Source organism: Hibiscus syriacus, unplaced genomic scaffold (genome assembly GCF_006381635.1).
Source record: "Hibiscus syriacus cultivar Baekdansim isolate YM2019G1 unplaced genomic scaffold, ASM638163v2 tig00110221_pilon, whole genome shotgun sequence".
Lineage (NCBI taxonomy): Eukaryota > Viridiplantae > Streptophyta > Magnoliopsida > Malvales > Malvaceae > Hibiscus > Hibiscus syriacus.
This window is the reverse complement of record NW_024062635.1, coordinates 1219399-1291487: the sequence shown is the minus strand read 5'-3', so window position 1 is coordinate 1291487 and position 72089 is coordinate 1219399. Positions and strand designations below refer to the sequence as shown.

The window sequence follows — 72089 nt, the reverse complement described above, 5'->3', positions numbered from 1 at the left end:
CACACGTAATGATTGAAAATTTAATTCCAAAGAGGATAAAATGAAGTACTGAAATTGAGTTCAAAAGAAAAGTGTTGAATGAAAGAAAATTGAGTTCAAAAGAAATGAAGTAAGAAAAATGTTTGCTATAAAAGAAACTGCATCTTTTATTGAACTTAAAAAAAACATTTATTCACCCTTACAAAAGATCACCTATTACCCAGGGTGTGGACGAATAGGGATAGTTTAAGTATTACTCTGAAAGAAATTTGAAAACCACATGTAATTCTTCACCCGTCCAGTTGCTGAGCACAGATCCAGGTGGTAAAGGGTGGATTCCTGACCCGTCCGTATTTTTGGCATTTTCTATGGTTATAGAATTAATACTCTAATCTTTCAAAGCAGCCTCCAAATCTAGTGAAGTCATCCCAAACTCATAACCACCAGATTTAAATGTTTCATAAAGAGGTGGAAAAACCATGGGTTCCCATTGAAAATCTTTCCAGTTCAATCTGGCCAACCTTCTGTCTCGGTCTTTCTAGATTTCCTTTCTCTTCTGTTGTTGACTGGGTTGAAAACCCAACCCGAACTGGTCTAGCTTTGTTATAGGAAGGAAGAGATTGATCCTTCCTTGCAACAAACTCCCAAATCCTCTTCCCACCTTGGCATCTATTCCCAAGGTCTGTTTGATCTCCATTTTAGTGCATTCGGAGAGCCGAGGTTTGGAAATCTTTCCTCTTTTAGCCACAAATGAGGTATATACAAAATCTAAGGAGTGAAATAAACATTCTATTGCTTCATTATTTTCTTCTATGTATGGGGCATCAGTGGTCACACTCGCCACGATATCTTCTTTAGCATTAACAATTACCAGAGCCCTGTCGATGACAAACTTGACTTTCTGGTGCAACGTAGACGGTACTCTAGCTTGATGGATCCAAGGCCTTCCCAAAAGGTAATTGTAGGAAGGAATGATATCCATTACCGAAAATTCAACACTGTAAGTAGCAAGTTCTATGGTTAAAGGCATATCAATCTTGCCGATTACCTCTCTCTTGGTCCCGTCAAATGCTCGGATCACGTTCTGGCATGTTCTCATGTGGGAAGCGTCTACTGGCAGGATTTTCAATGTAACTAAAGGCATCATATTTAGGGTTGATCCATTATCAATTAACATACTCGATAAGGCGTGCCCCTTACAATGAGTGGTGATGTGTAATGCCTTAGCTCGACCTCGTCCTCCAAATAGAACCTTATCATCAGAAAATAAAATGAGATTATCAGCTTGAATATTGTTGACCAGTCGATCCATCTTGCTGACCGGTATGTCTTGTGGAACAAACATCTGATTTAGGACCTTCACAAGTTCTTCCCTGTGTACCTCTGAACTTAGCATCAGTGCCAACATTGAAACACATGTCGACAGGCTGTGTAATTGGTCTACGATAATATACTCACTGTGCTTTAAAATTTTCAGAAACTCTATAGCTTATTCCTCCTTTATTAAGTCGTTTATTGTCAGTACATTCCCTTTGAAGGGTTCAAGTTGTCTTTGGAGGGACTTAGCTTCTTGGAAGTAGCATTTCCCCACGGCATGCCCCACTTTGTTATCATCCTCTTTCAAGGTGCTTACTTGGCATTCATACTTTCAAGGCACTTTCTTGTTGTCTTTGTAGGAAAAAAGTTGGGGTACTATGATCACCACCTTTTTTGTTTTCTCTGTTGTCAATTTAGGGGTAATTACCAAAGGATGACCCATGTTGTATTCGCTTTCGGATGACTCTTCAGTTGCACAAACATCTGCTTATGGAGAGTCTTGGATTTCGTTATAGAATTTCAACTCCTTCATATCCATCATGAGTTAGATCAAATCTTTAAACTCCGGATTGAACTTCATGCCCTTCTTCATTGTGGTAACAACAGTGGTTACCATCTTCATTCCTTGATGTATCAAAATATTGTGCTAGAAACCCTGCATTTTCCTTTTATCTCCATACCCAAACGAAAGGGGACTTTATTTCAGAAATATCAGTCTTAACTTTTCTGTCGTTATCTGTAGTAACTGCATTAATCCCAGTCTCTTGATGGTTAGACAAAGGATTTTGTACAACATTTGGTGCTCATGAGTTGAAATGGATTCAATTCTTGTTACGCATTCTTTGCACTATCCTCTGAATGCAAGGTATTTCTCAATAGTATGCCCCTACACACCACCATGATATTCGCAATGAGCGTTCTCATCATACCATCTAAGGTTTGAGGGCTTCATAGGTTCCACCGGGTATGGTGACACTACATGAGTGTCAAAGAGTTGTTGATACAATTCTGTTGAAAATATTTTGATGTTTCGATATAACAAACTAAATATAAATGAATTTTAAGATTTTACAAAAGATTTTTATAAGTATATTTGATTCAATTAATCGAATATCAAATTATTACTCCAAGTCTTTCAAGATCAATTTCAAACTTTACTAAATGTGTAAAATTGTGTTTTATACTTAATATATTTTTGAAACAATTTTCACAAAATATTTTGAACCAAAATCAAGCCTAAAATCAACTTTTCAAAGGAATTCACCGATGCACCAATCCACGCATCGATGCACCAATGAATAAATTGAACATCGAATGCATTTTATGCATCGATGCACACACCATGCATCGATGCGCTCAGGCTATTTTGAAATATCGAATGCACTTCATGCATCAATGCACTCTTAGTGAACCGGTGCACTAAGGGTCCACCGGTAAAAATATTTAAATTTTACACTTGATGTACCGAAGCACCTTGTGTATGCATCGATGCACTGACGCTCCCAACTGATTTTATTAATTGTTTTCACACTTAAACAGATCTATTGACTCCACTAATCATCCCTAAAATTCAGAATCAATTGAAGGAGTATTTAAACAAGCTTAGAAGTCATTGATCAACAACAAGAAAACACAAGAAACAAGAAACAAGAGAGAATCAAAGAGAAATCATCAAACCTCAAGTTTGAGCATTTCAAGCCTATTTTTCATTCAATATTTATTTTGCTTTCAAGAACACTACTTGTACTCAATTGAATTCATTTTTGAGTGTTCTTTTCTTTGTTCTAGAATTGTGCAAACAATCTACCTTGTGAGGATTTCCTTGTAAGTTTGCAAATTTGTAATATTCTCTTTGAGAAAGAGTGTTCTCAAGAATTGGGATATATTCTTGAGGGAGTTGTAAGGTTATCTCTTTCGCCTCAAAAGAAAGAACAAATTAGTGAATTTGTTGGAAAATCCTTAGTGTGGATAGCTAAGGTAGTGGACGTAGACTTTGGTTGAGAAAGTCAAACCACTCTAAATCGTTGTGCAAATCTTTTCAATTTTCTGCAAAAGCTTTCACCAAAATTTTAATTGCTAATTCACCCCCCTCTTGGCCAATTCCATCGATCGATTAACTCAACAATTAATATCAGATCCTCACTCATTTGAAGGTTTAATCGCCTCTTGAGTCGATTCGGGAAGAGTTACATCGATAATCAAGTCATCAATGACCTCCACTTCAAACTTCGACTCCGATCTCGATTCGATGCCCGTCAACAAGCCTCCCTTCTTCAATAGAGATAACTATGCCTATTGGAAGAATAGGATGATATATTTCATTCAAGCAAGTGACATGGGAGCATGGAATGTTATAGAAGACGAATATATCAAACCTCTCACTCATCCAAGATTATGGAGTGAATGAGAGATGAGAATGTTCCAGCTCAACTCCAAAGCCATCCATATTATATTTTGTGCTCTTGGACCAGATGAATATGGAAGAGTTTCATCTTGTACAACCGCCAAAGAAATATGGGATAACTTACAAGTCACTCATGAAGGCACCGATGAGGTAAAAGAATCTAAAATTAGTCTTCTAACACATAGCTATAAAATTTCAGGATGAAACCAAATGAAGACATCAAAGCTATGACGGATAGATTTTCAACGATTGTCAATGGTCTCAAATCATATGGAGAGATCATTTCAAATGAAAAGATTGTGAGGAAGTTAGTTTACTCACTTCCAAAAACGTGGTAATCGAAGAAGACGGTAATCATCGAGGCTAAGAACCTAAAATCCTTAACTCTTGAAGAGCTAATCGGTTCCCTCCTCACTCATGAAATGATGCTTGAAGATGAGGTGGACCTCGATAAGATTGATGAGACACCAAAGGAGAAGGAGAAGAAGAAAAATATTGGAGTTGCTCTCAAATCCACAAAAGATGAGAGTGATTCAGATGAAGATGACGATGACAAGGAAATGGAATTATTTGCCAAACGATTCAGAAAAATGATGAGACCTTACCGAGGAAGAAAATTTAAACGAAATGAAGGCTTCAAAAGTGAACCAAAAGAGTAGGACCAAAATATTTGCTATGAATGCAATAAGCCGGGGCATGTCAAATATGATTACTCACAATTGAAGAGAAAGGGTCAATCAAAGAATAAGCACAAGGCTCATGTTGCTACATGGAGCGATGAAGAAGGTTCCGATGAAGAGGAACAAGAAGTAGCAAACTTGTTCTTGATGGCATTCGAGGAAGATTCTAAGGTAACCTCTAACTCATTTGATTTAGATGATTTATCTTATGATGGGTTATTAGAGGAATATAATGGGTTGGATTCGGATTATGAGAAGTTGTTTTTAAAATAAAAAAATGATATTTCAAAATTGAAAAATGAAAATAAACTCATATCCAAAACCAACAACGATCTTGAAAGTAAAATCAAAAATTTGCAAATCAAACTAGAAGAGTTTGAAAATAAAATTTTGGATTTGCGAAATTTACTTTCAAAGGTCAATGATGATCATCAAAAGAAAATTGATGATCTTAAAGCTTTTTTTTATAAAGTTGGAACAAAACATTTTGAAATTGGAGAAAATTCAAAATCCAACTTTGTTAAAAAAAGTTTTAAAAACTACAATCATAGAGGTCCCCAAAGAACCTCTAATGAAAAAATTATTAGAAGTATATGGGTTCCTAAAGGACTCATTACTACTAAAGATAAGAATATCTTACACAAATGGATACCGAAGGGGACTAGAATTTTGGAAACTAATGAATATGGACTCAAAAGAATTTGGGTACCAAAAATCAAAAATTAATCTATGTTTGTAGGAAACAGAGCATTGCTACAAGGCACGGGAAATAAATTCAAACTCATGGTACCTTGATAGTTGATGCTCAAGACACATGACCGGAGACAAAAGCTTGTTCATAGAGCTTAACGCCAAAAATGGAGGAGAAGTGATATTTGGTGATAACTCAAAATGTCACATTGAAAGTGTAGGCACTATAGGTAATACCTCTTCCATACAAATTAAGAATGTTTTATATGTGAATGGATTAAAGCATAATCTTTTGAGTATTAGTCAATTTTGAAATAAAGGATTCAATGTCATGTTTGAAACTAATGGTTGTAAAGTTATTGACATTGCATCTAATATGATTATGCTTGTTAGTCATAGAATAGGGAACATTTACATGATGCATTTAGATTCTATAGATATGACTAATTTATGCCTAGTTACTAAGGATGAGCATGATAGTTGGTTATGGCATAGGAGACTAGGACATGCTAGTATGAGTGTTTTGCAACGGCTAATTCAAGGAGATTTAGTAAGAGGGTTGCCTAAACTAAAATTTGATAATGACAAAATATGTGATGCTTGTGCTAAAGGAAAACAAAAGCGAGTTTCTTTTAAATCCATTAATGACGTATCCACTAGTAGAGTATTACAATTGATCCATTTAGATATTTTTGGGCCATCTAGAACTACTAGCTTGGGTGGAAAACAATATGCATTTGTTTTGGTAGATGATTATTCTAGATATACTTGGGTTCTATTTTTAAGTACTAAAGATGAAGCATTAGAAAAATTCATCATGTTTTCAAAAGTAATCCAAAATGAAAAAGGTTACTCTATAACTAGTGTAGGAGTGATCATGGAACTGAATTTGAAAATCTTGGATTTACTGAATTTTGTAATTCTAATGGTATTAGCCATAATTTTTCATCACCTAAAACCCCTCAACAAAATGGAATTGTTGAGAACCATGCTTTGTGAAAACAAATTGCCAAAATATTTTTGGGCAGAAGCCACAAATACCGCTTGTTATGTTATTAATCGAGTAATGATTAGGCCTATTTTGAAGAAAACTCCATTTGAACTTTTTAAAAATAAAAAGCCTAACATTAGCTATTTTCATCCTTTTGGATGTAAATGTTTTGTTTTAAACAACGGTAAGGATAATCTTGGAAAATTTGATGCTAAAAGTGATGAATGAATTTTTCTGGGTTATTCCTTAAATTCTAAAGCTTATAGAGTATTTAATAAAAGAACTTTAGTTGTAGAAGAGTCTATACATGTTGTTTTCGATGATAATCCCCTTCCGAGGAAGGATTCTTGTGTAAATGATGATGTAGCCATTATAAATATAAATGACGTTGGAGAACCATAATCAAAGGAAGAAACGAAAGATGAAAAAATTCAAGATCCTCTCGAGAATCAAACCATTGAAGAAAGGGAAGTATCTTACCCAAGAGAATACAACTATGTCAAGGATGGTGAGATTATAGGTGATCTATCTAAAGGGGTAACAACTCGATCTTCTCTTAGAAATATTTGTAATTATGTTGCATTTATCTCATGCATAGAGCCTAAGAATATTAAAGAAGCATTAAATGATGAACATTGGATTATGGCTATGCAAGAAGAGTTAAATCAATTTGAGAGAAGTAAAGTATGGACATTAGTTGAAAGACCCAGTAATAAATCTATTGTAGGTACTAGATGGGTATTTAGGAATAAGCTTGATGAAAGTGGTAATATAGTGAGAAAAAATGTTAGACTTGTTGCTCAAGGGTACACTCAAGAAGAAGGCATAGACTATGATGAAACATATGCTCCCGTAGCTAGGATGGAATTAGAATGTTATTAGCATTTGCATGTTTCAATAAATTTAAATTATATCAAATGGATGTCAAAAGTGCATTTTTAAATGGTTTTGTAAAAGAAGAAGTGTATGTGGAACAACCTCCTGGTTTTGAAGAATTAAAATTTCCAAATCATGTTTTTAAATTGACAAAAGCTCTTTATGGTTTAAAACAAGCTCCTAGAGCTTGGTATAAAAGATTGTCAAATTTTTTAATCGAAAAAGGTTTTTCAAAAGGGAAGGTTAACACTACATTGTTTTTAAAACATAAAGGTAAAGATTAATTAGTATTTCAAATTTATGTTGATGATATATTTCTAAGCTAATGCAAAGTGAATTCGAGATGAGCATGATGGAGAAGCTCTCATTTTTCTTGGGACTCTAAATCAAGCAAAGAAAAGATGGCATCTTCATCAATCAAGCTAAGTACGTTAAAGATATGCTCAAGAAGTTTGGACTGGGAAATGGGAAACCTCATGATACTCAATGAGAGTATCAACAAACCTTGACATAGATGAAGCAGGTAAATGTGTGGATGTTAAATTATTTAGGTAAATGTTCAGCTCTTTGCTTTATCTAACCGCAAGTAGACCGGACATTATGTTTAGCGTTTGCTTATGTGCTATATTTCAATCATGCCCTAAGGAATCAAATTTACTAGCTGTTAAGAGAATCTTTAGATACCTTAAAGACACTTCTAGTTTAGGACTTTGGTATCCAGAGACTCTAGCTTTAGCTTGCATGCCTTCTCTGATGCAGATTATGGAGGATGCAAATTAGATAGGAAAAGCACCTCCGGTACTTGCCAATTCCTTGGAAATATGTTGATTTCTTGGTTTTCAAATAAACAAAATTGTGTGGCATTATCTACCACTGAAGCGGGATACATTTTAGTCAGTAGTTGTTGTGCACAAGTTTTATAGATGAAACAACAACTTTTTGATTATGGAATTGAAGTAGGTACCATTCCTATCAAGTGTGACAATAATAGTGCTATTTATCTAACTAAAAATCCCATCCAACACTCTAAAACTAAGCACATTGAAATAAGACATCACTTCATTAGAGACCATGTCACTAAGGAAGATGTAGTTCTAGATTTTTTTTGATACTTTGCACCAATTAGCAGATATCATTACAAAACCTTTAGACAAAGAAAGATTTTGGACACTTAGAAGAGAATTAGGTTTAACTGACCTATCTTTACTTAGTGTTTAAATTATTTTTAGCACTTTTAAGAATAAATGAAAAATGCTTATAATAATAATTTTTGATTTCATTCTTTGCTATTAGGTAGGGGGAGTTTATGTTCTTTGGTGAAAATTAACTTTATCTTCAAATGTAGTTTAAGGATTAATTTGATTGATTGAACATGATTAATTTTCAATAAATGAGTTGCCAATACCACTGGAGCTAATTAATTTAGCATTTTGAGTGTTTAAAACGGATTTTTGACATTTTTGTGCTTAATTCATCGATACACTTAACAATGCATCGATGCATTCCTTTGAACGTGCATCGATACATCATGAAGATGCACCGATGCACTCTTTGAATGTGCATCGATGCATCCGTCGGGTTTTGGGTTTAAAAGGCTTATTTTCTTATTTGTTTCAAACCCTAAAACTAAACTCTCATCAACCGTACGCCTCTCTCCCTCTCTAAATTCTCCTTTTACTCAAAATCAACAAGAAATTGTCAGATTCTTCGAGCTTTTCATCTCCATATCCTGCTACTATCATTAAATCGAGCAAAACAACTTCTCGTTCTCATAAATCCGAAATTTTCAAGGTATTTTTCTAAAAAAAACCTATATTTTATCATATTTTGATTTTAGAACTAGTTTAGATTAGTTCTAGAATGAACATTATATCGGGCATTAATTGTTTGGTGATTAGAAACTATATTTTACAACAAATTTCGTCAAAAACACACAATATTTCAAAATTTTGTTTGAAAATGGAAATAAAAAAAATCGAAAATCTTTTGTTTTATTTAGATGTTTTTGACTCAATTATGTTGTTTTTCATGAAAACTATACATATTATTTTTTTAAAAAAGTTATTTTCAAATAGTTTTCAAAACCTTGCCCATTAGGATTTAGTTTAGAGAACCTTGGATTATTGTGGACTCAATTGAGTTTTGGGATTGATTAAATTGCATACATATGTTTTTCAAATTGCAGGTTACATTATTATTCTGATTTCTTAATCATGTCAAACCCAAAACGTCCTAGGACTTCATCGAGTCGTTCAAACTGACCTTTTAATCCTGTTCCTCCTCCACCTAATAGTCTTATAGGATCATGTTTTAATATGCCTGAACGTCGTAGAGACGAATTGTACCATAGGTACATAAATTCTTTCCAATCATATAGAATCCAGGAAGAGCGTATTCCTTCTATTCAAGCCATGATTGATATTGACTTCGAATACCTTCTGATTCTCACAACATGGAAGTTTGATAAAATGTTTCACCTAAAACCTATCGTCTATCATCAGTTAGTCCGTATTCTCTACTCTAATGCGGTATGTATTCAAAACCAGACTCAATGTGGAACTATAGCAATAAGATCCTACCTTTTAGGACAATATATTAATATTGACTCCGAGACTATAGCTTCATATTTTGGGCTAGATGACGATGGTCTTTATAATGATAATGAAACTATGGAATATCCCTATGTTCCAAATTCTAATGTTAGTACTCTACAATGTCATCACGATCTTTTTCTTCATTTGATGATCTCTTGATGGTTTAGACCATCCGGAGGTAGGTACTCCACTCTTCGTATTAGGGATTTATGGTGGATGCACTGTATCAAGAATAAGAACAAAATAAATTTACCACACATTATATTTAGTCAGCTAGTGGATATCATAAACATTGTTCCTTCAAAACATGTCGAAACATTAGTTTATGGATGTCTTCTTAGTAACCTTTTTATCAAACTCGGTCTAAACGTCTCTCTTGACAATCCCATTCCTCTCCAAAACCAAATCAATCTCACCTCGTTAAAGAAAGCTGTTTGGAAACAGGACGAGGAAACTGGTCAATGGGTCTTTCGACCTTCTAAGCAAACTCCGGGAGCTAGTTCTTCACGAGATGCTCCTAGCTCTTCTTGTGCTCCTCCTCTTCCTCTGGCATCGGCTGCAGATGATGATCTCGGGCTTCAAGGATTATTTCAATACATTGACGATACCGACAATGCGCCGGCACTATAAGAGGATCAAGTGCCTCCATATTTTCGTTTGATTTTGGAGACATTTGATTTACGGTTTGTTTCCATCGATTACCATTTGACTGCTAAAAACAAAGCGATGAATCATCGCTTAGACACTTTGGAAGCTCAAAAAATGGAGTTTCAACGGTAGATGCTTGCACGTATGGATGCTCTTTCTCTTGAGATGCAAGCACGATTTTCTCCTCCTCCCGATCCCTCTATGGATGAGTAGACATTGCTTTGCTTTTGTTTTTGGATCAACTTAGAACTTTTCTTGTTAAAACATTTTGAATGCTTTTGGGATTGTTTTCCTTTGATTGTTGGATGATTGAATGTTTTGGATTTATATTTTGGTTACTTTGGATGTTAAATCTTAATATATATATGTTTGGTTTGAATTTTCTTTTTGATATTCATACTTAATTTTTCATAATTTGATATATATGACCAATTATCCATTACATATTTATGAATATTGTTTATGAAAACTAATGGCTAATCTCTCTTCTGATTGTGATCTTAGCAGCTTAAACTTTAAAATTAATGAATCAATTGGCTAAGTTTTTCAAATTCTTAATAAAAGTCATTTTCGCATCTTTTTGATTTAACAAAAAGGGGAAGAAGATGTGTTATAGTAAGGGGGAGTAATTTTTCAAAATTGATTTCAAAAATAATTTTCAAATCTTAAAATTACTCAAATGTTTTGTTATATCAAAAAGGGGGAGATTGTTGAAAACATTTTGATGTTTCGATATAACAAACTAAGTATAAATGAATTTTAAGATTTTACAAAAGATTTTTATAAGTATATTCGATTCAATTAATCGAATATCAAATTATTACTCCAAGTCTTTCAAGATCAATTTCAAACTTTACTAAATGTGTAAAATTGTGTTTTATACTGAATATATTTTTGAAACAATTTTCACAAAATATTTTGAACCAAAATCAAGCCTAAAATTAATTTTTCAAAGGAATGCACCGATGCACCAATCCATGCATCGATGCACCAATGAATAAATTGAACATCGAATGCATTATATGCATTGATGCACACACCATGCATCGATGCACTGACGCTCCCAACTGATTTTATTAATTGTTTTCACACTTAAACGGCTCTATTGACTCCACTAATCATCCCCATCATTCAGAATCAATTGAAGGAGTATTTAAACAATCTTAGAAGCCATTGATCAACAACAAGAAAACACAAGAATCAAGAATCAAGATAGAATCAAAGAGAAAGCATCAAACCTCAAGTTTGAGCATTTCAAGCATATTTTTCATTCAATGTTCATTTTGCTTTCAATAACACTACTTGTACTCAATTGTATTCATTTTTTAGTGTTATTTTCTTTGTTCTATAATTGTGCAAACAATCTACCTTGTGAGGATTTCCTTGTAAGTTTGCAAATTTGTAATCTTCTCTTTGAGAAAGAGTGTTCTCAAGAATTGGGGTATATTCTTAAGGGAGTTATAAGGTTATCTCTTTGGCCTCAAAAGAAAGAACAAATTAGTAAATATGTTGGAAAATCCTTAGTGTGGATAGCTAAGGTAATGGACGTAGACTTTGGTTGAGAAAGTCGAACCACTCTAAATCGCTGTGCAAATCTTTTCAATTTTCTGCAAAAGCTTCCACCAAAATTGTCAATTCACCCCCCTCTTGGCCAATTACATAGATCGATTAACTCAAAAAATTCCTTGTACGTCATGGGAATAAGATCGAAATGCTCATTTTCTCTTTTTTTTCTAGGTTCCCTTGGACTTTGACTAGAAGTATATGATGGTACAACTATAGTTGTTTTTGAGTTGGATATTGTAACACCTTTATTGGCGTTATAGGTGTTAATGTTATTAATCTCTCTATCTTTCTTCTTTATAAGAGGTTTTTTGCTTGACTCCCCCTCAATCTTGCCTTGTTTTATGGTCATTTCAATCATCTCCCTAGCCATAACTAAGTTAGAGAAATTTTCTGATGTGATTGCAACCAGGTGCCTGAAGTAAGGAACTTTCAGGGTTTACACGATGAGCTTCATGGTTTCCTTCTCATCTAAGGGTGGATGAACTTGCAAAGATAAATCCCTCCATCTATGTGCATATTATCTGAAGCTCTCTTTACGCTTTTTCTCCATGCTTTGTAGTGTGACTCGATCTGGTCTCATATCGTTTATATGCTTGTATTGTTCCAAGAATGACTTGGCTAGATCTTTCTAGGTCTTGATATGAGATCGATTTAGCTTATTGTACCACCAGATGACTTAACCAGATAGACTTTCCTAGAATCAATGAATCAAGAGTTGATCATTTATATCATGTCATCTTCCGACAGAACATGGTAATGTGGGTTAAAGGGCAACTGTTCCCATCAAAATTTTCAAACTCAAGAACTTTGAATTTTGATGGGAGCACTAAATCCGAGACTAAACTCAGCTCTAGAGCATCAACTCCATAATAATCATGGTCCCCTTTAATCACCTTCATTTGGTCTTCCAACAATTTGATTTTTTTCTTCCATTTTCTTTGCATATGACAAGATAAGGGGCAGGGTTAAAGGTCAACTGTTCTCTTGTAGTTTTGGTAGGATTTCAGGTGAGATAACCACTTGTGGGGTATGTGGCATAGCTACCCCTTCATATGACCCAGCCCCGGGTGCGTTTGCCTGATTCAGGCCAGATAGCCTAGCAACAATTTGGTCAACCAAAGACTCTTGGCTTTTAGTGATTATTTCCAGAGTGCTTTGGTTATTCTAACTTATCTTTTCTTCTAACTCCCTCTGCAACCTCAACATGTTCTTCAAGTTGAGTAATTTTGGCTTACATTTGTCTTTTCTTTGTGTGGGTGTTGTAAGAATGATGTGTGTCCAAGGCTTGTGAAGGTATAACCAGTATTTGTTCACTCTTCTGATGAAACATTTTTTGTTAGTTAATGTGAATGTAAAAACATGGAAAATAAAAATGAAATGCAAGGTATAAAAATAATGCATGACGCATGAGAATTAGAGGCATTGATCTAGAAAACTATCTTTTATTATAAATAATCTTTATTGAGACAAAAGTTTCTTATATTTTTTAAGAGACAAATACCTTAAAGGTAAATTCTGACTAAATCTTTTAAACCCCGAACAGCTTCTAATAGGTTAACAAGTCTTATTCTTCATATATCACTGGTTGAATACCTTGTCGGACCACTCACACTTCTCTTGCTAAACCGTTCAAGTGACGAGCTGTTTTTTGTACATGTTCCAAGAAATCTTAGATAACTGCATCCCTAGCTTTCACCCTTTGTTGGGCCTGTTCCCAACAAAAACGCCACTGAAATCCTCCATTAAAGGGAACTATCTGAAGCTCACTTGCTTGTTTCTTGAATCCGTCCACAATGACTTCCAACTCAACTATGGTTTTGCCATCCTGCTCTTGCTTGTTCTGAATAGATTTCTCTAAATTAGTTACTTGGATCCTCAAATGCTTATTCTGGTGTTGGTTATCTAAAAAACATCTCTGAGAAGTCTTTAGCTTTTCTTTCAAGGTCTCTCTTTCATCTTGCCCTTCAAACTTCCTTTTTAGGCTGTTGGCTTCACTTTTCTCGTACTCATAAGACCTTTTCATATTGAAATTACTCTGGTCTTGTTCTTGATATCATTTTCTCAAATCCTCAAGCTCAAAACAAATTTTCTTGTGTTCCCTCTCTAACTTGTTTGCCCAATTCTTCTGGGTATCAACATCCAACTTCCACTGGAATCTTTCAGCCTCGAGTTCCCTTAGACTTTGTTTTAGCTCCTGCTTTTCGGCTTAAAATTCTTTCCTGCTATTTCTAACTCGGAGGGAACATGCTTAAGATGGTCTTCTATGGTTTGAGTGTCTTCATGGTCTGGCACTGGAATGGTGTCATTTTTCCTTAATCTCCGCCATTCCAAATAATCTGGAGTAAGCATGTCTTTAGTGGCCATGACATCCATACGTAACATTTTCTTCCATGAATCAGATATTTCTTCAACTTTTTTCTTGTAATTGTCCCCATGATATGCAAATTTCGATCCAGATATTCCATATTTTGTTGGGACAAACTGGCGTGCTCCATAATGTCAAAGTACCAAAATTAGAGAGTATCCGACTCCTCCCCCATAATCTGAGTAATGTCATAGTTTTTGAGTCTCTACATCGGAAAAGAATGTCACTATGGGTTAACTAGGGGGCTCTCCAGACAATATCTCTATCTTGAAGGTATGTGAATACCTTCATCCATTTTTTTCTTTTGGGACGCCTTCTTGCCATTTTAGGGTGAGGAATTCCCCTAAAGGAGAATAAGTGGTGCTGAATCGGCGGTAAGAAATCTCGCTAGTCTTCCAAAAGTGACTATGGATCCAAATTTGGAGAAGTTGTGCACACCCTATAAATCTTCTTCTGCCAGTCTTTCTGCAATGATTAAGGGAGTGAAAAGTTTCAGGTAAAATTGTCGGTGCTGAATTTACTCGTTTCAGGAGCTGTTTGAATAGTTCCACCACAACTGCCTTAATGTATCCCAAAGTATTTGGGAAGATAATCAAACCATAAATGCCCAGTGCAAAAAGGTTCACTACCTTCCATTCATCGGGGTGATTCTTCATTAGTTTCTTGATATGGGTCCAAGTAATTCCTTCCCCGCTACTTTTAAGATGAATCCGGTCTGTTACCCATTTCTCGTCTACCCCCGCCACTTTTGCCAACCCGTTCTTGAAAGGCTGACTCTTGATGTGTTTGATGTAAACCTAATTCATTCTGATTCCTTCGCAATGCATCAAAACAATATATTCTTTGATTGTAGGTATCATGTCTTCTTGGTTAAATATAAAGTAGTTGAACCTCGGATTCCAGAATTGTACTAGGGATTAAATTAGGCGCTCATCTGTCTTGACATAGAGTAGAAGTGTAATATCACCATACCTCTGGCAGAACCTCCTTTTCTGGTCACTTTTCCAACTGTCCCAAATACTCTGTAGTTCTTGAACATCATTCTGCTTTAGGCTGACAGAGGCATGCCAACCAGATCTGGCACATAGTTCTCTTGTAGACTGTCTCTCTTTTCTTTCCGAGTCTTTTCAGACCATAGTCATACCTCAACATTTTTCACCTCTTGTATTACAACCCCTTTGTCCATTAATGCGGATTATTTGTGTGTAACAAACACTTTTTTGGATCAATTACCTCTTTTCATGATACAAATGATAAACAAACAAACATGAAAGAAAAATCAGTTAGTAAGATAGAAATAATATAATAATAAAAGTAAGAAAAATGATAAACTGCATGATAAAAGTAAAAACATCCTAGGTTTTGAAATGGAGTTTTGGGTGGGATCTAATTCCCTATAGTCTCCTCGTTTAGGTTCTAAAAAAAGGTACCTGAGTTCTTCTTGCTGGTGCCCCCTTGGGCTTACTAGACCATCAATTCTGAGCCCATTATAAGCCTATGTGGACCAATTTAAACTCGAGAGGATACATTCCCTTATGTCTATACAGAGAATAAATTCACACGATGACATAAGGTATATGTAACACCAATCTCCTGTATACCTTTCCGTACACGAGATACGGATGTCACATCGTACTTTTAAAATATTTTGTCATTTGAAAAACCGTAAAATTTTGTTTCAATTTTTAACAACCTCAAAGTATGCTATTCATATAAGAAAAATACTATAACTATCAATTGATGATCACTGCCGCTACCGTTGCACTCCTTACACAACAAATCTTTACCTTTACCTACGCGTGAAATCAACACACGTTAAGTATTTACTTAGTGAGACATAATATTGAAAAAATATCAAACTTTATACATAATTATCTTATGAATCCTAAATGGCGATTTTAAATTTCAAAATCCATAAGGACCAGATAAGCCCTTCTCAGTTACACCATAATTCTTTCAACAAGTCATCTAAATTATTCTTAGTAGGCCCAACCTATATATCATTCTATATATTTTCCCAATTATTCTTTATTTACCCGGTGTACGTTAAATTTAGAACATAGTATACATGTATTGCATCGAAGTGCCAATTGATCAGGTATATTTTATAATCATTATGGAAAAGACCTTAACTATTGTTCATACACCATCTTGTATTTTTATTTGGGCATTCTTTCATATCCATTATGTACTGTTTACGTTTATCCCCTTTATGACTTCCATTATTACCAATTATGTATTGTTGTACATTTTATATATATATGACATCCGTTCACACCACTTATGCATCGTTTATATCCAAATGCATTATAATTCCTTTAGTCTTTTACCCAAAGGCATTTAACCTTTCATCTAACTTGCATGATTGATACATTTATGCCAAATACACAGTTAGGCCATTTATCTTTTACTCAATGGTCTATAAGTGTTCATATAACTGGCATAATTGACACCGTTCTTCCAAATGCACAACTAGGCCATTTATCTTTTACACAACGGTCTTTAACCGTTCATCTAACTGGCATAATTGACACTTTTTTGCCAAATGCACAGCTAGGTCATTTACCTTTTACTCAACGGTCTTTAACCGTTCATCTAACTGGCATAATTAACACCTTTCTGCCAAATGCACAGTTAGGCCTCAAAGGCACTTAGCCTTTCATCTAACTGGCATAATTGACACTTTTCTATCAAATGCACAATTAGGCCTCAAAGGCACTTAGCCTTTCATCTAATTGGCATAATTGACACCTTTTTGTCAAATGCACAGTTAGGCCATATAATCTTTTATTTTAGACCGGTTTCTACTATAATAATTATTCATAATATCAATTAACTCTTTCAATCATTATACATTCTATGGTTTATTCTTATAGTGCCCATGCAATAATCCCAAAATCTTACTATAATTTACGTGGATTACTCACACATTACCAATACATCAATTCACCTTCTTATTATGAACTTCTGATAATTTCAAATGTATTTCCCATATGGAAATTAATACACTTAGTATGGATTTCTTAATTTGCACACATAGTGCCCATACGGAATTTCATACACTTAGTATGAATTTCTTAGTTATGAACATATAGTGCCCATACGGAAATTCATAAACAAATTAAAATTTCTTATATTTTTGCACACAAAGTGCCCATACGGAAATTCATAAACACATTATGAATTTCTTATCTTTTTGCACACTTAGATCCATTATGTAATCACCATACATATATCAATTGATCATAAATCTATGACTACTATAACATATACGTACATACTAAATGTACTCACCTGGATTTTCTCGCTATTATATCAAAAATGTAAAGTTGATCACTCCTGTACTTTGCCTTTGTCTTTAGTTTTGCTTGACTCGGAGCTTGATTTCGATCTTAAGCTATGGAGGGACACTCTCACCCACGAGAGGAAGAAGAATAAGAGAAATAAGTTTTTCACTTTCCTCTTTTTTCTTAAATCCCTAATTTAAATGGGTTTTAAATTCATTTCACCTAAAAGACCAAAATGCCCTTTCAATAAACTATCTCTTACAAATTGGTCTTACTTAAGTCATTTCTTATACTTTACCAATTACTCAATTTAGTCCTCCAAATTTTTAATCCCTTTTAAATTAATCACTGACCTATTATTTGGGGTATTACAGTATATGAATCCCGAAGGTTACTTGCTAGGCCTATACGGAGAATAAATTCACACGAAGGCGTCGCTTTCACCTCCACTTAAGAAAAGGTTTGGAGCTCAGGTATAGAGCCTGAGATGAAAATGTTTAATGAACTGAAACCATTTAAAACGTCAATACAACTATTTATTTGAAAAAGAATCTAACGTAAGTAATAAGGATCGAAAAAATTAACTTACAATTTAAACTTACAATTTTCACTTAAGAAAACAACTGGAAATTAGCCTTAACATGACTCACTTACCTGTCCCCAATGGAGTCGCCAAGCTATCGCAACCGTCTTTCGGGTTGGGCCCGGAATTGGCATTCGAATTAAATAAATGGGTTAGAGCTGCCACAGATCATTTTAAAAAAAAATATTTGGGTTAATCGGGCGCCATCTTACCTGATCTGCGCTTTACCAGAAAATATCGGATTCGGGAGTCGGTTACAGTCAATGAAGGATTAGCACCCTTATACTACCCTTTCAGTACTAATTTAATTTCCAATTGTCTTAATTAAGAAAATTGCAAGTTAAATTAAAAAGTAAAAAATCGATCCAAATTACTCACCTTTAATCGATTTAAAATATCCCAAAGAAGGTCATAAAGTGGTTAAATAATAAAAATAAAATACAAAGTGATTCAAAAGGAATAATTAGCAAAAATTAAATTCTAGTACTTTAAATAAAGAGATGAGAAGATAAACATAAGTACTTACATACTGAAAAATAAATGGACATAAAATTAAAAGAATGAAATATCAAAAAATTAAATAGAACAATTTAAAGTCAAATAGAAGAAAGGATCGTATATATTAAAACACAAAATGATGAGGAAGGTAAAGAAAAAATTAATTAAATTACAATAATAATAAAATGTCAATTGCAAGATTAATTACAAACAAAATGAAAATTAATTAAATTAAAACAAATAAAGTAAAATGAAAAAATAATATTAAAAAAATAAAAAAAAATAAAAGAAATAAACAGAATGTTGGATAAAAAACTCATAAAATATAATAACCTAAAAAATAATTAAATGAAAACATGAATTAAATAAAAGAATGACCAAATTAAACAATTAATAAAATAAGTGGTAAATTTAAAAGGCAAAACCATAATTAAAATCAAATTTAAAACACAAAATTAACTTTTAAAACAATTTAGGGACCAATGCCGTAATTTGACTCTACCCGCTTGAAAACACGCGGATCCTTAGGGGATCCGGTCAGATTTTCGGGGCGGCTATAAAATCCCAAATTCACAAAAAAAAATTCATTTTCTCACTCCTCTCAAAATGAATCAAAACCAAAAATCCCAAATTCTCTCAACTGTTCTTCGTGTTCTTCATGACACGAAGAACACTCAACCTTAAACTCAGTTTCTGGTCGACCACCACCTCGCCGGTCGCCGTTCATCGGCGTGAACCCAAAATATTTTTACACCTTTCAAAAGCTTATCATCTCATCTTTTCAAAAATCTTATTTGTTTTCACAAAAGAGCCTCGGGGAAGGCTAGATCTGAAAAAGAGCCTCGGGGAAGGCTATATCTGAAAAAGATCTTTCGGAAAAATTTTTCCCTTTCGATCATTGGCTTCTTTTTTCAAATCCGAAATAAAATCAGAATAAACCCCAAACACAAACACATGTAAACCAGCCTAGAAGAGTAAAAACTACCTTGTTTATTTATGCTTTTTTTTCGAATGTTACAAGTGCTCCCTTGCTTTGATCTTACTTGTTTTTTTGTTTTGTTTTGTTTTACATTTACATGCATTTATAGGCTTAAGAACCCACTATTGGGTTGATTTAGAGTTCTATTTTGACTGAAATATTGATTTGCTTTTTTTTTCTTTTTGCCGAATGATTTGTGTTGTTGTTGTTACTAGAACGAGAACTCTCCAAGAATCCTCGGGTGGATAGATGTTTCCCTCTGAACGTGCGGCGCTAAAACCTTATCCTTTGGCACATGCAGGCCGTTGGATTAGTTCAGATCCAACGGATCTGGTGCTGCAGCACTGATGTCAAAAGATGAAAACCCTAGTTTGTTGGGTCAGGCAGACTCGGGTTGGGTCGGTTTGCTGGACTCTTGCCTGGGTTAGTTTGCTAGGTCCTCGGGTTGGTTTGCTGGGTCAATCCTACGGGCTCTTCTAGACTTGGACTTGAACCTTGAATTTTGGACCAAAAAAGGTAAAAAAATAAAATAAAAAGAAAATGAATAAAATATAATAAATAATATATAATACTATACTATATAATATATAAATATATATATTTTTAAAAAAACTATATAATATATATTTTTTTTAAATGTTTTCAAAGACTATATATTACATATATTTTCAAAAACTATTTATTATATATATATTCAAAATATTTTCAAAAGCTATATATTATATATATTTTTTCAAATTGTTTTCAAAAATTATATATTATATATATATTCAAATTTGTTCATTAAGATGAAGAGATTGAAGAAAGAACTGAAGATTCTAAATGATCAAAGCTACGTAACATTTTTAATAAAACTGAAGAAAAAAGAATTAAGTTGAATGAGTTTCAGTTTAAATCTTTAAATAAGTGCAATAAGAACGGTGACATCAAGGTATTGCTAGCTGAGTTGATGGAATTAGAGGAAATTGAAAGGGATTTTTATAAGCAAAAGAGCAAGACTCAAGTGGATTGGTGATGGAAATCAAAACTTTCAAATTTTCTCCAATATGGTAGTTGTTCGCAATAAAAAAATAGAAGGTTAAACTATGTAGATAGTCTCATTTATTTTCGATTTGATCAATTTTAGTCACTGACTTTTTAATTAAGTGCGTTTGATCTCTTACATTAACTATCTATCCGATTTAAGTCCCTCTGCCACCGCCATTAATGTCTTTTAACCCATTAACGGAAATATTACTTGACAACTAAAAGTTTTTTTTTAAAAAAAATCATGAGCATCCACGTGCCTTTTCTTCTTCTTCTTCTTCGAAAACATCAACCGAATTATCTCTTCCACTCACTTTCTCTGACGTTTTCTTGTTCAACTTCCTCATGTTGAGCATTTATTCTTTTATCGACTCAATGCCTTAACCCTCACTTGTTTCAACTCGAAAATATTTCGCCCTCTCCGGCAACCTTAAATGGCCTTCAAACGCCCATAAACCCATCATTTTTTCATGAGATTTTGGATCATTTTCATTATAGTCCTGCACATAAATGAAGAATTTTCTGACTCGACGCTTCTCAAACAGCCCCATCAACGGCGATTTCAGTGCTTAAACATCAACGGCCATCATGAACTGTGAAACCAATCAATGAAAGCATTTTCATTACATATATACATACATAAATACATACATGCATGCATGCATACATACGTACGTACGTACGTCACGTACATACCTTGGGCATCATATCAACGTTATAATCTCTACTTGATTCCAGTTTTTCTAGAGGCTTATCATCTCCCTTGAGATGTTTCCGTCCTTGTTTTCTTCATGTTAATGGTTTTTCGGTTTATCTTTTACTCGGTAACACAAATTTTTACTGAACTGAGGCGACAAATGTTGGTAAACCTTGCTGTTTTTGAGCCAGCGGTAGCTACACCTGCATCAACGTACCTGTCATTGGCAAAAAAAGAACAAGAACTGAATCGTAAAAGGAAAACCCATATTGCATATTTTCTTTCGAACCAAACAGAATATAGCAAGTGAAGATAGGAATGTACTTTGAGTCCAACGGAGAGAACGCCAATGAGAATGCATTCCTTGAAGTCTGTCCCTAGAACTATCACATCGTACTCTTCATCCATGGCTGAATAACTCGATCACGAGTTTTCTTCTTCTGTGTATGTAACTATGTATTCGGTTTTCTTCTCATTAATGTTTGAGTTTGGAAGAAGAAGAAGAAGAAGAAGTCAGACACGTGAGCTTTTTAAGATTTTTTATTTTTAACGTCACATGTGATCATTGCGACTGGGGAAGTATACAGAGGTAAACTGGAAGTAGATTGAGTACAAGTAGTATTCTTTCTTGTAATAAATATTTCTCAGTGTGCAGTTTTCCCTTGCAGTGGTTTAATGATGTTCATTCAACTGATATCTCTGATGTCTTCGAGGATGTTCTCAACCTTCTATCGAAAAGCCATGGATGTAAGGTAAGTTGGTCACCATTGGTGTTTGCTGTTTGTTCCCATTTTCTTGAACCTTATAATTTGACATACTCATGTTTTACAACATATGTTATATTTCAAGACAATAGAGATAGTAATACCAGAACTACATGAGATGCGTTGGATCTGAATCGTTACGCCCACTAAAGCCTGATATAGAGGACTGGTAAACTTCTCTGCTTTAGAATATTTAGCTTAACTAAAATGTGGACTTATATTGTAGTTCTCCATCTCCAATACCTTGTTTCCTTCTAAATTCTGTAGGAAAGGTTCGAAATTGACATATGATACTCGCATTAGTATGGCACTTTTTCGAACATTCACCGCATCAGACTACGTTGCTGCCCAGTGTCTTATGTAATCTATGGATGCAATACGATTTACAACTCTGTTGCTGATCTTGTAATCTATGGTAGCTGTTTGCAACTTGCGAGCATCTAAAAATTAAAAAAAAAAAAAAGATTTAACACAAAAATTCCTCAACATTTAATATCTTTAAAGTGGAAAGTACTTTATTTTTTCAGAAAATAATGTCTTTTAGATGTTAGAGATATTTGTAATCTGGTTCCCACTTTAAATCTGCTCTTTAAAGATCTACCATAACATGCTGGATAATAAAATGTCGAGTTCTTATCATGGAACTGTGAAATTCTATTGTATTAAGAAGGGGAAGTATAATAAAGAGAAGTGAGGGGAACAAAGAAAGGGCGACAGATCGTAAACCAAAAGAAGAATGATGGAACGAGGGAAAAAATGGACCTTATTAGCTGGTTGGACTGAGAGAACTCAATGTTTTTCTGGTTCAATACTATGCATATAAAAGGAAAAAAATAAAAGAGTATTCTTTTTTGTTCGAAACAGTGAACAAGGAAAAAATAATAGATGAAAGATAATTGAAGCGATCGATTTCTCCTTCCTTTTTTTCGAATAAGGGTATTCTTTTTTGTTCAAAATAGTGAACAACTTGTTGTTTTTTTTCTTCTTCGAGACAATGAATTTTTGATGCAGGGGGATCCGAGACAGATGAAGCTGAGCTGTCAGATTGCACCTTGATGGCGCTGAGATACCATGAATTGGCAGATCAGCGCAAAGGCGGGAATTGATTGTGACATGTTCCTCATTGGGGTCGTTTTGAGTATGTTTCAGTCTTTTGGCCATAACTTTGGCTACAGGTGTCAGAATCGCGCATAAGACCCCAATTCGGAAAGCTCTTTTCGACGCGCACGCTCTCCACATGAGCTACACTCCATGTGACCTTTTTTTCAACCTCAAATTCTGCCGTTTTCCCCTCCGAATCAATAGAATTAGATATTTTTACTATTTATGGTAATATTTCGATTGTCAATTAGGAAGTCAATTTAAATCTGATTTAGGCCGGATTTTTTGGAGATTGCTTATTTTATTTTGAATTTCAATTTAGAGTGATTTTCGGGATTTTTCTATTTTTGGCAAAATTTGAATAAAGACGATTTTTGGCTATAATAGTCCGGCTTGTGGACTGATTTTGGCATTGTTTGATTTGATAATATTTTATTAAACCCTAGAGACTTTTTTTTTCTCTAGATTTTTTTGTGAGAATTTTCTCTTGTGAATCATCTGTTGGAGCGCTTGCAGGATAATCACTATTCTGTCTGGCGTCAGTTGGTGTCAGAGCTTCAACATCTTCCTGGAAAATTTCACCAGTTTCAACCAGTTTCAATGGCTGGAGGTCGTGGTCGTGGTCGTCGTGAGCAGGTTCCTAATGAGGAAGCTCAACGCTGTGATCGCAACGTTCAGGATGTGATGATTGCGGATTTACAGAGGCAAGTCGCAGAATTAACCCAGCGCCTGGCGGCGCAGGATTTCGAGGATCGTGAGGCCTCTGATCATGATACCAATTACGCTTTCGAAAACCCATATCATAATCGTGCTCTATTCTGGGAACACCGTGGTCGGGAAGAGCGTCATAGAGACCTCAATTTTTAAGTCGATCTCCTTAAGTTTTCTGGTACGTTACAGGCCGAGGGATTCGTGGATTGGATTAATGAAGTAGTGCGTATTTTTGAATATAAGGAAGTCCCTGATCGTGTGAAAGTGAAACTGATCGCCATCAAACTCAAGGGCAGAGCATCTGCGTGGTGGGAACAGTTGCGACGTTCACGAGAAAGATAGGGCAAGGCCAAGATCATTGATTGGGAGAAGATGAAGAAGAATATGAAGGGTCACTTCCTTCCCTTCGGCTACATGCAAACCTTGTTTCAGCGACTTCATGCGTTGAGGCAGGGCACACGATCAGTTGATGATTAAACGGAGGAGTTTTATCAATTGGTCGCCCGGAACGATTTATCTGAGACGGAGGAGCAAATGGTGGCGCGGTATTTGGGGGGTTTACGCCAGCCCTTACAAGATGTCCTCAGTCTTCATTCACTGTGGAGTGTTTCGGAAGCTTACCAGCGTGCACTTGCTGTTGAAAAACAGCAAAATAGGAGACTAGTGATCAGGAACGATCACAACAGTCGACCAGTTCGTCCTCAGGATTCCCGTCCTGCTCAACAGCCACCGCAGGGTAATTCTAACCCTACTATTAGATGTTTTCGTTGTGGTGAACAAGGGCATAGGGCGACTGATTGCAGGAAGCCTGCTAGTCAAAAGGGCAAAAATTTGTTGATTGAGGAAAACGTGGAAGACGAGACTGAGGAGATTGGCGAACCCGTGTATGACGATGATGAGACTGATGATGTGTTGTATGGAGATGGTCATGAGACTCTGGTCGTTTGCAAGAGTCTACTAACTCCCAAGGGCGATTCAGGGGACGATTGGTTGAGAACCAATATTTTTCACACGACCTGTACAGTTGCAGATAAAGTCTGCAAAATGATCATTGACAAGGGCGATTCAGGGGACGATTGGTTGAGAATGTAGTGTCCGAGGAGGTTTTCCAGAAATTGCAGTTGAAGACGGACCGTCATCCTAAGCCATACAAGCTGTCATGGCTAAATAAAGGCAGTGAGGTAACAGTTGATAGGCGATGCCTCGTGTCTTTTTCAATTGGTAGAAAATATTTTGATAATGCCTGGTGTGATGTTGTTTCTATGGATACGTGTCATATATTGTTGGGTCGACCCTGGCAGTATGATCGCATTGTCATTCATGATGGACGAAAGAATACATATTCCCTTAGCATCAAGGGAAAAAAGATTGTGTTGGCACCCCGGCGGGAAGGACTCACTCCTACCCCAGTAACCCATAATACTACTCTGCTTTCTATGTCCAGGTTTTTAGATGAGATTGACCATGGCGACGTGGTCTATGCCTTACTACCTTGCGAGAACAATGCAGTAGACGTGGATGCAGATTTACCAGTAGAAGTGCAGTGACTGCTAGCAGAATTCTCTAACTTGATGCCAGAGGATCTTCCTCCTAGGCTACCACCTATGAGGGATATTCAGCATCAAATTGACCTTGTTCCTGGGTCAAGTTTGCCAAATCGACCAGCATATCGCCTCAGTCCCAAAGAGGCTGAAGAGTTGCAGTGACAGGTGGAAGAGTTGTTGGAGAGGGGTTATATCCGAGAGAGTATGAGCCCATGTGCAGTCCCTGCTCTGCTAGTGCCAAAGAAAGATGGTTCTTGGCGTATGTGTGTTGACAGCCGAGCGATCAACAAAATTACAGTTAAGTACCGGTTTCCAATTCCCCGTCTAGATGATATGTTGGATCAATTATCTGGTTCTAAAGTCTTCTCAAAAATTGACCTTAAGATTGGTTACCACCAAATCAGAATAAGACCTGGAGATGAGTGGAAGACGGTGTTTAAAACGCCACAAGGGTTGTATGAGTGGATGGTCATGCCTTTCGGGCTATCCAATGTGCCCAGTACGTTCATGAGATTTATGCATCAGGTCTTGCGGCCTTTTATGGGGAAATTTGTTGTAGTTTACTTCGATGATATCCTCGTTTATAGTCCGACATGGACTTCACACTTCGATCACCTCCGTGCTATTTTTGAGATACTGAAAACGGAGTGCTTGTTTGTCAATCAAAAGAAGTGTTCTTTCTTCACTACTTCTGTGACTTTTCTTGGTTTTGTTGTGTCTACTGATGGTGTTCATGCAGATCAGTCAAAGTTAGATGCAGTCTTGGAGTGGCCCAGACCAAAGACCTTACATGACATCCGAAGTTTCCATGGCTTGGCGTCTTTTTACCGTCGATTCAATAGAAATTTCAGTACTCTGATCGCCCCTATCACAGAGTGCCTCAAGGGGCGTGATTTCCAGTGGTCTGAGGAGGCAGAGGCCAGTTTTCAACTGGTCAAGAAGAAGATGACCGAGGCTCCAGTTTTGGCACTTCCAGATTTTGACAGAGTGTTCGAGGTAAATTGTGATGCATCTGGCGTTGGCATTGGTGGTGTTCTGAGTCAGGCAGGTCGTCCGGTTGCTTTTTTTAGTGAAAAACTATCGGGATCAAAGAAAAATTATTCCACTTATGATATGGAGTTCTATGCCATAGTTCAGTCCCTGAAGCATTGGCATCACTAGCTAGTACAGAAGGAGTTTATTCTGTTTACCGATCATGAGGCCTTGAAGTACATCAATGGAAAACACAAGCTGAGTAGACGTCATGCCAAGTGGGTGGCATACTTGCAAGAATTCACTTTTATGCTGAGGCACCAAGCAGGGAGTTTGAACCGCGTCGCAGATGCCCTGATCCGTCGTACCTTACTTCTCACCACCATGAGTACTAAAGTTGCAGGCTTTGAGACGTTCACAGATATGTATGCAGCTGATCCTTCCTTTGGAATGATATTTCAGAAGGTAACTAAGGGTCATCGTCATGATTTTGTTTTGCATAATGGGTATCTATTTCATGGATTAAAGTTGTGCATTCCAGATTGTTCATTGAGGCAGCAAATTATAAGTGAACTCCATAATGAGGGACACTTTGGCCGAGATAAGACCTTGGCCCTTATCTCTTCTGACTTTTATTGGCCCAAGTTGACTAGTGATGTAGCCCATTATGTGGACCGTTGTTATGTGTGCTAGCGATCTAAGGGAGTTCTCACCAATGCGGGATTGTACACTCCCTTACCTGTTCCTGAAGCTCCTTGGTTCGATGTCAACATGGATTTTGTACTAGGCTTACCCCGCACCCAAAGGGCCTCGGATTCTATCTTTTTTTTTGTGGTTGACAGGTTTTCCAAGATGGCTCATTTTGTAGCTTGCAGAAAGACTATGGATGCTGACCGGATTGCTCATCTCTATTTCAAGGAGATTGTGTGTTTACATGGTATTCCTCGATCCATCACTTCAGATCGTGATACTAAGTTCATCAGTCATTTCTGGAAGAGCCTGTGGGGGAAACTGGGAACGCAGTTGAATTTCAGTAGCGCCTACCACCCCCAGACGGATGGCCAGACCGAGGTGGTGAACCGAAGTTTGGGAAACCTCTTGAGGTGTTTGGCAGGAACGAAGCCGAAGCAGTGGGATTTGGCATTGCCTCAGGCAGAATTTGCCTACAACAGATCAAAAAACAAAACCACAGGTTTAAGCCCATTTGAGATTGTCTATGGTCAGAACCCATTCGGGGTGCTGGACTTAGCCCCTATTCCACGTATTGGTCGTTTCAGTCCTAAAGTAGATGAGATGGCAAAGTATCTTCGGGGTATCCATGAGCAGGTGAAACAAACCATTCATGAGAGCAATACTAATTACAAGACTCGGGTCGACAATCATCGTCGTCAGGTACTTTTTGATGTTGGTGATTTTGTTTGGGCTGTATTAACTCGTGATCGTTTTCCTATTGGTGAGTATAATAAGCTTAAGGATCGGAAGATTGGACCTTGTGAGGTCGTGCAGAAGATTAATGATAATGCTTACAGGTTGCGCCTTCCCAGCCACTTGAAGACTTCTGATGTCTTTAATGTGAAGCACCTGAGTCATTGTTTTGTGGATTCTGATGACACTACTCTGAACTCGAGGACGAGTTCTTTCCAACCCGGGGTGACTGATGCAGGTGGATCCGAGACAGATGATGCTGAGCTGTCAGATTGCACATTGATGGCGCTGAGATACCATGAATTGGCAGATCAGCGCAAAGGCGGGAATTGATTGTGACATGTTCCTCATTGGGGTCGTTTTGAGTATGTTTCAGTCTTTTGGCCATAACTTTGGCTACAGGTGTCCGAATCGCGCATAAGACCCCAATCCGGAAAGCTCTTTTCGACGTACACACTCTCCACATGTGCTACGCTCCATGTGGCCTTTTTTCAACCTCAAATTCTGCCGTTTTCCCCTCCGAATCACTAGAATTAGATATTTTTTACTATTTATGGTAATATTTCGATTGTCAATTAGGAAGTCAATTTAAATTCGATTTAGGCCAGATTTTTTGGAGATTGCTTATTTTATTTCGAATTTCAATTTAGAGTGATTTTCGGGATTTTTCTATTTTGGCAAAATTCGAATAAAGACGCTTTTTGGCTATAACAGTCCGGCTTGTGGACTGATTTTGGCATTGTTTGATTTGATAATATTTTATTAAACCCTAGAGACTTTTTTTTTCTCTGGATTTTTTTTGGGCGAATTTTCTCTTGTGAATCATCTGTTGGAGCGCTTGCAGGATAATCACTATTCTGTCTGGCGTCAATTTTTTTATCATTTTTTTGTGTAACAAGAGTTATACAAGATCTCAAGTCTCGGTAAGGGTGTGAAAAGAGAGGAAAAATAAAAGAAAGACTTCGTGTTTAATTATGAAGTGTAAAACAAAGAAAAGGAAATAGGCTCAAATTTGGTTCACTAGTAGATATATAAACATGTAGGCTTTTTGGGAAAAGTGGGTTTATCCTAGGTGCCCCTATCACATTAAAACATTACGTTCAACATGTAGTCTCAATATGCATTGTGATTACAAGTTCTAGAATATCCTAATTAGTTCGGCACACACAAGTCAAACAATAAGCAAGAAAGAAAATATATGCTCGTTAGGCTCAAATCTCACAAGAATATGCATTGAGTCAAGTTTATCTCTATCTACAAAAGCATGAAATATCAATACTCAACAAAAAATTCACCAGCTATACCAATCATCAATCATGCGAATTAAATTTGATCAAAACATGATCACAATCCAAAAGGAAGCAAGAGTATAAAGTGAAATTCAAGACTAACAACCAACGATCCCAACACATCAATATCAGAATATCTCAATTTCAAACAATTAAACAAGTCAAGGAAAATTACGACAACATTCTTACCCTTTCCCCTTACTTATTTCGTTTTGTCCCAAAACACATATCAAATTTAAAAACAGGAGGAAAATGAATACTCCCCAATCTAGTGGCGACTGAGGCTATGTCGAGATGAGTTGTTGTAGAGTAGAATGTTCGATATTGCACTGTTCTGTTTGAACTTTTCTGCACAGTTCGAACCAAATCTGTTTTTTACTACACTGTTTTTTCTGCACTGTATTGTTCGAATTTGTTGTGTATTTTTCTGCACTTTTCGAACCAAATCAGTTTTTTCTGCACTGTTCTGTTCATATTTTTCTACACAGTTCCAACCAAGTCAATTTTTCTGCACTATTTTTTTCGTTAAATATTCGATCGGAATTCGAAACTGTTCAGAGAAAAATAAAATAAAATTAATTAAAATAAAATAAATAGAATGAAAATAAAGTTTGCTAAAAAATAAAATAAAAATAAAACGAAAATAAAATGAAATAAAATAAAAAATAGAACGAAATGAGTTGCCTCCCATCAAGCGCTTTTGTTTAACGTCCTTAACTCGACGACCTGATTTTTCAAAATGTGGGATCCTCTAAATTGATTTCTTCGATTAGACCAACCGGAGCATTTTCATAATACGACTTCAATCTTTGACCGTTAACTTTAAATCGAACTCCTGAGTTATCTTCCACTTCAACTACACCGTGAGGAAATACTTGAGTTACAGTAAACGGTCCAAGCCATTTTGATTTGAGCTTTCCTGCAAAAAGTTTAAATTTAGAGTTAATAATAAAACTTTTTGACCGACAGAAAAGTTTTAAAAGAAATTCTACTATCGTGAAATTCTTTTGCTTTTTCTTTAAATATCCAAGCAATATCATAGGCATTTCTTCGGATTTCCTCAAGTTCTTGAATGTGTAATTTCCGAGCTTCACCAATTGCATCCATGTCCATGTTACATTGTTTAACGGCCCAATAAGCACGATGTTCTAACTCAACTGGTAAATGACATGGTTTACTGAAAAAAAGCCGGCATGGTGACATCCCAATATGACCTCTATAAGCAGTTCGATATGCCCAAAGTGCGTCGGTTAATTTTAAACTCCAATCATTTCTGTCCAGTTTAACAATTTTCTCAAGAATTGTTTTAATTTCCCGATTTGATACTTCTGCCTGTCCATTTGTTTGTGGATGGTAAGCGGTAGCAATTCTTTGAGTTACTCCAAATTTCTTCATTAGTAACTCGATCACCCGGTTTATGAAATGTGTTCCTCTGTCGCTTATTATAGCCCGTGGCGTGACAAACCTAGAAAAAATATTTTTTAAAAAATTAATTGTTGTTTTAGCATCATTATTCCGAGTGGCCTTAGCTTCCACCCATTTAAAAACATAATCTACAGCTAAAATAATATAAGTATTTCCAAATGAAGAAGTAAAAGGACACATATAGTCGATTCCCCAAGCATCAAAAATTTCACAAACTTGTATAAAATTAAGCGGCATTTCATTCATACGGCTTAAATTACCTGTACATTGACATCTTTCACAAGTTTTACAAAATAGATAAGAATCTCGAAAGATGTTAGGCCAATAGAAACTGCATTCAAGAATTTTATGAGTTGTACGTTTTGGCCCAAAATGACCACTGCAAGAGTAGGAATGACAAAATTGCAAAATTGAATTTACCTCACTTTCGGCAATACATTGTTGAATTACCTGATCCGAGCAGTGCTTCCATAAATAAAGATCGTCCCAAATATAGTATCAGGATTATCGCTTAATTCGATTGATTTCAGCTCTCAGCAAATCTAATGGTAACTTACCTGTGGCAAAATAATTAACTATGTTCGCAAACCATAGAGTTATGCTTTGCGCCACCATCAATTTTTTTTTTTAGGAAATTCTTCTCTAAGTGGTGAGTCGGATGTGGAAAGGGGAATTCGACTCAAGTGATCCGCTACCAGATTTTCGCATCCCTTTTTGTCTTTATTTCCAAGTTAAATTCCTGTAAAAGCAGGATCTATCGGATAAGCCTTGGTTTTGCTTCCTTTTTGCTCATCAAATACCTTATAGTTTCATGGTCATAAAAAACAATAATTTTAGTGCAAAACAAATAAGATCTAAAATTTTCTAAAGTAAAAATTATAGCAAAAAGTTCTTTTTCCGTAGTCGAAAATTTTTTCTGAGCCGAGTCTAAAGTTCGGGATGCATAGGCTATGACATGTGGCTCTTTCCCTATTTTTTGGCTGAGAATGGCTCCAACGCTAGTAACTGATGCATCACACATAAGTTCAAAGGGATAATTCCAATCTGACGGCTAAATAATTGGAGCTGAAATAAGCTTTTCTTTTAATGAATCGAAGGACTCCTTGCATTTTGAATTAAAGTCAAAGTCTTGATCTTTTTGAAGAAATTGCATAAAGGTTGTGCTATCTTCGAAAAGTCCTTAATAAACATGCGGTAAAATCCTGCATAGCCAAGAAAAGAACAAATTTCCCTCATAGTTGTGGGGTAAGGAAGTGAGCGTATATCATATGTTTTAGCTTTATCAAGCGTATTCCCTTTTGAGGAAACAATATGACCTAAAATTAAACCTTTATCAACCATAAAATGAAATTTTTCATAGTTCAAAACAAGGTTATATTCTAAGCATCTTTTAAGCACATTAGTTAAATTATCAAGACATTCATTAAAAGAGTTACCATAAACCGTGAAGTCATCCATGAAGACTTCAATTCCTTTCTCCACATAGTAGGAAAATATACTTAACATGCATCTTTGGAAGGTGGCCGACGCATTACAAAGACCAAATGGCATTCGTCTATATGCAAATGTACCGAAAGGGACAAGTAAAAGTCATTTTTTCTTGATCCTCTAGCGCTACTAGGACTTGTAAAAACCTGAAAAACCATCAAGCCAACAATAATGAGTTTTCCCGTCTAATCTTTCAATCATTTGGTCTATAAAAGGAATAGGAAAATGATCATTTCGAGTAAGAGAGTTTAACTTCCTGTAGTCAATATAAACTCGCTATCCATTTTGAACCCTTATTGGCACTAACTCCCCTTCTTGATTTTTGACCACTGTGACTCTCGTTTTCTTGGGAACCACATGAATCAGACTTACCCAATTACTATCCGATATTGGATAGATTACATCAGCATCAAGGAGTTTCTGAATTTCCTTCTTCACTACTTCCATCATCTGTGGATTTAATCAGCGTTGTCCTTCTCGTGATGGCTTTGCTCCTTCTTCGAATTTGATCTTGTGCATGCAAATCGAGGGACTTAATCCTTTAATGTCGGCAATGGTCCATCCTATGGCTTCTTTGTGAGAGCACAACACTGCTACCAAAGCTTCCTCTTTTCTTTCAGAAAATTACTTGAGATGATCACTGGTAAGGTTCCATTTTCACCCAAAAAGGCATATTTCAAATGTTCTGGTAATTGCTTTAATTCTACCTCAGGTGCCTGCAAAACAGAAGGTAAAATTTTAGTTTTAGAGGAAGATAAAGAAAAATCAGAATTTATTGAATTAATATTTTCAAACTCTCTTTCTTCCTCTTCATGACAAGGTTTAGGATCCTTAAAAAGATTATAAGAAAAATTAGATTCAATATATTCATCAATTAAAGGATCTATAATATCAACCGAATTAATTCTTTCAACATGATCAGGGCATTTCATTACTTTATAAACATCAAATTCAACGATCTCACCATTAAATTCCATTGTCAGTATACCACTTCTAACATTGATCTTTGTATGTGATGTGCTTAGGATGGTCGGCCTAAGAGTACCTCGGAATAAGAATTCGACTATCATGTTCCATATCAATGACATAGAAATTTGCAGAAAAAATAATACATCTACCTTTACTAAGATGTTTTCCATTACTCCCACTTGATAGATCACAGATCGATCAGCCAACTGTATGGTTATTCATGTTTCCTTCAAAGGCTCGTTAGTAATCATTTTATAAATAGAAAATGGCATAACATTAATTGAAGCTCCTAAGTCACACATTGCACGTTTAATTTTAAAATCACCTATTTTGCAAGGTATAGCGAACATACCTTGATCTTTCATCTTTGGAGGGAGCTTTCATTGAAATATTGCAGAGACATGTTCTCCCAAATTTATCTTTTCGTGCCCCATTAATTTGCTATTTGTAGTGCAAAGTTCTTTTAAAAATCGAGCATACCTTGGTACTTGTCGAATTACTTCAAGAAGAGGTATGTTTACTTGAACTTTTTGGAACACCTCTAAGATCTCCTTTTCTTCAGCTCTTTTATCACGCTTCATCAACCTTGATGGGAAGGGTGATGGCATGATTTCATGAGAAGAAAGAGAAAGATATGATTCAGACGTACCTTGTATTTCTGAACATGGCGTGTCCTCTTGTTCTTCTTGATGTATGGCTTTTTCTGCTAGAACTTCGGGTGAGATAACTTTTCTACTTTAGATTGTGATGGTACTAACATTTTTCTCGGATTTAACTCCGTTTGAGAATGTAGTCTTCCTTGTGATTCCAATTTTGCTATAGTTTGAGCTAGTCGGCTTACTTAGTTATCTAACTCTTGAAGATGTGTTTCGGTTCGCCTTTGGAATTTTTCCTGGGATTCAATGAACTTTTCTTGTGAAATTGTTAACTTCTCTATGAGTTCCTCCAATGATGGTTTTTGCATTTGTTGTTGAGGAGGATAAGTTGGTCTTTGTGGAGGACCTGGAAAGTTCCCTATGGCATTGATTTCTGCATTACCTCCTTCTTGTATCAGCGGGCAACAATCCATCGGATGGTCTAGCTTTGTGCATATCCCACATGCTCTTGTTGCTCCAGATATTTCTACAACAAGTGAATTAACCACTTCAGTTAATTTGTTTAACTTATTCTCAAGGGAAAAAGTACTTATCTCATGAACCCGTAGACTGGGTTCACTTGAAAACTATTGAGAGTTGGCTGCCATGGTTGAAATCAATTCCCTTATTGTTGTTGGGGTCATGTTGACTAATGCTCCTGCACTGGCGGCATCCACCATTTTCATCTCCATTGGTAAAAGACCTTCATAAAAGTATTGAATTAACGTTTGCTCACTTAATACGTGTTGCAGACAACATGCGCAAAGCTTTTTAAATCACTCCCAATAGTCATAAAGACTTTCTTCGGTCTTTTGTTGAATGGAAATAATGCTTCTCCTTAACTCGCTTGCTTTAGCCGCTGGAAAGAACCTGTTAAGAAAATTTCGATTCATGTCAGCCCATGAATTAACTGAATTTAGAGGTAAATAAAATAATCAATCTTTAGCCAAATCGGCTAAAGAGAAAGGGAAAACTTTCAATTTAATTTGATCCTCAGTAACTCCCTGTGGTTTCATGCTAGTGCAAACCATGTTGAATTCCAATACGTGTTTGTACAGATCTTCAGTGGGAAAGTTGTGGAAAGTGGGAAGAAGATAAATAAGTCTCGTCTTTAATTGAAACAGAGTCCCGCCACTAGGAAAGTTGATGCATAATGGAGTATGAGTGACAGGAGTTGTGGCTAGCTCCCGAATTGTTTGTTCTTATTCTACCATCGGGATGTTGTATGTGTCTACTACAGAGTCTGTCTCCGGATTTGATTCTGTTTCTGAACTTTTTTCTTGTTTTTCTTGTATTTTTCTCTTTTCTCGAAGCGTTTGTGCGTGGATTCTTCGTGCTCGTGCTTCAATCTCCTGATCTAGATCTACTAATTCACATGGGTTTCTTCTGGTCATAAATAAAAAAAAACTAGAAAAATAAATCAGTACTTGCCGTTAGTCCCCGACAACGGCGCCAATTTGATAATCGTCGTTTTGCTATCAAAATAATTCCGGCTTCTTAAATAGAAAGAAAAATGTAGTATAGAGAAGTAGGGTCGATCCACAGGGACTATGGTTTTTGTGATTTAATAAAATTATTTCTTGATTTTAGGAAAAGATAGAATTCCAGGTAAAGTATAAAAGGTATAATAAAATAAATAATTATAAAAAAGGAAAAATAATAAAATAATAAATATTAATTGTAATAAATATAAAAGGGGATTTTTAAAAGTTGTTTTTAAAATAAAAGATAAGAATAAAATAAAATAATTAAATAAACAAATTAAAGAGATTGAGATAAAGAGAAACTTATTGTGAAAGCAGCCTCAGACTTCAACTTTGCTTCAAATTCCTCGGATCATCGAAACATATTTTTTACTTCAAGATTCACGTCGGCTTACAAGAACAATTCTTTTGCTGCCGACTTGGATTATGTTGTTTCAACAATAACTGATTCCGATCTTAGTTTCCTCTTAGCAAACAATTTTACTAAGTGTCTTCTCGGGAAGTTGAATATGTTTCAATAACCAAATCCTTCTTCAAACGTTAACCATAACAATATCCGGACCAATTTCGAAATCGTTTTGATTTGAAAAGTAAGCTCAGAAAACAGAGAGAAAATCTGAAGCGATATAAGTACCTTATAATTCTCACGTTTGGAATTGAGCCTTCACTTTAGTCTTCGGCTTGAAAGAAAATTAGCTAAGCATGACCAAAGTCATACTTAGCATAATTGAAAAGTATGTGAAAATAGAGAGAAAAAGACGATTTTATTCTCAGATGAGAGAGATATATTTCTAGGCTTACCTTTAGAGGGTATTTATAGCCTTCAAATTCCTAAAAACAAGCTAAAACATATTAAATCCTAATTAAAGCACTTAAACTATTTAAACTAAAATACCTAAAACAAAGATAAAATATAAAAATAATATCCTAAAACTTGATTAAAATACTAAAACATATTTAAACTAAAATACCTAAAAACAAAAATAAAATATAATGTTTAAAATATTATCCTAAAACTTAAGTTTAATCCAAATCCGAATTCCAGCCAGCTTTGATTCCGAAAAATAAAAAAAACTACAGAATTATGTCCTTTTTGTGCAATTTCCAGAATCTGATGTCCTACACAGAAAATGAATCAAAATGAACAATTAAGCCACAAAAGCCATTGATTAAAGAGTAATTAAAAAATAAAATATTAACTAAATTAAGCACTTATCAAAATGAACAGTAATCATGAGTTTTATGTACCCGGAGGATTAGGTATGTTTTGGGTCCTCCTGTGGCTATGAGGCACAAATATACCGAGGACCTTTGATGGGGTGTAACAAATATTATTTTAGATCTCATTAATCTTGATTTATTATAGAGGAACTCAAATTAATATAATTTTATTATGTCTGTAAAATTGAAATATAATAAATCATAATTTGAGACCTAAAATTAGACTCATGAATCATATTTTGGTATAAATTTTACCTCATTATCCTTTTTATAAATTTATTTTTTTTTCAAAAATAATATTTAATGTTTTTTTAAAAATTTGAATAAAGTAAGTTGTTTTCACATTAGAATCAAAATAATTATTTAATATTTTCTGATGCCACAAGGAAAGGGGAACATTCTGTAAACTGTGGGAGCTTTATTGTTTTCACAAAACAATATTTACTACAAAAACTATTTCTATTGTTCTTTCTTCTTTATTTATTATCAATCTTACAAGAAAGGAAAATATTTTGTGTAAACTGCAGCTCCAGCTTTGAGTTTTGTTAGGAAAAACATAAACTGAAGCTGAGAATAAAAACAGAGCTAAATGTGTGGTTTCAGCCTTTCAGTCCACAGCACAGGCTCCTCCATTTTCATCTGCTTTCTTCACTCTGAGCATTTCTTCTCCTCCTCAGGCCAGCTTCTTTCTTTCTTTCTTTCAAGCTTCTTATTCTCCATTTTTTTTTCACCATTTTTTGTACCATGTATGCCTGATTTGGATGTTTCTAACATGGGTTAAACTCCTTTTCTAGTTGTTTATTTCTTTTTGTATCTTTAGTTGCTGCACCTGCACTGCTCGTCCATTTTTTTTGTATTTAACTTCCATTGTTATTGTTTAGATTCCTTAGTACCTTGTCTCTCTTTAAAGTTCTTATTTTTGGGGTTTTCCTCACAAATCTGATCTGCCCCCTTGAAAGAAAGTTTTTGCCAGCATTTCCTTGGTGTTTAGTTCCGGTGATGAAAATTTTCATTTTTAATTTTGGTGTTGTCTCCGAGGAATAGTAATGCTTGAAATCTTGAAATTTGAGTAGTTTATTATAAGATCCGGAGTATAATTATATGATTTATACAAATTATGGTATTTTCATTTAACCTATGATTTTAACATTGAGTACTAAGAGCTAACTGTCGCAATGGTCTTTTGGGTGGTCCCGGGATCACATTTCGATTTGATATGATGGAGTCCAATCGATCATTTCGAATTAGGTTAATCGGACACCTAAAACTTACAACTTATCTGATCTGCAACTTACCCGAAACTAGTCGGATTTGGGAGTTGATTACAATCAATGAAAGATGAGCACCCTTGTACTGCCCTTTTGGTACCAATACAATTACATGGTTGTCTTAATTGTAAAGATTTAAATTTTAATTAAAATTTAAATGTTCGATCCAAATTACTTACCTTTAACGAATTTTGATAATTAAAAGAATCTAAAAAATTAATATTACATAAAATAAAAAATTATGGAAAACACAAAAAATGGATCAGGGTACCAATTTGTAAAAAAATATGAAATAAATAAATAAATAAATAGAAATAAATTAAGACTCAGGTTACACTAATGCTAGATGAAAGTTGCAAAATAAATAAAAAATTAGGATGCCAATTTATAAAATATGAAAAATATAAATAAATGACTAAATTGAATTAATTCAAAATTTAAAGGCAAAATTACAAATGGTGACCAAAATGAACGCCATCAAAAGCATAGAGACTACGAAAATAATTTAATTATTTTCTAATTACAACCTAGCCCCCTATAAATAGACTAAAAAATCCCATTTTATTTCATTTCTCACCACTCACTTCAAAAACAAAAACAAAAACTCTCAATGTTCTCTCCCCAAACCTAAATCGACCACCCCATCGGCGCCTAGCCCCGCAGCCAATCGTCGCTCCGGCCAGAAACCTAAAACTAACCTAAAAGTTTCTCCCCGACCCCATGAACAAAAAACCGGAGCCCAAACATTCTAAAAAAATCCCATTGACATAGATCTACGCCTAAAGTTTCGGCTTCTACCTTTGTTCGACGGTGTCCCTTCACTTTTCCAACAGTCGTTCCTCCTCCGAGTAAAAAAAGAGGCTAAATCTTGGATTTTTATGATTTTTTTGATAGTATACCGAATGGTTTTTCTTTAGCTTGATGCTTAGATACTTGGTGTTTCTTTCGTTCGATTTGCATGGGCGTTTATAGCCATGGCCGAGAGATTATTTCCTTTTTTTTGAAAAGAAAGTTCCTCTTTGTTGGACCGAAAAATCTAGGATTGCTTGTTTATTGTTGACTTTCTTGCGAGTTGGGTGATTTTGTTGTCATTTATGATCGCCGAAAAATATGGGAAGTATTTGTTCTTTTTTTGCTCCGATTCTATTTTGATTTGGGTACAAAAAATGCCTTATGATGCTTCGGTTTAGGGTGTACCAGCGTATATTGCTTCTTTCATCGGCACGTGGTCTTTGGCCAGTCGGTGACCCTTGGTGCATTTTGGACCATAACGGTCATCGTGCGACTGTTATGATATTTTTTTTCTTTTTTTAGGGTTAAAAACCTAACTACCTTCAATCTGAGTTGTTGATTAATCCTTCGATCTAACGGCTATTATCATTGCGACACTGTGGTTAAGTATAAAACCCTAGCGTATTTGGGCTAAAGTCTCTTCTGTTGGGTCAGGCAGACGAGCTTGCTTGCTGGATTGTTTCATGGACTTAACTGAACTTAAACCAGATTTAGACCTAAAAAGAAAACCAAAAATAATAATATAATATAATATAATATAATATAATATAATATAATATAATATAATATAATATAATATAATATAATATAATAACTACATAATATATACTATAATATATAGTATATATAATATAATATATACTATATAATATATACACTATAATACATACTATGTAATGTAATATAATACTATGTACTATATAACATACATATATTATATGAATAATAAATACACTACTATAAAAAGATCTCAGAAGAAAATGAGTGTCTATAATAACTTCGATTGGGATGTCAAGCCGATAGATTATTAGTTCTCACTAAAGAGCCAAAACCCTTTCTAAATTTTTTTAATTATTTGCAGGTTGGAGCTGAGTATTGATTTGTTTTCATGTATCACTGAAAATGCAACCAAAACATGGCTGGCACTCTATTATTCCTCTTCGTTTCCGAGGAAGTTCCTCAACTCGGTTGTGTTTTTCCGAATGTAAAGTCAGCAGCAGGCTGCAGTACTGGCGATGCGATGCTCCGGTGTACCTAAATGTGTATGACTTAACAACTGCTAATGACTATGTTTATTGGGCAGGTCTTGGTATCTTTCACACTGGGGTTGAAGGTTAGCTTTGTTTCTTTGTTTTTCAATTTTCATGGACATTTCTTTTGAATGAAAGGTGAAACTGTTCTAATCGTCTCATAAAGTCATTGTAGCTATTGCTTTCGCTACAATGTGACCACATCAGCACCGGGGAAGCATAAGGTTGCGGTCTACAGTTAGGCCGGGACGATGGGAACAAACAGTGGATCGGATCACATTATTTTGTATCGAAAAAATAGCATTGTCCCTCAAATTGTTCATTGAATAAACTTATTTGTCATAAAACAAAGCATTTCATCATTTTGCATTGTTTTCTTTTATCCTCATGATGTTGAAACTGGTTTCTTATTATACCTGTGGGTGCTTACAGTTCAAGGTGTGGAGTATCCTTTTGGAGCTCATGACTACCCAACGAGTGGTGTGTTCGAGGTCGAACCTCGACAATGCCCCGGCTTCAAGTTCAGGAAATCGATTTTCATGGGAACAACATGCTTGGATCCTGTCCAGCTAAGAGTGTTCATGGAACACCAATCTGCAAGTTACAACGGTGACTCGAATCACTTGATATTCAAGAGCTGCAATCATTTCTGTGATGATATGTGTTACAAGCTGACAGGCAACCATATACCGAAATGGGTGAATCGACTCGCAAGAATCGGTTGGTATCATAACACTTTATATCCTAAAATTCTTTCGGGTCAACATATCTTTGCTTAAATGCTTCAGCATATATGTTCATGTTCTTTAATTGATCCTCCTTGTAGGTTCATTGTGCAACTGCATACTCCCTGAGGCTCTTAAAGCATCTGCAGTGCGCCACGACCCCAACTCTCACCTGACAGAGAAAAGAAAAGAATAAGAAGCGCTTCGAGTTGCTTATCATCAATGTCGATGCCGCACAAGGAAGTATAGATGTCTTCGCTCTTTTTGCACTCTCATTATAAAGGCTGTCTACCGCCATGGGAGTTGAAGAGATCTAAAAGCAGTTCAAGGAAACAACAGTGAGAAAGGGTTTTACAAAGCTTTGCAGCACTGGTGTAACATGAATGGGCCAAAATCTGTACAAGTTTCTTCTTTTTCAATGTCAATGATGGAGGGTTTTATTTGATATGCAAAGTTTGTACTTTGTATTCAAAAATAGTAGAACCATTGAAATTGTTCCACCCCCTCCATTGCTCCGGGTTTGGTTCAAACACTACAGCAAAATGGGTCTATAGCGGCATTTCTAGTGGCGTTTTTTGAATAAACGCCGCTAAATACTAATACTTTTGTGGCGCTTTTATACAAACGCCGCTAAAGACTGTACTTTAGTGGCGTTTTTCTACAAACGCCGCCAAAATACAATCTTTAGTGGCGTTTTCAAAACAAACGCCGCTATATATTAGTACTTTAGTGGCGTTTTTTGAACAAACGCCGCTATAGACTAGTACTTTTGTTGCGTTTTTATACAAACGCCGCTAAAGTACTATACTTTAGTGGCGTTTTTGAACAAACGCCTCTATAGACTAGTACTTTCGTGGCGTTTTTATACAAACGCCGCTAAAGTACTGTACTTTAGTGGCGTTTTTTGAACAAACACCGCTATAGACTAGGAATGACAGAACGACCCGAACCCGACGGGGAAACCTGAAACCCGACTAAGTTCGGGTTTGAAAAATTTTGGGTCAGGTATCGCGTTTTTTTCGGGGATTTTTTCAGGTTCGGGTTCAGTATCAAGGCAACGTATCCCCGCCCCACCCCGACCCGAATATATATATATGTAATATTTTATTATTTTATATTTTTTATATTTAAGTGATTTAACCTAGGTTTCTCACTTCTTCCCCGTTCCTCCTCACTTTACTCTCTTATTTGCGGCTGCTCTCTTCGTTCTCCAGATCCAATTTTCTCACCATCAACAAATCTTCCTTTCATCATTCATTTTCATTTACGAACTACGGTTAAATTACGCCGGTAACGTCAGGTTCGTTCTTCCTTTATTTGTTTACTTTTTATACATTCGATTCATTTTTTGATTTTTTGTTAATTTTGGTTGTGTATATTTTGGTTCTGAATCTAGTACTCAGTTTCCTTTAATTATATTTTGAGGGTCTTTTAAATCGGATTTAATCTCTGGGACTTTGAAAATATGCTTGTCGTTCTAATTTCCATCGGGACTTTGAAGGAACATATTCTCAGAAGCTTATATATGGCGAACTCAGAAGTCAAGGTTTAAAGGAGTATATCAGTGAGAAGATTAGTCTTCTTTCAAACTTGATAAGCCTGTAAGTATTAGTTATGCTACCCTTCTACGTCCTCAACTCAACATCATGTATACACAGTGAAGATATGAGGAATCAATGATTTACTAAGCATGATTACCTTTCTAACTTGTCACACTTGGAGCATTTAACACAAATTATAGTCTTTCATTGCTGCTTCCTTGGGAATGACTTATCTTGTTAGTGAAAGCTACATGTTTTCTTTACAGAAATGGGTTCTCTTGGGGTTTGCGTTCCTTTTCCCAATTATCTGGAGAGCCCTCTTTTACATTTTGATTTGTGTTAAAGGAGAGAATTACTATGAACTTTGTGGCTGTGCCTAATGAATGTGAATCTTGAGTGGCTTTGTTAAGAGTAAAATTTGAGCCTTTGCATTAAAAATGGGTCTTTTCTTTCTTATTATGCCACCAATGTCTGCTATGTGTTAGACCTACATGAACCAATTATGCTTAGATGTTCATAGTTATTTGAATTTTGTTTGTGCAAAGGAGGTTAATATGTTTGCATTTGAAATCCGAAATTACTAAATATATGAACAAACTAAATTAAGCTCCGGGTTCATAGTTACTTGCACGAATGAAGTTGCTATCTTCTTGTCTTGTTTTCAATTCATAGATGAAGAATTATCCTTTTTTTGTGGACCCATGGTGGATCTTAACCCAATAGAATTGATTACTGCAGACTTGCATGTTTGTCACACAATTTTATCACTTAAAAGCTCTTGCTTTCCGAGTTACTTTAAGAATTTAACATTGAAATTTGCTACAGATGCCCATTTCAGGAAAACTGGATTGCAAAGTAGGACATAGAAAAGTTACATGTATTTTTTAAATTGTTCAGGAACCTGAGTACTAATTCCTTGCACGATTGTAAGTGTTAATTCTTCCATTAAACTGAAGTGCACTGTAGACTCTTATAACAGTCTTTCTTCCATTTTTTCTGGCATTTGTTTCCTTCTGCTAGGTGTTCTTTTTACTCTTAACGAGCAAAAATATTGTTTGATAACAGTTTGTGTTGTAAATTTCTGTAACAGCCTTTTTCTGTTAATTTTCTATATCCTACTTTACTTTTCGATGTTTCTGCAAGATGATGATTTGATCAGTAGCTCCATGATTCAACTTTTTATAGAACCTTCTTGGACTATTTTGTTTCTTTTCTTGAAGTCGATTACTCTTATAAATTACCAGGGAACATGCTCCAGTATAGAATATTATAGAGAGTAAATAGTCGGCTATTTGTTTCTTGTGGTTGCACACTTTATGTTCAAGTCTTTTTGGTGTCATTACTTTCTCTATCTTTTCCTATTATTATACATTTATTAGGATTTTTCTGTTTTTATGTTGGATGTAAAAACTATTTCTACTGGATGTGCATGAGAATGACATTGTAGCAATCATATAAGTTATGTCTATAATCCTTTATTACTTGATAACTTGTGTCATTTGGATGTTTAGGTACCTTTTGCCGTTGTTGCTTCAGTATGATTCAACTGTAGAGGAATCTGATACAGCAGAGTCTCATGGTGTTGGTGCTAGTATTCAAAAGAAGATTGGGAATGATGTTTGGAACTGTTGGAAATTGTGATGTTTGGAAATGTTGGATGAGGTAAATTGTGATATGGAAATTGTGATGTTTGGAACTGTTGGTTAAGGAATCACTATATTTCTTTGTCAACATTACTACTTTGACGTGAATGATTGCTATTATGATTTGATGTGGTCTTTTAATCTTATTGAATTTAATAGCTAGTCGTCTAATGATTATAAATTTTACTTCATTTTTTATGGTTTTTTTGTTTTATGTTATTATCTGCTGACATTTTCTCGCATGCAAAATTTCATCTCTTATTGTCAAATTCAACAAATATATCTTCATTTATCGATAAATGGGTTATTCGATACAATTGAACTAAGAGGAGAAGATGAGATTTTGCCCATTTTCTCAAATATGGTTTTTACCCATTTCTTCTCACTCACTCATTTAATGAATTTCATTTCTTTTTAAAATGTTCTGGATCTTTTTAAAATGGTTTTTACCCTTTTAGGCATATGCATTTTTGGAGTTGACAAACGGAAATTTAGATCAAGCGCCAAGAATCTAAGAGTAAGAGAGAAGAAGAGATGAAAATCTTTTGTTGGGTCTGTTTAGTGTTTGTAATTGTTAGTGTCAGTGCTTTTGATGTACATAATTTATGTTATGAACTATTTTAATTCGAATTCGGAACTGAACTTCTTTCCTGTTAGACGCTCAGAGATGGCATTCAACATTGGTTGAGGTCCAACTGTGGAAACCCAGGGTAAGTAATTTATGCTAATAAGTTTACTTTTTTTAATTATTTATTTTACTTTTATAGTCAAGATCTATTATTACATATTCATGTCTAGGGATAAATCCCCACTTGATCAACTTTATTCACTGTGCAGCAAGGTATGGCGATATAGAGAGTTGAGACAGGAAACTAGTATGCCTTCGCTAATAGTTCTTCTGGTTCTTAAAGAAATACATTTCACATTGTTGCAGTCTCATGAGCACAATTATTCTATGCCGTCTTTTACATGTTTTTTGATTTAATAGAATTTTACCCCTTGGATAGCAGTACAGACTAATCTTCCCTTAAAAGCCTTTGGTGATTATTTAGTACATAATGCATAAATATATCTATTTATGCAGAGTTGTATGTACATATGCACAACAGAAGGGATACACACACTACTATGAAGTACCTTATAAATAGAAAAGTAGTTTTTAGTTTATTTACTTTGAAGGATAATGTGATAGTTTCTATGGTGCAAGTTGATAACATTGATTTCATCTCTCTTTCCGATTCTATTGTCCACTCAAGATTATTAGAATAGGGAAAATATATCTTCTTTCCGATTGTTGTTGCTCACTTTATTTGTTGACTTAACTTACAGGAAACTCAGTCAAACTTGGAAATAAAGTACCTAGTAATCCCAGTGTGTAATTTTGGACATTCTGAAGTTTCTTCTTCTCTGTTTTCGCTTGAGTTCTATTAACTTAAATGATTTGTTGAAAGCATCATATTACATGTTATTTCTTCCTTCGTTTTTCATTTTATGTACAATGCGTAAAAATCAAATTTTAGAGTGTGAATCTTATTCATTGGTGTCATTATATAGCTTATATCCACACACTTTTGGTTGCCGTCTTGCAGCTACTACAAATGTAGCAGAAGAAGCTGAAGAGACTAAAACGGCTGGTTTGACTAGCCAGCTTATTCCAAATCCATCTGGGGTGAGTTCATATCTGTTCTTTTAAAACATTAATGGAAGCTATGTATGTTATGTCAAGTCATTATTGGTATCTTTTTCCACCTTTAAATTATAAAAATGTTTTGACCAGTAGATTTTGAAGTTACTGCACAGTAGCTGTTTGAAGCAACTGTGAGGAAATTATATATGGAAATTAGAAAAAGAATGTAATTGATTTTTCTTCTTTTTGATCTACTCGTAATTTACAAATATGGAATAAATATGTTAATATTTCATGTTTTGGTATTTCTTTAATAAATGAATGAAAGAACTTATACTTCGAGTTATATTTGAAAAGTTTGTTGTTTATAATCTCTAACTGTAGGTGGAATCTCTAATCAGAGATGTTTGCGATACAACTTCCATTGCAGAGCTTGAACTGAAAGTAGGTAGATTTGATTATTGTGCCATAAATATCTTTATTAATGTGAATGAATTTTCTACTTGAATTGTTTTGTTTTGAATCGAAGCAATTGCAGATGTTGAAATTTATTCTTACTCTTTCTGCTGCCTCCGTTTTAGCTTGATGGATTTCGACAATACATTGTGAGAGACTTAGCTGGAAAATTCTAAGGGAGGACGATGGTACGTCTTTGCCATCTGTTCAATATACATTTCAACTTGCGGTATTTTATGGTGTCCCATGGTCAGTTATTCTAACTTTCTTTACTTAATACGACAGATTCCGTTGGATACGGCGATGCTCTCATTGCACTTCTACCTTCTTTTCCCGGGATAAAGAAGCTGCAGTAGATGATTCGATAATTTCGCTCGTTACCAACTGGTTTGTCGCAGATGTAAGCTTTGTGTCATTTAGTACTTGAAATGTGGAACTTGTGAACATCACTGGGAATCTACCATTGAACTTGAAGCATTTTCATTCATTGCAACCATTGAACATACATTTTATGTTATTTTGATAACTATCGAAACAATGTTGGTAACCATTAATTTATCGTTTGTAACTTTTACTACATTTTAGCTATTTTTAAATTATTTGATACATTTTAATACAATTATTTTAATATCTGCAATATATGCTTTGATTTGTAGATCTGATTATTACTGTGGGTGTAAAGAATGTCTTTAATGGTGTTTTATGCAACTTATGCAACTACTACTACTAGTGACATTTGCAGCGTTTTTAGATGAAAATGCCACTAATAATGGGCTTATTTGCGGCGTTTTTAATTACAAATGACATTATATACATAGTCAATAGCGGCGTTTGTAAAGAAAAACGCCGCTAAAAGCACAATCAATAGCGGCGTTTGTAAAGACAAACGCCGCTAAATATAAAGTCAATAGCGGCGTTTATAAAGACAAACGCCGCTAAATATACAATCAATAGCGGCGTTTATAAAGAAAATGCCGCTAAATGCACAATCAATAGCGGCGTTTGTAAAGATAAATGCCGCTAATACAAAGTCAATAGCGGCGTTTATAAAGCCAAACGCCGCTAAATACACAGTTAATAGCGGTGTTTATAAAGATAAACGCCGCTAAATACACAGTCAATAGAGGCGTTTGTAAAGACAAACGCCGCTAAATACCAATACCTATTGCGGCGTTTGGCATACAAACGCCGCTAAATATCAATACCTATTACGGCGTTTTTTAACAAAAAACGCCGTGAACTTTAGCGGCGCTATTTTCAACGGCGGTTTTCGCGACGTTTGTCTTAACGCCGCATGTGTTTTTAGCGGCGCTTATAAACGCCGCTAAAGGTAAAAAAACGCTGCAAAAAGCATGTTTTGTTGTAGTGAAAAGAATCTAAAATTAACCCTGCTAATTTTGTATTCTCGAATCATATTTTCATGTATTATCAAGATTTTGTAATTACATATGTTCGATCATACTTAGCTCCAAATGATCGATGACAACTTTATATATAAAAAAACTAAATATTCATGTCTTTTTTTATAAAAAAAACTAGTTAATCTTAGCATTTGGTTTCTCCTTGTCCAACGATCTTAAAAGAGTGTAAAACTAAAATAGTTTTACATAATATAACTGGATCATATATATATATATATATGGTTACACGTAGAAGATAAGTACTAACATGAATGCAAACAGAATTAGTAATGCAAACATTATTTCCAATTACTCAATAAAATAAATATTATGTTATAAACTTTTTCCTATCAACATATAATAATGGGTAAACTACTACATTGATCACTTTTCTTTTATATTTATATAATTTTGCTCACTATATTTTAAAACATTAAGTTTTAGATATTTATATTATCATTTTATTAAGTTTGAGTCACGTTATTGATTGTTATAATTTGGTCACCGAGGTGCTAATAATAATAAAAATATATATATTTATGTGCATTGTGTCTTGTTTTTTTAGCATGAATTGTGTAAATTTAATTATAACAAATAATCATTAAATGTGTTAAAAATGTTTTAGATGTAATAAATCTATATCTTAAACATGTCATAATTGTATTTAAATGTCTCAACTGTGATTTGTTGAAATTATAAATCGGAAAAGTTGAAATAATGGTTCTTTGTCATTGATTTTATCAAAGTTGTTTTCTTTTTCCTACTATAGTGACTGGAATTCTGAGAAGTTAGATGAGCATTTTACTAGTAAGACACTTGAACATTCATGAACTTTCTAGTGAATGGATAATTAAAGGTGAAAGAATTTGGCTAAATGATTTTCCAATGGAGGGAAAGGCTTTCAAATAGAAAAAGAAAATACACTAAAAATATGATAATACTAATACTAATACTACTACTACTAATAATAATAATAATGGTGACAACAATGATGGCGGCTGATGGTGATCGACAGTAATGGATAACGGTGTTGAGTTGTTGCCGGTGATGGAAGACTTTGGTCAAATTGATATTTTAACTAAAGTTTAGTGGTTAAAATGATATTTTATCTAAAGTTTAGTGTCAAAACAATATTATATCTTAAATCCAAGGGTCAAGTTAAAAATTAACCCCTTTTAACTAACTTGCCACATCATCAAACTAACATTTAACTACTTAGTGACCAAAATGTAACAATCGATAGTGTAAGTGATAAAAATTTAATAAATCAATCACATAAGTGATCAAAACTTAACTTTTTTTTAGTTTAATGAATAAAAATATACAAATATGAAAAAAAGTGATCAATTCAAAAATTTGCCCTCGAATAATTCACTTGCAGGGGAATGTTTATTGAAGTGATTCCAAAATACTGTTTTAAACGCAAAATCATTCTCAAACAATACATGTTCAGTTAAAAAATTAATATGATTATTGGCTCAAATCAAAAAATTTAAAAATAGTACTTTTTGTTGAGAAAACTCATTGAAAAACTCATTTGGAGTAGTATTTTCAAACACAGTGTTGCTTGTAGGGATGGGCACGAGACCCGAATTCGACAGGTTCCGACCCGGCCTGACCCGATCAGGTTGATTTTTTTAAAAAAAATTTGGTTTGGATCGGGTCGGATCGAGTTGGTTTTTAGAGGTTATGTTTGGGTCGGTCGGGTTCGGATTTAGGGTAAAAAATATCTGACCCGACCTAAAAAAATTATAATTTTAACTTATATATTTAGGGATAATTGCAGTAATGTCCCTCTACATATTATATTTTTCCATTAAGTTCTTATTTTATTGAATAAAAATAGTATTTTAAATTATTTCATTAAAAATAATATTTTTAATAAATATATGATTTCGGTTAGGATTGAGTTCTGATTTTATCTCAAAAAGGTAAATCGGATTCGGATCGGATGGGAATTGTATATTTTTCAAATAAGATTCGCGTCGGGTAGAGAATGTATAATTTTCCGATAGAGTTGAGTGAGAATGAAAACTCGATCCGATCCGATCCGATCTGATCCATATCCATCCCTTGTTGCTTGGTTTTGGAAGCCTAGGATTGGGTGTTTAACCCACAATTTAGTTTTTCCGTTATTATTTACCAATTTTATCCAGCCAAAGACGAACAAGTTTAATAATGGGGCAGAAGCTCCATCATTTTGTATGCCTTACGAGCATGCCATATAAACTCATAATTTTGCATTATTACTTGGTTCCCTTAATGGGATGCTCCTCATTATGTCAGTTCCCCAAAATTACTAAACGTTGTTCATATCTTATCAAGCTTTTTTCTTTTAACTTAATTTGTTATTCTTCGAATCCATTAAACGACCTCAGTGATTAAAAGAAGTGTTGTTCTTCCTAGAGGCCCCTAAACCCTATTTTAAAAAAATAGCTATTCTTCAAAATTACTAAATATTATTCACATCTTACCGCATTTAAGTTGGTCTCTCCTTTTAATAGCCAATTATACAAATTCATCCAAAAAGCACTGGCTGATGGTAATACATGTAAGGCTAAATTTAAAATAAAATTGAAATTAAGTATTAATTAAGATGATTGCTTGGTAATTTAGTATAGTCAACTCTTATTATTCTTAAACCCCTAGCATTGTTTGTCTTTAATAACTATGCTTTCTACATCCTTCACTTGTGTAATCATAACTAGGCGTTGACAAACTCAACCACGTTAATCAAAGCATAGCTATAAAGCTACCACATTTTTTTAATCTAATTTATGAAGTCAACCAAATCAAATAAAATTCCTCCATCGATAAATTAAGCAAGAATTATTGCATGAAAAAAGGGGAAAAATCAAGATTGAGATGAAAAGAGGTATTTCACTTAAGTTTATTGATATAATTATTTGATATGGACAATATTAAACGTTTACATTATGGTTAGTGTAATATGTAAGAAGATAGGGGGAGAATGGTTAGTGTAATATGTAAGAAGATAGGGGGAGAGCGGCTAAGAAAGCTATTTCTTTTAAAATCTTTAAATTCTCGTATAATTTAAATATTTATTTTACTTTTTTAAAATAAATTATTTTCGTCTCCCAAAATTTTATATATTTACTATACTCTTATAATTTTATAAATTTATCCTTAACATAAAATATTGTGTTCTGATTCATCTCTGTAAGAAAAATAAAACCAAATATACTTAAATATTTAATTTTTTTATTTTATAAGTGGTTCAAATGGTTAAAGAAATAGGATATCATTTCATTTATGAATTGGGAACTGATTTTTCCTATTTTACAATAATAGTGCATATTTGAATTTCTTAAGCTATCTCTATCTAGAATTTAAAGAGAAGAAAAATAAACTTTCTAGAACAAGTTTTGCCAAAATTTTCAAGGAATCATAAAATTAATTAATTAAGATGAGGTAAGGTCCAATATTTTTGGGGTATTAAATAATTATTATAATTTCTTTGATTTCTGTTTGATCTTCGCTTACCCTTCACTAGGGGGTTTTGCCCTTGAATTGAACGTGGACAGCGTCTATAAATTAACCCACCCTGCACAGTCCTCTCCACCAAGATTATTCAAAGAAAAAAAAAAAAACAGTAAATGAATTCCAAGGTCTTCTCCTTTTGCTTGATCGTCTTCCTCCTCTTCTTCACCTTATCTCCCGCCGCAGTGGCTCGGCCGGAGCCCACTGCATCTCAAGTTCAGCATCCGAATGCCCCAATCAAAAGTCTAAATCCGGTATGTATGTTTAATTCTTTTTCAACGAGCAAAAAAAAAAAAAAACTGATTTCTTGATGCAAATCTGTTTCAAACAAACCACCTTTTTTCCATCTTGATTTGGTTCATAAAGCTCATTAAATGAATAGGTAAGAATCATGTTTTGAATTTTCTGATGAATTGGCTGTTAAAAGATATTTCAGGTTACTGAAACAGAGAGGGTTGAAGTGGATGATATTTGTCGAGGAATTAAAGAAGAAGAAGAGTGCTTGATGAGAAGAACACTTGCAGCTCACGTGGATTACATCTACACCCAGAAGACGAATCCTTGACTCATAGGCATAGCCTCTCTTCTTCATAGATTTTGGGCTTCTTTTGTATCAGGTTGTTTCAAGACAGATTTTTGTTTTCATCTTCAGGCGAGGGTTTTTAGTTGATAAAGAAATATAGGGTTTGATTCTTCCTTCTCATGTTGGAGAAAATTTTGTGGTTGTTTTAACTTAAACCAGTACGGTAATATGTGCTATAGAAGATACTAAAAATATTATTTTATATGTTTTAGTAATTTGATTTCTGAACTTTATATGCAAAGATTTCAAGCACAAATTCAGAAGAGAGGACAAATTAAGAACATAAATAAGGGAATAATAGTAAGGGTATAGTACACGAATGGTCACTCAAGTTCAAGTAAATTTTTATTTTTCATATTGAGTTTTCAAAAGTTACAAATTGGTGACACTTGAATGATTTCAAATGCAAAAAATGGAGGAAAAGCTTGGGTCCATTTTCCTTGTATGATAGAAGGCAAGATCATCATGCAAATGAGGAAAAAGGCATAAAGGAGAAAAGGGAAAAAATAGGTGAAACAGTAACAATAGACATGCCATTCTTTGCTGAATTTCTATTGAAATATTAATGCATGTTGTAGCTCATTACTAATATCAAAACGAAAGCTCTAAACATCGACATCTAGTTTGCTTAAGATGTCTATTCTTCACAGGACTGACTTCGGAAGGTAATCACCTTGATATCCATAAATTAAGGCAGAGGGTTAAATATATCCTCTCGAAACGATTTTTCTTTAAAAAATTTAATTTTTTAATAGTGGTTTTTAAAAGATCCCATCTTGAATAATTTGGTGTTTCTTTTTAATAATAAAATATGATTCGAAGAGTCACCACCAATCTTTGATTAGGGTGTGATTGTACACCTAAAAACGTATTTATCATTTTAATAAAATATTAATTTTATTTAAAAAAAAACAAAATTTACGGTATACGTTACAAAAATTTTGAGTTTGTGAGTTGGTTACGCGTGGGGAAGGATCATAACCCGCACCCCCACAGCGCGCTAAATCGGTACCTAATCGATTAATTAGTTGTCTTTGCAATAAAATTTACGAATTCGATTTCAATTTAAATTAAGATCTCATAAAAATAATATTCTTTAAATTTTAAGACGAAACACAATAATATTTAATTATTTCCTATTAAGAAGAATCGACCTCTCTTGTCTTAAACCAGTCGATTCTTACTCCACTCGAAATAAAGGAATATTGCAATTTCATCCTAAAGTTTATTATTAATTCAAAAATTAAGTGCAGAAATAACAATAAAATAAAAAAAATTAAATTTAAGATTTTCTTTTTAAAACATACTCTTTGAAATTTAAGAGGGAAAACAGTAATATTTAATTATTTCCAATTGAGAATAAATGACCTCTCATGCCTTAAAGTAATCATTTATTACTCTAATCGAAATAAAGAAACATTACTATCTCATCCTAAAATTCAATATTAATTCGAGTGTTATTTATTTTTGAAATCATATTAAAAATACAAACACAAATAAAACAAAAAAATACAAACATATATCAAGCAAATACGATTAATTAAATTTACCAACCATTAATGAGAATAAGGATGTTCAATTATTTAAATACATCGAGACGAGACCTTAAATTCGATCTAACATTCTTTTCTCAGTGAATTTAATTAAAAGAACATGATCTTTTTCTCAGTCCCCAAATTTTAATGTAATCGATTTTATTCTTGTCACTTAATGGAATAAACTTTCATTTTAAAATTATTGAAAGTAACTTTTTTATATTTTAAGACAATCACTTCACAACAATCTTAAAATGAACGGATATTACCCTTAATTAAATTATTTCGATTTGAATCGAGAAATGCTTATGAAGATACAATGCAAATTAATTAAAATAGAACCTAGACCGATATGCATCAAATAATACATTACATACATAGCATACATAAAATAACAATACAATTAATTATATATATATATATATATAATATTATTTATCAAAGTATATTACACTTAATGAGCAAATATTAGTAACATAGCATATATGTATAAATTTAAAACATATAAAAAGTAACATAAAAAAATTATATGCTTTTATAAATATTTTTAACTTAGGATAAAAATAATTACATTATATACAAAAAGTGCAAAACGCACACACACATGTGTGTATATATATATATAAGTTAAAAAGAACAATAAATGAAATAAATACGTATATATAGTACATAATATTTTATAAATACGTAAATATGCATAAATGAAAGAATATAATATAAGGAATAAAACATATTTAAACTATTCGAAACAAGGATTAAATCACAATATAAATAAGGACTAAGCATGCTAATAAACCATATCATTTAAAACAATATTTGAAATAAGAAAGGATTAAAATGAAAAATCTAAAAATAACATGTCCAATATACAAACAGGCATAAACTCAAAATAACTAAGCCTAAGGATAAAAATATAAATAACCTAACATACAAGGACTAGGAATAAAAAATAAACTATAAATGTTTAGGACTAAAGTAAAGCATTTACAAAAATACATGCTAAAATTATAATAAATAAAAATAGATAAACCATATGGACCAAAATACAACACCCATGAAACAACAAGGCTAAATCAGAAACAAAATAAACTTTTAAACATGGACTAAAATGAATATGTGCAAAATAAAAGATTCAAATCAGAAGGTTAACAAAGTCTCAAAAAGTGACTAAAATGAATAAATTACAAACATCATATCCAAATGATAATAAAATAAGAAGTAGAATCTAAATAGTGAATAAAATGAATAAACATAAAACCTGTGACTAAATTCAAATAAACCAGAATACTAATAGTGACTAAATTAAAATAAGCAAAAATCAGAGCAAAAAAACAAAGAAATAAAATAAATAGGGGACTAGTGATCGAAGTGGAAAAATACACGTAAAGTAGAGGGACCTAGAAGAAAATAAACCAAAAAGTTAATTTTGAGAAATAAAAAGGGAAAATAGCAAAACAAAGACAATTAAATTTGAAAAGATCGCATGACAGTGACCAAAATGCAATATAGAGAAACTTGGGAGGATCGCGGAAGAGACTAGACCATTGGGCCCAAAACTCACGGTTATAGCCCAAAACGACGCCGTTTGATTTGGTTTATATATATCCCTTTTTGTTTTTTTTTCTATTTTCCCTTCTTCACTCTATCTCCTTTCTCAAACTCTCTTCATTCTCTCTACATTTCTCAAGAAATCGATGACGAACGTCATTGCCGACAATCGCGTCGGCTGCCGGCCACCACTGTCTTTGATTGTCATTAGCCACCAAACTTTAGAGGTTTGCTCGCCCTAGAGCTGTAAGGTCAGATTGGGGCTTTTGTTTTGTGAGATTCGACCCTCAACTCCACGAAAAGTGCCAATAACCCTTCGGCTTCATGTGCTCCGATCTACCTTCTCCGCTGTTAAATCGACTCAATCTTTGAAGTATGATGCTCCCCTCCTCTATATGCCTCTGCTCATCATTCAGATTCGGCGATGGAGACTCCAAACACCGGCGATATTCAGATCGAGAGGTAAAACCCCTCTATTTTATCTTTATTATTTTTTTCAAAAATAATTATAAAATAAAATAAAAAACTTATGCCTTTCCTTGTTTTAAAAATGGGGAAGACTTCATTTTTTTTTAATCGAGGAACCCCTTTTTTACAATATCTCATCTCTTCTTTTTTCGAGTTCGGATCCCTCCTTTATATTTCGATTGCTTTGGGTTTTATAACCACCTAATTAAAATAATAAAAAATTAAAAATTACATCAATGATTTGGTATTGTTGGAGCAGTTTGCAAGGAGTGGTGATGGCAGATGGTAGGGGAATGATTTCCCTAAGCCCCCTTTAACCAACCCGGATTTTATGGGATTTACAAAAAAATTAAAGGGTTTTTCCAGGTTTGGTTTAGTTTGGTGGGTTTTCTAACACTTTTGATTTATTATTGTTGTAGATGACAATGAGTAGTTGAAACAGTGGCTGGATCGTCGGGAACAAGTGGCCAGAACAGTAACGATGGTGAAAGAATCTCATCGACGGTGGCTGGAATGGAAAACTAGGGTTTTATCAAACCCTATTTGATATGGGCCATGATTGAGATTGGGCCGGTTTGGGCTGAATGGCCTTTGAATTGTATTTGGGCCCATATTGGGCTTATTGTAAAGGTCTGTAAAAGAAATAAAATATAAATAAATAAAAAAAATAATGTAATAATAATAATAATAATAATAATAATAAAATTATAATATTAATGAAATGTCAGGGCGAAAATGGGTGTCGACAACTACCCCTCTTTGCCCATTTTTGTGTTAACAAGAATAGGGCAAAGACAAAAGACAATGAGTTTTCATCCGGTTAAATATGTTCTTGGAAATATGATATTGTCTCCAATGAGACTAGAAATGAACAATATCTCAAGAGAGATTCTTAAAGATGAAATCTAAAAAGGGGTTTGCTCCGCTGCTTTTCGGGGTAGATAAGATCTCAAAACATTGATTTACTCCACTATTCTTCAGTGAAGATTGAATCGAGTCAGACTTTTTCCACTACTCCCCAGGGAAGATCAAATCTGGAAAAAAAGGATTTGCTTCGCTTCTCTTCAGGGTAGATCATATATGAAATTGTTGATTCATTCCAGTGCTCTTTAGGGAATATTGAATCGATATAGATTTGTTCCACTGCTCCTCAGAGAAGATCAAATCTGGAAAAAATCGATCTACTCCGCTGCTCTTCAAGGTAGATCAGATATGGAAACATTGATTCATTCCACTGTTCTTCAGGGTATATCAGATCTGGAAACGTTGATTCATTCCATTGTTCTTCATGTAAGATTGAATCGAGGTAGATTTGTTCCACTCTTCCTTAGGGAAGATCAAATATGGAAAAAAGGGGATCTGATCCGCTGCTCTTCAGGTTAGATCAGATCTGGAAACGTTGATTCATTCCACTATTCTTCAGGGAAGATTGAATCGAGGCATATTGTTCCATTGCTCCTCATGCAAGATCAAATATGGAAAAAAAAGGGATCTGCTCCGCTGCTCTTCAGGGTATATCAGATCTAGAAACGTTGATTCATTCCACTGTTCTTCAGGGAAGATTAAACCGAGTCAGACTTGTTCCACTACTCCTCAGGGAAGATCAAATTTGGAAAAAAGGGATATGTTCTACTGCTCTTCAGGGTAGATTAGATTTGGAAACATTGATTCATTCCATTGTTCTTCAGGGAAGATTGAATCGAGGCAAACTTGTTCCACTTCTTCTCAGGGAAGATTAAATCTGGAAAAAGGGGATCTGCTCTGCTGCTCTTTTGGGTAGATCTGTGATAACTCCATAAAAAGGTTAGATTTAATGCATTTTCACTTTAGTTGTTGACTGTCTAAGAGCTCATATAGGATCATATAGATGCATTTAGGAGCATATAGTTGCATGTGGTGGAAATATATTTTTTCGTTGCATTTTAATTTGTAAATTATGTTGCGTTATGAAGAAGATGTTTTGTCTGGTGATGTGCAGGATTTGAGAGCAAGGATAAGCAAGGAGAATTGTCGTGACATGCTGGGAATACTGAGTAGAATGCAAATGCCAAATCAGAAGGCATTTCGGAAGAGAAAAAGATAAAGGAATATATTTTTAAGAGCTAGTTTTCCCTGTCTTCATGTGCCTTCAGCTGCAAGACACCTAGGACGGAACATCTGCCACCTGGGTAGGCTGATCATGTCTGCATGTACACCTAGCTGCAAGCTTCTCATAATGGACCACTTCCAGCTGCCCAGGAGGGGACCATTGCCACTTCTGCAACACCCCTCACTTGAAGAAAACCAGCTCGGCGTATCATAGGAATTTTAACACAAATTCCTAGGTTTATTCCCCACTATAAATAGGAGATAAAGCCACTAGACTTAGAGACTTATTTTCATGTTGTTTGAGCTTAATTTCAAAAGAGAAAAGGTCTCTCTTTTCTTTAGTCGGTCATTTTTCCGTAGCATTCCTCCATTAACAAGCTAGAGGGAGTGGCGAGCTAGGCGTCCGAGAGGAGCTAGCAAGCTAGAGCCGTTCACGGTGGCTGAGGGGAGCTCCGACGATGCACGTCAAAGGCTTTTCCTCCATCCCTTTGTTGTTTGTATCACTTATCATATTTGGGTTGTATGGATCGAATTAACTTCATTCCATGTTGCTTGGAATATTCGAACCCCACCATGAACTAGCCTTATTTGGTGGGAGTTCATTATGGATACTTAAGTTTTATTTTAATAGATGGTTGTTTTTGTTTGTTGTTATTTGTTTTGCTTATGATGTTTAATGCCTTAAGGTTGTAGGAGCTATGAGAGTAGCCATTCCTTGGGAGAATGCTTAGTGTTCGAGAGAATGACTAAGTAGCATCTCATTAGTGTTCGAGAGAAACTAAGGAGGATCCACATAAGTAAGGGGTTCTAGATAGTAACTAGACCTAATCCAACCTTAGACATAAGGCCAGGATTTCAATCGACTAAAAGGAGTAGTGCTCGGTCGAGAGGTTAGATGCTAGTGCTGATGCTGAGTGGTATTACCGTGACCTATTATGTTGATATGAACCAATAGGATCCTTGCACCTGCTAACGCCGAGAGGTATTTCTATTGCATCCACAACCTGTCGACTCCCTTGACTAGATATAGCATAGGGCATATTTGTAAACTCTTTCGGGCAAGTAAGACATAGAAGTAAGACAATCTTGAGAAAATAGACTTAAGTTTCCTAAGTGACTCCTATCATTCATTCCCATAGTAGGCTGTTGTGTGAGGATTCTAAAGTTATTTTATTCAAATCCATTGTTTACATTTCATTTTGCCTTTACATTTTCAATTGATTCCATTACACTAAATTTATTTTTATCAAGGCATTTCCATCCATTTTTCCACGACATCCATATTTGCTCTCACATCACACCATCATTTCATTCCCACCAACATCTATTTCATTTTGCCTCAACATTTTCATTTGTACATATCATCATTAACTATACTTAGGTGAAGTAGTTATTTGTTGAGATTAAACTTATAAATTTCCTCCAATCCCTCACTCATAATTGTATTACTTGTTCGATTGTGTATACTTGCACATATTTCGCAACCATATTTAATAGTCACAAATCGCTGACAATCAGATCTGGAAACTTTGGTTTATTCCACTGTTATTCATGGAAGATTGAATTGAGACATACGTGTTCCACTTTTCCTTAGGGAAGATCAAATCTGGGAAAAAAAGGAATCTATTCCTCTGCTCTTCAGGGTAGATCAGATCTGGAAACGTTGATTCATTCTACTATTCTTCAGTGAAGATTGAACCGAGGCATACTTGTTCCACTGCTCCTCGGGGAAGATCAACTCTGAAAAAAAGGATATGCTCCACTACTCTTCACGGTAGATCAGATCTGGAAATGTTGATTCATTCCACTATTCTTCAAGGAATATTAAATCAAGGCAGACTTGTTCTCTTGTCTTCCAAAATATCAAATGTAAAAAATTTAAAGTACCACTTGTTAGTATATGTTTGAGAATTTGAAAACGTCATACCTGAAGGTTTGGAATTCAAGATAATCTTTGAAAATCGATTTCTCTAGTTGAAACTTGTCTAGCAGTCACCGAATATCAGAATCTTCCTCAACTTGAATATCAGTTGAATATCTCTCTTTTTGGGACTTTGAATTGGTTACTTTTCAAAAATTTCATTTTCTGAAAATACTAAATGAGAAACTTTGAAAACCGCTTTCTTATTTTTTGAAAATCATGTGAAAAAGGTCTTATCGATGGCCCAAGGACTTATCATCTTGCTTGAAAGGCTTATAGTTGACCCAAAGGATTTATGCATCATGCTCGAAAGACTTACTGATGGCCCGAAGGACTTACTAAGCAAGAAACTTTGGAAATCATTTTCTTAAAAATCAATTTTAAGAAAATATTTAAATAAGAAGCTTTGGAAATTGCTTTCTCATTTTTTGAAAATCATGTGAAAACATTCTGCCCAAAGGACTTATCATCTTGCTTTAGAAACTTATAGATGACCCGAAGGATTTAAGCATCATGCTCAAAAGATTTAGTGATGGCTCGAGGGACTTACTAAGTAATAAACTTTGGAAATCATTTTCTTACTTTTCAAAAAATCAATTTTTTAGAAAAGATTTAAATGGGAAGTTTTGGAAATCGCTTTCTTATATTTTGAAAATCATATGAAAACACCCTGTCCGAAGGTCTTATGGATGGACCTAAGGACTTATCATCTTGCTCAAAAAGGCTTATAGATAACCCGAAGTATTTAAGCATCATGCTCGAAAGACTTACTGATGGCCCGAAGGACTTACTCATCAAGAAACCCTTAAAAATTATGCTTAAATTCTTTTAAAAAGTTCATCATGTCTAGAAACCTCTGAAAATAAGACTTAGTTTCTTTAAAAACTCATTTAAAAATACCATGCTCAAAAAACACATTGTTTTATGTATTGGACTCCTCAATTCTTGAGTTTGTTCCACTTTTAATGTAATTCCCTCTATTTGAGGCTTAAATTATTTTCTTTATCTTCTTTTATTGAAATATCAATAAGAAATATGCATATATGTATGACAATATGAATGCACTTAAATGTCTCTAAATGTAATGCATGACTTTCTTGTATGTAGAAATGTTAATCATTCTTCTTATCACCTCAAAGTGGAGACCTCAGTCATTCTTCACTTGATCATCTTTGAGTTGATTCTACCTTAAAATCGATGTAGCAACTTGCCAGCTCAACTTGTGATCTTTTGGGGATCAGTCTAATCATCTCATGGTCTTTATTTCTGTTTTCATTTTGGAAGAAATGCTTTCTCTCTCGAATTAATTCTATGACCATATATATGGCCTTGACGCCACTTTTGTCTCTAACTCAACCACTCAATTAAATTTGTTTCTCAGGACTCATCTTCCATATGAAGCATGAATAGTATGTTTCTCAAGGTAAGCTCTTTCTGTTTTCATCTTTTGACCCTGACACTCCAAGTGGTGATGCTCTCCTTCAGGATCTTCTTGATATGATCCTTGTTATCTCAAAATTATCTGGGTCTTTGGTACTACCCCAATGCGGGACCATCGAGAGTCAATATTTGATTTTGAATTATTTGATCCTAATACCATTTTTCAATGACCACAGGCTATCATCTTGAGCAAACAAAAGTGTTGTCACGTGTTTTTCTTGTCCTGGTCAAAGTTTAGGGACATTCCCTTTTTATGAGGTCTTAAAAATAGATGGGCATTTAAAAAGTGACCAAATTTCTTTGATATAAATCGAGCTATCAAGAAATCTCGAGGTAAGTCGTGCCCCTTCTTTTTTAGTCTGTTGTCTCATTATTTCCTAATTGCTCATTTCTTGGCTTTGGTTTATGTTTATTAGCTTTGTCAAGTTCAAGGACTTCTTCCTCGATGGATTGTTTTGTTTAAAAATGTTTTTCTCGTTTCTTCTATTTTAGAAATCAAATAATGAAAGAATTTTGTAAAATATTTCCTCTTAATTCAGGCTCACAATTGAAGCAAATCATAAACATGAGTTCTCAAAATATAAAAAAAATCAATTGTTCTTTTAATTTTCATTGTTATATTCCTTTGATAAATGTCAGGACTGATGGGTTAGTCTTCATGTTGGCTTTCTATTTTCTAAGGTATCAGCCATCGAGATATCCTCATTTTTTATACGCCCATGTGAACCTTGTGACATACCCCTATTTCTCGGCTTGGCATATTAAGTGGATGCAGACAAGATAAAGTAACTAGCATATTAAATTGCTAGACTTTTTGGAACATTTATGTTTCAATTCTCTGAAATATTTCATTTGTTCAAGTTTTGCAGACTCCTTTAGTAGAGACAGTGTTGAAAATATCAGTCTAAATATAAAATTCTTGAGTGCTTGTGTGAGGTCGACTATAATAGGTGTTCCTTGACTCTCTTAGACCATTTTACTGAAACCCCTTATTTAGTAAATTTGATTTAATTTTCCATTGTTTAGCTAGCTGAATTCATCTTTATTGTATATGTATATATATTATAATCGCCTTATCGGGTTAGCTGAATCTATTCATAAAGTCGGGGTATTTAACCAATTGCTTTAGAGGAATAGTTCAAGAAATTATAATTATGTTCATGGATAGTCAACTCCATTTCTTAAGCTCGTCGAGAAGAACCTTTTATAGTTTGGGTGTATTTGAAGGTAAGGAAATCTCATATTTATAGTTCAATTCCCAAGCAACTGACCTAAACTAAATTCATTTAATCGACTATTCCATCTGAATAGATTATAATAATCATCAAACGTCATCAACAAAAGTAGAAACCAATTAGCTTTGCAACCTCATATGTAATATATGTCATTTCGTATGCTCCTATACATACTTGAATGCCAAGCCTTTTGATTGTCTCTTCATGCTAGGAAAAGGCTAGCTTGGTCTCTGCAATAGAGGGGTATGTATTCGAGTGTATCTTTTGTGATAAGGTCAAGTGTCCTTGTTTTATCAGTTTTCAATATTGACATTTTATCAAAGATTTATAACTCTAATTATTTAAAGAACCTTTAATCCAATTCATATTTAGAGAATTTCAAGATTGCAAATTTGATTCAATGCTCACAATATTTAAAGTCGCATAAATTCATTTAAATACCCTTAAAAGAAAGCTGAGAAAGGAAAAAAATCAAACAAGATGTTTTCAACGTAAGGTGCAACTATGGTGGATAACGACCTCTACTTGTTCATCTAGAACGCCCCATTACTCATCAGATATTTGAGTGCTCTACTAGATCTTTAGGGTTCTTACAATCTAATGCTTCACTTGCTCATTAAAAGACCATGCCCCTAAATCGATCAGATTCTGTAACTTTCTCTTCGGTACCCTACAATTCTTAGTGGCATGTCTCAAGCTTTATATCCATGGCTCTCGCTTCTTCTCTAGGTACGAACGGGGTGGCCTCAATTTTCCTTCAATATTTTCATCACGGAATCCTCCACAAATTACCCCATACTTTAGGATTGATGCATGTAATAATGCTTAAATTAAAGTGGTGCGGATGCAAATATAGATGCAAAATGCAAATGCAGAAGGTGTTAATTCCATAAGTGACCACCATAGAACAACCTTCATTTAGACAACAAGGTTTCATTACACCAGGTAGTCAAAATAAAATTGTGATTATTCATTTATTTATTTCCTTGAGCCATACTCTTTATGGGATCTAACATTGCACCTAAATTTATCGGTGTACTTTATCACATTTGATGATGCATAATGTCCTTACATTATTTATGGTTGAATGATGAGATCTCCATTTTTACTTCCAGTACTCTTTATGTGCATCTCTTGAGAAAACATCTTGCCTTTGGTGCCTTTAAATAAAGTCTTTAACCAACTTCAAATTTCTTCATTTATCAAACGTCTTTGTTCATTAATTGTATAAATATTCTCAGATCACCTGGTTTTGACTACATTGCTAAGAATTTCTTGTCTCATTATGAACATTCTTCTTATTTAGTCAATCACTTGCGAATTAACATCATTTGGATGACATGAAGATGAAAATGCAAGAAAATAAAATCAAAATAAAATAGACACAGAACAAAAATGGGTTAGTATACATTAGATAAACAACAAGATAGTAAATACTATAAGCATCAAATAAAACCTACCTGCACAGGTTGACTACCCATACACGGTATAATAAATCCTACCCAAACATGCTTTCTACCTCAATGCTTTGTTTAACATAAAAATCCTAACCCCATGCCATATAGTTTACATGTTTATTCCAAAAAATAAATCTAATCGCATGATCTCTAGTTTGCATACATTTACTCGAAAAAACCAAATTAAACTAGAAAAATTAAAGGACTTAAAAGAGTTTTTCCTTGTGTACTCTCCTCATAGGACTCTTAAGGTTTTGGGTTAGGTTATTCCTATGTTCTGGTTATAGGCTCATTATATGTTGGGTTCAGTTATAAAGTAAAAGGTTCTCGAATTGTCATTGTTGGTGTCTCCTTGGGCTGCCAAACCCTCAATCATGGCCCATCACAGGTATTCAGATTGAGTTCAATTCGAGGGGACACAACTCTTTATGTCTATACGGAGGTGAAAACCATCACGAGAACTATAAGGCGTGAGCCTAGAAGCAATCCACTATTCCATACAGAGGTGAAAACTTTCTCGCTCCTTCTTAAATAGGACGGAGCATGGTTTTAGCTCATGTTATGATAATGCAAGTGCACAATGTGAGGAAAAGTGAAAAAACACAAGCATACAACATACAAACTCATTCCTCAAATCCAAAAAACGCACAATTAATCTGAAAACATTAACAAACAAATTAGTACAACTATTTAGTGGTTAATAAAATTGAAAACAAAATTTATTTAAAACCAAACAAGAGATCAAAAACCAAATTAGAACGAACTTGTAATTTTCATTGTAAAGACAATTAATTAATAGACTAAAGGCTTGACTCTCTAAAAAATTATCCCTAGCAGAATCGCCAAGCTGTCGAAACTATTTTTCTTAAATTTTTTAACATTTATTTTTAAAAGATCTCGTCTCGAATAATTTGGTGTTTCCTTTTAATAATAAAATGTGATTCAAAGAGTAGCCATCAATCTTTGATTAAGGCGTATTTGGCCCCCAAAAACGTATTTCTCATTTTAATAAAAATATTAATTTTAATTAAAACAACAAATTTACGGTCTACGTTACAAAAAAATTGAGTTTGGGAGTTGGTTACGCGTGGAGAATGATTAACACCCCCACATTGCCCTAAATCATACCCAGTTGATTAATTAGTTGTCTTTGCAATGAAATTTATAAATTCCATTTTAATTTAAATTAAGATCCCATACAAATAATATTCATTGAATTTTAGGATGAAACACAATAATATTTAATTATTTCCTATCGAGAAGAATCAACCTCTCATGCCTTAAAGCAGTCGATTCTTACTCCAATCGAAATAAAATAATATTACAATTCCATCCTAAAGTTCATTATTAATTCAAAAATTAATTAAGTGCAGAAATAACAATAAAATAAAACAAATTAAATTTAAGATTTTCTTTTTAAAACATACTCTTTGAATTTTAAGAGGGAAAACAATAATATTTAATTATTTCCAATAGAGAAGAAATGACCTCTCATGCCTTAAAACATTCATTTATTACTCTAATCAAAATAAAGAAACATTACTATTTTGTCCTAAAATTTAATATTAATTCGAGTGTTATTTATTTTTGAAATCATATTAAAAATAAAAACACAAATAAAACAAAAAAAATTACAAACATATATCAAGCAAATATGATTAATTAAATTTACCAACCATTAATAAGAATAAGGATGTTCAATTATTTATATACATCGAGACGAGACCTTATATTTGATCTAACAGTCTTTTCTCAGTAAATTTAATTAAAAGAACATGCACTTTTTCTCAGTCCCCAAATTTTAATGTAATCAATTTTATTCTTGTAACTTAATGGGATAAACTTTCATTTTAAAATTATCGAAAGTAACTTTCTTATATGTTAAGACAATCACTTCAATTCAATCTTAAAATGAACGGATATTACCCTTAATTAAATATTTCAATTCGAATCAAAAAATGCTTATGAGGATACCATACAAATTAATTAAAATAGAACATAGACCGATATGCATCAAATAATACATTTACATTAACATGCATAAAATAACAATACAATTAATATATATATATATATATTATTTATCAAAGTATATTACACTTAATGAGCAAAAATTAGTAGCATAGCATATATTTATAAATTTAAAACCCATAAAAAGTAACATAAAAAATTATGCTTATATATATAACTTAGGATAGAAATAATTACATTATATAAAAAAAGTGCAAAATGCACACATATGTATGTATGTGTATATATATATATATATATAAGTTAAAAAGAACAATAAATGAAATAAATATGTATATATAGTATAGAATATTTTATAAATACGTAAATATGCATATATGAAAGAATATAGTATAAGGATTAAAACATATTTAAACCATTCGAAACAATGATTAAATCTCAACATGACAAAAGAATAAGAACTAAGCATGCTAATAAACCATATCATTCATAACAGTATCTAAAATAAGCAAGGATTAAAATGAAAAATCTGAAAATAACATGTCGAATGTATAAACAGGCATAAACTCGAAATAACTAAGCCTAAGGATCAAAATATAAATAACCTAACATACAAGGACTAGGAATAAAAAAATAAACTATAAATGTTTAGGACTAAAGTAAAGCATTTACAAAAATACATGCTAAAATTATAATAAACAAAAATAGATAAACCATATGGACCAAAATACAACACCCATGAAACAACAAGGCTAAATCATAAACAAAAAAAACTTTTAAAAAGGGACTAAAATGAATATGTGCAAAATAAAAGATTCAAATCAGAAGGTTAACAAAGTCTCGAAAAGTGACTAAAATGAATAAATTGCAAACATCACATCCAAATGATAATAAAATAAGAAGCAGAATCCAAATAGTGACTAAAATGAATAAACATAAAACCAGTGACTAATTTCAAATAAACCAGAATAATAATAGTGACTAAATTAAAATAAGTAAAAATCAGAGAAAAAAAACAAAGAAATAAAATAAATAGGGGACTAGTGATCGAAGTGGAAAAACGCACATAAAGTAGAGGGACTTGGAAGAAAATAAACCAAAAAGTTAATTTTGAGAAATAAAAAGGGAAAATAACAAAACAAAGACAATTAAATTTGAAAAGATCGCATGACAGTGACCAAAATGCAATAAAGAGAAACTTGGGAGGATCGCGGAAGAGACTAGACCATTGGGGCCCAAAACGCACGGCTATAGCCCAAAACAACGCCGTTTGATTTGGTTTATATATACCCTTTTTTGTTTTGTTTTTTTTTATTTTCCCTTCTTCACTCTCTCACTTTCCTTAAACTCTTCTCATTCTCTCTACATTTCTCCAGAAATCGGTGACGAGCACCGTCGCTGATAGTTGTGTCGGTCACCGTCGCCTCTGGTGGCTATTGGCTACCAAACTTTAGGGGTTTTCTCACCCTGGTGCCATGGGGTCGGATCGAGTCTTTGTTTTATGAGATTCGACCCTGAACTCCACGAAAAGGGCTGAGAATCCTTTTGTTTCCCGTTCTTTGATCTAGCTTCTCCGCCGTTGGATTGACCCGATCTTGAAGTATGACGCTCCCCTCCTCCATATGCCTCTGGTCACCGTTCAAATTCGACGATGGAGACTCCGAACACCGGTGATGCTCCGACTGAGATGTAAAACCCCTTTCTTTTCTCTTTATTATTTTTTTCTAAAATAATTATAAAATAAAATAAAAAACTTATGCCATTCCTTGTTTTAAAAACAGGGAAGACTTCATTTCTCTTTTTAATCGATGAACCTCCTTTTTTACAATCTCTCATCTCTTTTTATTGAATCTGGATCCCCCTTTACATTTCAGTTGCTTTGGGTTTTAAAACCACCCGATTACAATAAAAATTAAATCAATGATTTGGTACTGTTGGAGCAGTTTGTAGGGAGTGGTGAAGGTAGATGGTATGGGAATGATTTCCTAAGACCCCTTTAACAAACCTGTATTTTACGGGATTTACAACAAAAAAAATTAAAGGGTTTTTCCATATTTGGTTTAGTTTGGTGGATTTTCTGACACTTTTGATTTATTGTTGCTGTAGATGACAATGATTAGTTGAAACAGTGGTTGGATCATCGGGAACAGGCGGCCGGAACAAATACAATGGCAGAAGAATCTCACCGGCGGTGATGGCGGCTGGAATGGAAAGCTAGGGTTTCACGAAACCCTAATTGATGTGGGCCATGGTTTGGTTTTGGACCAATTGGGCCGGTTTGGGCCGAATGGCCTTTGAATTGTATTTGGGCCCACTTTAGACTTGTCGTAATAAAATAATAATAATAATAATGAAATGTCCGGGCGAAAACTGGTGTCCACATATCATTTAATATTAAGTTTTACATTGTTGGCTGACTGCAGTATGAATAACTTGTGTCTTATTTACATGTGCATTTACCGCATCTGCGCTGGTGAGGACCTACACAGCGTTAATCGGCAAAGGCCAATGACATCTCTTAACCAGAGAGTGGGAGAGAGAAATCGTTACTAGAGTGACGACTGTGTTGAGATTTCCTTGAACGATTCCTTGGTTTGAAAACCCGGTTATTTCCTTGGTTTGAAAACCCGGTTATTTCCTTGGTTTGTTACGAAAAGCCGTTGAGCGAAGCGATGAAGAAGAAGAAAAAACAGTGTCTATCATTTTTATGTCCACCTATAGATTAAAATACATATTTTTGTTAATCAAATAGAATCTGTGATATATTTGGAGGAAAAAAAATGATGTTTTTAGTGCTAACTCAAAGCTTTGTTTGAATTTATCATTTTTTAATAAGAAACTAGAATGATGAAAAGTTAAAGCTTTAAAAGTAATTTGCAGGTAAGTTCTCTCAAACTGATTCTTTCTCAGGCGAAAGGAAGATAAAAGGGCTTTGGTGGGTTTTAATCAATAAAAATATTCATTAAATGGGGGCTATTTTTAATATATTATAGTATTAGTTGAAGAGTCAATCAACATAGAATTCAACGACTCTCCAGCGTGGCGGTCAAAGATCCATTTCAACTTTCCATTGGGTTAACGGTTGTTAATTTTGAGTGATCATTTTGTTACGTTTCGTTAACGTTATTGATCAATTAGTAACTTTAAAAAATACAATAGAAAGAAACAAAAATTTAATCAAACTTTAGTAACTATTCGTGTACCTTACCCAGACAACAACAACAACAACATTATCTCCAAAGAATGACCTCCAAAATCTCTCGTTCTTCATCATATTAATGCTAAAAAATATCTTACACCTAGACAATATTTTTTATAGATCCACTAAAACGAAACAAACTCTAAAGTTTGAGTACCAAATCTACCTAATCTAATAGTATACTAATATTCACAATGACCTTACAGCTAACACGCACACTAAAAATTACTATAAGGTCTGGCTCCTTTACAATAAACATTCATCCTTTTCCTTATGCCTTCTCATGGTGAATTGTTCACTACTAATTGATCTTTTTTCTTTATGATAATTTACCCTCTCCTCTCTCCAAACATAGAATAACAATTGACCTCTCGTTGGTCACAACTCTTTATCCAAACCAAAAGGGAAGAACCATTTATAGTCGACGATATTTTTTGTTACCATCAACAAATAATAATAACAACAAAATTGATCGATTATTATTTCGTCTGATATTATTGTTATAATATTTAAAATATTTTTTATTAATATTAGGTAAGTATAAGGTAGTATATGTTCAAAAATAACTCTCAGTCACTTGACATTAAATACTCATACCCCTGATATTTTTCGTGCTCGAACCTGAGAACTTCAAGTAGTAATAATAATTTTTTTCCATCAATGTCATTTTTGGTTCGTGTATATTTAAAAGATTTTAAAATGAGTATGTTTAGATATAATTGTTTTAATTTAAAAATAATATTTTATAAAAAATATAATTAATATAGTATGTACAGACTATAATTTTGTGATAAAGAAAAGAGAATAGAAGCCTCCATCCCCAATAGAGATGTAAAGGAAATTGACCCTTTTAATTGCCTCAAGAGAACAATAACAAAGAAAAGGCTTTGCCAAAAATATAAAATATTAATGGAAGTAATATGCATATTAATTAATAATTAAGCAAAGTTTCAGAGTTTGGTTGGAGAATCTTGCAATAACTTTTTTTATTCTGAAAACTTTAAATTTATGATCTAAATTATTAGATAATCTATTTAAAGTTAAATGTTTGGTATACTTTTACTGATTTTCATAAAATAAAGATGAGATTTAATATTATATTGAAAGATCATCATATGGTATATTGTTCATAAGGTATTTTTAAACGCCACAAGTACTCAAGGAAAATTGCCTTACCAAAATTTATCTGCCATTAAGCCACAATATGAGATGATGAAAGTATTTGAAAAATTATCTGCAGGAGAATCTGGACTACAAGCATCCTTACATGAGGCATTTAGACAAAAAACAACAGTGTCAGAAACAATTGCATCAATTTCATTTCACAAAAATTAAATGGGTGGTGTCCAAGGCAAATTCACATTAATAATGTCTTTCTCACTGAAGAGATGACAGGAGATGTGTTTATGCATCAATCCCAGGTTTTGAACAATATGCATCAGATGGTTCAAAATTCGTGTGCAACTTACAGAAAGCGTTGTATGGATTGAGGCAGGCGCCACGGAATTGACACTCTAAATAGCGCGATTACTTACAAGATATAGGCTTCAAAGGTTCAACAACAAATACTTCCTTGTTTGTTCGCTGTAGTGTTGGTTTGTGCACACATGCTCTTATTCAAGTAAATGATATAATTATCACATAAAGTTCAGATAGGAAAATAAACAGTGTGGCAATGCTTCTTAGTGAGATGTTGTCTCTAAAGGACTTGGGTAAGTTTAGTTACTTTTTAAGAATTGAAGTATAAAGGAACAAGGATGTGTTGTTTTTAAACCAGAGGAAGTTTATAATAGGGCTATTGGAAAAACCGAAGATGAGTCAAACCTGGCCAACACCATCACCTATGGTTGCATCCTTACAATTTGAAAAAATGCAGGTAGTCCATTGCATTATGCTTAAACTTATACAAATATTCTGGGGGAAATATTTTACTTATGTCATATTAGACCGGACATTACCTTTGGTGTAATCATAGTGGTTCAATTCAAGCATAGCTCATGTTTATGTTTGGTTGAATTTAAAAGGAATTTTAAGTATTTAAATGCAGGTATGGACCTAGGCGGGGTGGGTAGGGGCGGTCGCCCACCCCTAAAACTTTAAAATACCATATATTTTTAGATTTTTTTATGTATTTTCTATTAAAAATCTATTTTCGCCTCTTAGAATTTTATAACTTTAAGTTTTTCTGTTGAAATTTTATAAGTTCAAATTCGTTCCCTAACATAAAATCCTACAACTATCCATGCTTAAATGGTATTGCATTCAAAGGACGTTTAAAAGCATTTAAATTGGTACGATAAATCATAGGTTAGTGTTCAGTACAAATGAAAGACAAGTCAAGACCGTGGCATTTGCTTATGCAATTGGGACATCAACTGGGTATTGCATGAACTTTTGTATCAATCTGAAATCATGGGGCTGTAAAAGGCCAAGAACAATCTTAACAATTTAGCTAAGATGATGAAGGGCATATTGATCCAAATTTAGTGACATGGTGTTTCATCATTTTTATTTTGTCCTGTAGTGTCTTAACAAGGAGAAATATGTAAAATTGTAGGCATACAGAGCCTCATCCTTTTATCTGCATATTGAAAAACAAAAACCTGTGGCTGCCTTCTTCCCTGGAGAAAACAAAGAAGAAAAAATGGTGTAAAGTTGAAGTTCAAGAATGGGTTCAATAGCTCAAAGTGTTTTAATGGCACTGACTGTAACAGTCAACCAATTCGCTTCTTCAAACATGCATGCGGTTCATAGGAACCAAGGGAAATCGCCATCCACCGCCTCTAAACCAAAACCAACCGATACAATTACGGCATCCTCCACGAGCGGTGGTGGTGACATCGGAGTAGCAAGGAGAGGCTTTATGTTATCCGTCGTGGCTTCTGCTCCCCAACTCAATGATTCCAGAACTCAGCTGCTCAAAAGTATCGTACTCGTTTCACGTTCTTCCTTATAAAATACTCCATTTCTTAATTTGTTTTGGGAATGTGAGAAGAGCTTAATGTGACAGGATACCTGAAGAAATCAGAGGATGTTAGCAGTATACTTAGAAGCTTCCTGAAGATGAAGCTGTTATAACAGCTAAGGTTGTTAGCAAGTTAGTTTTGTTAGTTTTGGTTAGTTGCTCAGTTAAGGTGGTTGTATTAGCAACTGATACAGCTAAGAGTAGTAGTATATAAGGAGCATCAATCTTGTACTCAAACACACATTTTACATAATAGCAATATCCAGATTATATTCCTCTGTTATTCACATTTCCAATATGGTATCATTCGCCAAACAATCCTGACTTTATTTTGTTTTCTACCGCTGCATGGAAGAGGAGGAGAAAATGTCATCGGCAGCGGCAACGGCTGCTAAACCGGTGTCGTTCACATCCAAGTCGATCCAACAAATGGTGAGCTTCATCCGCCAAGAAGCGGAGGAGAGAGCTAACGAGATCTCTATTTCAGTTGATGTAACAACAGTTCCATTTTGTTTCTTTGCGGTGAGGAAGAAGAGGGGTTTGGCAAAAGGAATCAAGAGTGCAATTCCTAGAGTTCAAACGAACAATGTACCAACAAGATGGTCACTTGCAGAGATAAAATCAGCTACAATGGGGTTTTATAAGAGTCGAATCATCGGCAAAGGTGGTTCAGCAGTTGTTTATAAAGGTTATGTTCCGTCGGCTGAAACTGTCGTGGTGAAGCGATTCGATCAGTTCAACGGAAAAGCATTCACTCGTAATCTTTTCAACACAGAGTTTGCCATTATGGACGGTTAGCTAAACCATTGTAACTTGATTCAGCTTCAAGGATGGTGTTGTGAGGAATCTGAGTTGGTCTTGATCTATGATGGAAGCCTCTACCAACACATTCACAAAACCTCAGTTTCATCAACAACTACCCTTTTATGGAGATTGAGATTAAAGGTAGTTCTCAGGGTTACTTCTGCTCTTTCATTTTTACATGAAGAATGTGAAAGACAGATAATACATAGAGATGTGAAAACTTACAACATCATGCTTGATGACGAGTTCAATGCCAAGCTCGGAGATTTCGGTTTAGTCGAAGTGTACGAACATTGTTGCGCTTCAAGAGATGCAACGATACCAGCCGGGACGATAGGATATCTGGCACCCGAGTACGTTTATACCGGTGTTCCGACTGTGAAAACCGACGTTTACAGCTTCAGAGTGGTTGTCCTGGAGGTGGCTACGGGAAAGAGGCCCGTGGATGAGAATGGAACCGTGTT

At 34.2% G+C, this 72089-nt stretch overlaps 3 protein-coding genes, 1 long non-coding RNA gene and 1 pseudogene across 4 annotated transcripts in view; all 5 read left to right on the top strand.

The window, feature by feature from the left end:
• Positions 1-21717: 21717 nt before the first annotated feature.
• On the top strand, positions 21718-22070 carry LOC120114311. Its single transcript, XR_005515379.1, has 3 exons — positions 21718-21769; positions 21849-21932; positions 22030-22070. It is a non-coding gene; the product is annotated as an uncharacterized LOC120114311 (long non-coding RNA).
• A 16579-nt stretch (positions 22071-38649) lies between these two features.
• LOC120114211 lies at positions 38650-40680 on the top strand (annotated as a pseudogene).
• Positions 40681-50510: 9830 nt separating this feature from the next.
• On the top strand, positions 50511-51175 carry LOC120114317 (phytosulfokines-like). Its single transcript, XM_039135271.1, has 2 exons — positions 50511-50665; positions 50848-51175. The coding sequence occupies exons 1-2, from the start codon at positions 50528-50530 to the stop codon at positions 50974-50976; spliced, it is 267 nt and encodes an 88-aa protein (XP_038991202.1). The 5' UTR covers positions 50511-50527; the 3' UTR covers positions 50977-51175.
• A 19266-nt stretch (positions 51176-70441) lies between these two features.
• Positions 70442-71637, top strand: LOC120114258 (probable LRR receptor-like serine/threonine-protein kinase At1g07560). The gene is made up of 2 exons (XM_039135225.1): positions 70442-70780; positions 70867-71637. Exon 2 carries the CDS (start codon positions 71170-71172, stop codon positions 71617-71619), a length of 450 nt encoding a protein of 149 aa, XP_038991156.1. The 5' UTR covers positions 70442-70780; positions 70867-71169; the 3' UTR covers positions 71620-71637.
• A 219-nt stretch (positions 71638-71856) lies between these two features.
• Positions 71857-72089, top strand: part of LOC120114210 (L-type lectin-domain containing receptor kinase S.6-like) — a 4497-nt gene continuing 4264 nt past the window's right edge. Inside the window, exon 1 of the mRNA XM_039135186.1 lies at positions 71857-72089. This exon is cut by the window's right edge and continues 183 nt beyond it. Coding sequence (XP_038991117.1) covers positions 71857-72089 — 233 coding nt within the window.

Excerpts from the sequence above, each read along its gene's own strand:
- LOC120114317 (XM_039135271.1), top strand. The coding sequence starts at position 50,528 with ATGAATTCCAAGGTCTTCTCCTTTTGCTTGATCGTCTTCCTCCTCTTC. Across the intron at positions 50,666-50,847 it reads CAATCAAAAGTCTAAATCCG|GTTACTGAAACAGAGAGGGT; the intron begins GTATGTATGTTT and ends AAGATATTTCAG.
- LOC120114258 (XM_039135225.1), top strand. The coding sequence starts at position 71,170 with ATGGAAGAGGAGGAGAAAATGTCATCGGCAGCGGCAACGGCTGCTAAA.